This window comes from Melopsittacus undulatus, chromosome 1 (assembly GCF_012275295.1).
Source record: "Melopsittacus undulatus isolate bMelUnd1 chromosome 1, bMelUnd1.mat.Z, whole genome shotgun sequence".
Taxonomy (NCBI): Eukaryota; Metazoa; Chordata; class Aves; order Psittaciformes; family Psittaculidae; genus Melopsittacus; species Melopsittacus undulatus.
In genome coordinates this window covers 83,711,015-83,782,739 of record NC_047527.1, presented here as the reverse complement: position 1 = coordinate 83,782,739, position 71,725 = coordinate 83,711,015, and the positions used below count along the sequence as shown (strand labels likewise).

The window sequence follows — 71,725 nt, the reverse complement described above, 5'->3', positions numbered from 1 at the left end:
TGACACAGTAAAAGAGGCTTGAGCAATTTCAGGAAGTGCTGAGGATTCTCCCTTTGAAAAGCCAGCCCTTTATTTAAAGATGGGTCAGAGCAGATGCTTGGGAGCTAATTAATCCCTTGCACTGCACATCTCAAAATCCCTGGCTTTCTGTACATGACATGTGGTTGTCACTAACAACAGGCAGATAAACCCCAAGCTAATGGTGTAAGAGACAATAAACTTGCGGATATGCACACTTGATTTAGATAATTGTAGGAGATGCAATATGCTCACTAAGAAATGTGAAGACAACTCAGATTTACAGGCACGCCTTACATTCATGTAAAGAAAGATTTGGAGGTATGGTATTTAATTTCCTGAGAACAGCCACATGTGTCTGAAGCTGAACATTAGAGTAGCCCATGGAGGATCTCAAAAAGGAAAATAAAAGCTCTGAGGAATAAATATTCTGTATGTACCTTCTTTTCTTGCTTTTACTTCTCCTTTTTTTCAGCGAAGCTTTTATTTAAGCCTCGCTTTGGATCACAGCTTCTTCACTCAACAACTCCAAAGTGGATTTTAAATTGATACTCTTTTATAAAACTTTCTAGCTTAATTTTGCTTAGAGCAATTTAAGATAAAATATCCCCTGACATCCTTTGATGTGTAAAGCACCAGATTTTTAGGTAATGTTTCTCCCTTAGAGCAACAGAAAAGTGCAAGGGCCCTTAGACAAACACTCTGCATCACCAAGGTGTTTAGCTAGCACACAGTAGTAGCCCCTGAGAGCACCTTACCCCAACCTTGTCGAAGGATCACTAATAAAAGCAAACCTTGTCCCACTGCCCCACCCAGGGGATTTTTTCCCATGCACCAGCTTCCCAGAAAGAATACATTTGGAATGCTGGTTCTCCTGGAGCCTACTAGCTCATAGTGCTGAGTGTGGCTGAATGCTGCCTCACATGGATACCAGCCTGTGACCACTGCTCTCCCCAGACATTCCTTCTCGCTCTTCTCTGTGGTACCTCACTGCTCTTCCCCTCCTCTGAGGCATTACTGCTGTTAGTGAGGCATGTTAGGTGATGACAACATTACTCGTGACTTTCATGCTCTTGGATCTCAGGCTAGAGGTGAATTACTGCTATCATCCTGATAGCCAGCACGCAAAGGGCTGGCAGGAGGAAAGAGTGCACTGGGGGCAGCCCTGCTGGCACAGCTGAGCGGGCTCCCTTCCCAGAGGACTGACCCTGCTGCAGCAGAAAGGTACATCTATTCTCTATTGACGCAGCTTGCCCCTGGAAAGCTGTATTATTGGTATCAGAGATACCATTTATCATCACAGAGCAAGATATGGCTATTATTACATACTTTACCTGCCATAAAAAAAGCTGTTCATCTACATTTATCAAGGTTTAGAAGCTAATGGTGCTGTTGTTGGCTGCTGCTGGTGCTTTGCTCCTTGTCTACTGTGTGACTTGCATAACAGCAAGTCACTCGCATGGCCTGGGAGGCGCATGCCAAGGATGGGGCCAATGGACTCAAGTCATGTGCATTCGCATGACTCAGGAAGACACCTGAGTCTGGATGTGTTTCAGTATGATACATAACATGCATTTCCTTGTATGTGCATTTTGTGCTCTGGGACTCCTGCAAGAAAGGGCAATCAGCTGGGCCATCACACTAGTTTTGGGGAAGCTGATAAACCCTATGGTGTCCATCACGTCTGGGAACATGTTTACTGCTAGCCTAAGGCAGGGATTACCCAGATGACTACTGTGTGGAGTTTGGAGAAATGGGAAACAGTCCTTTACCCTACAAGTAAATTCATAGTTGGGTATGCAGCAAGCTTTAGCGGTGTCTCACTTGATCTCATGAGGTATGAGCAAGCCAGGCCAATGGTAATAACAAAAAGCATCAAGAATGATTTTTGTTTTCCCTCTGAAGAACAAAGCAGGAGGGCATTCCTTTCTCACCAAACAGACAGATGGGAAGTGAGATGGACCTTTTTGTAGTACAGTCTAAGCTAGACAAAATTGCTATGTATATTTTCCTAATGATCTTACCAAGGCCCTGAGATAATGCTGTCTCTTCTGGCAAGAATAACAATAGTTTTATTATTGCTGGGCATTTTATCATCTCTTCAACCAGCTCTGACTTTTAAGGACACAATAATAGGGGTTTAGCTTTTTCTAAACTTTCTTTTACCAGTTATTCCGACCACGGGTTCAGAGTATTCCAGAAAGAACTATGCACAGAAAACAGGGCCAAGTAACAGTGGAAATGCTATCTCTTCATGCAGAATTTGTGGGTAAAGACATGAGACCCCGTCATTGGGACAAAGACGCTGTCATTGGCTCCTAACAGGAGCCCAGGACTCATAAATATGAGGCCTTGGGCAAGTGATTAAGCTTTTTTGGCTCCTCTAGTGTTAGCATAATGCCTCACTTCCCTCACAGGCCTTAGTGTGAGCTCATTACTTAGTGTGAAATACCTGATAGATGAAAACTGCAATTGACAGCAGAGGCCAGATTCTCTTCTCATTTATATCAGCCCAGCTCCTATTAAAGTGAATTGAGGCTGGGCCAGGGAAACCTGGAGGAAGGTTTGGCTGCATGTTTAAATTACCGTGACTGATCTGTACGTGCAGAGCTCCCTTGAGGCAGCTCCTCCAGCAAGCTTTCTAGCCTCTGCTTGCACAGAACCCCCATGCTTATTTTGTTTTGTTGCTGCTTCTTTTATACATTGGCTACCAAGGACCTGGTACTGCTCTTGCTGAAGCCAGTGGGCTTTGGCTTGGTTTGGCTGGGTGATTTGCCATCAGAGGCAGCTCCGCAGGTTCTGCAGTGCAGCAGGCAACCCCTTGGGGCAGGAGATGGAAAAGTGGCTGGGAGCCATCTGCATCTAACCCAAACTCCTCAGATGAACCAGCACCAGCATGTGGAAACAAGTCCTGCAGAAGCCCTGTGAGGCTGGAGCAACCTAGGTTGCCTGCTGTAGTTATCACATGGTCCACCATGTGAACTGAGGTGCAGACAGGCAGGGCATGATGGCCAGGGCCATCCCCACAGGGAAGATAAAAAATGGGAAGCACTCTCTCAGCAGGATGAGGAGGCATAACCTTAGGGGCTATCCTTTCTCTGTTTTTGGGAATGGTGGCACTGGGTCAGGCAGGATGAGGGGAAGGTGGCCCCTGCACCAGCCAGCCACATGGCTCTGCAGAGACCTATCAGCAACACACAGCCAGGTATCTCCTCCACTTCTGGGGTACTTTGATTGTATTGAAAGGCTGCAAGAGCTAGGGAAAGGAAAAGCTTGCTCTATGCTAAATTGATGTTAGAATTGTGAAATGATTCTAATAACTTGCGTCTCAGGGAGGGGCTTTATCTGACCAGTGTTCAGATGAGTCTGATACTGAATGAGGTGGTACCTTATAATACACCACATCTGAGTATGGGCTACTCTGAAGCAGCATTATTTCATGGCAATATGTATCTATGGTTTATTGAAGTTGGAAAGGTAGAACCCAGATGTTTTCTGATGCTAGAGTACCTGTGTTCTTTAACTTCTTTTACTCTCACTCCAAATCCAGCCTGATGCTTCCTGTAACATCTTCCTTAATTGCAAGCAAGGGCTTGAAACTTGCTTATGATCAAAGGCTGCATTTTGACAGTTCAGGTGCAATTAAATGTAAGTGCCTGCAGTTAATATTAAATATATGATCAAGTGGGAACATAAAACTAGAGCCACAGCACCTTCTTGCAGATCACATAGTTAGATATCTAAATGGGTGCATTTGCAGACATAAAATTGTGCTCAAGTCATTGGACACTTGGGTAAAGGTAAACTAATGCTGAATAGCCAGCCACTCCTATAACAATGTTTTTCTTTGGACATAAGTCTCTTAACTTGCTAAGAGGGAGCAAGGGGCAAGTATTCAACAAAAAAAAAGGTCTTTAATCATGGACTAGATATAAGAAAGCCAGACAGCTGCTGGATTAAAGTGGTTTTAAATTGAGAACCTTTGCAGTATCCTTGGTATTTACACTCAAAGGTTTCTCTTGGAATTAGTATCTGCCTGAGCATGGAAAAAGCAAGATCACATTTGCCTTTACAATTTGTGCTCTAGTGGATTAGAAACAGAAATGTTTAATTCACTCTTTAAAAAAAAAAGTAAAAAAGAGTAGCTCTGTGTAAGTGACATGTCCAGTGGGATCCAGACAGGATGAATACCAGAAACCTTCTCAAATGTTTGTTAAGGTAGATGAGAATAGTAGTTGTTCTCTAATTTCCCCAACTCCTAAAAAAAAGCATTCTCAGCTTCTGTTCCTCTTCTCTAAGGGATCATTAAACGCATTCAACTGCAAAACAGAATTGATGAAAATACCATAGACCGTTATTTCTATGAGGTCTGTAAGACATACTTGGACACTGGAGTGACGGGTAAGCGATCTGCTCTGTGGCTGCCATAGCCACTGTTGTTCCTCCTTGTTTCCCTTTGGAAAATAATAATTTGTATTCTCTTGTGAAACTAATGCCAGTATTTAATTTTCTTGCTACCATCTCTTTTCCTGCTGGATTGATGAGTATTGCGGGCACTATTGATGGTTGGTCTGAGGCTGAAAGTCAATAACAAGCTCAAATCAGGTTTAAGGAATGAATCAATAAGCAGAACAGGAAGGAAACACACCAATTTAAGCCTAGAAAACCACATACCATAGTGTAGTTAAGGGGTTTAATACCTTTTTTTTTACTGTGAAACTGGGGACATGAACTTTCAGGTGTCTCAGCATATTAATTACAAAAAAATCAAATTGGCACAAGGTGATTGCTCTTAATGAGGTAAGACAAATGGTAAAACACCACTGAAAGGAAGACTGGTGAAAGCTGTCCTGAAAGGCCAGAGAAGACAGGTGAAGGGAAGATGAAATCAAGTGTGAAATGCCAACCCCACGTAGAGATCATTTGGCTGGAGGAACACAGGAAAGGTGGAAGGAGTTTAGCTCTGCACTGGAAGTTTCCACCAGAAGTCATAAAAATGGGGATAGTGTACCCTGGAAGGTTTTAAATACGAATTCTTGCTCAGCCCATTGCCCAAGTGGTGCAGTGCTGCCTGTAAATACTGAAACATCAATTGCCTGAAACGGCTGGCTGAAGTGCTGCTGCCTGAGTACTGTGAGCAATGTGTTTGTCAACATTATTGCAGGGGAAAGCAAGCCAAACTAACGACAGCTGCCCAAAAAGTAGAGCAAGAAAGGTGTACTTCCCCCTATGTGTCAGAAGCTGACTCTGTGCCAGGCTCTGTCAGGATATGAAGGGAAAGGTGCCCAAAGGCAGCAGAGTCCCCCAGCAGGCCTTCATTTCCTTTTAGTACTTTACCATGTTTATATTTGGCCAAGCATAGGGGGATGCTGATAAGGATAGATCCATTCTTTTGTGGAGCAAGGAGGAAGACAGGACTGTTAGAAAAACCTGTTATTTCTAATTATGGGGCCGGAGGTCTCTTCAGTCCCAGAACCATGGTCCCAGAACCAGCCATGGGAGCTGAGGAAAACCTCACTGTGCTTCATGCTCCTGCAGTACCCTCCACACAGGGGTTAAAGAAAACTTAGAAAGCTATAAACAAGTTCTCAAATGCACCAGAAGTAGCTTTCATCCTCTCTGGTTTGCGCACTGTGAAACTGAAGCACTGAAAAGTTGTTTTTCACAGTTTCCTACTGCTTGACACCTGCATGGAAGGTTGGGGTTTCAGAAGCACAAGTGCTCAGGAGGAAGCAAGGGCAACTTCTCTTTCTCATAACTTTGAATAGCAGCCATTTCTTTGCTAAATTTGCTAGCATGCAAATGCTGGCAAAAGTCAGCACTAAAGCTGACTACAGTAGAGTTTTGAATCTGTTCTCTCAGCACTAGATAATGCCTCTCATTATCATTGTGGTTTTCCCCTCCCCAGTGACTAACTGCACTGGGAATAAATCAATGACATGATAACTGGCACGCTTTTTGGCAAGCACAATCACCCATGAAATTTGCATTATTTCCCTCCTTCTGCCTAGCCTGCCCGCTTAGCAACATTCCTCTTCCCCTTGGAAGCAGGTCCTTAATTGGGAGAGTCATTTACAGTACTGGTAAATGTCTCAAAAGAAGTGTTATGGACAGAGATGTCTCAAAAGACCAGTTTCACCCCCTGGTCTGTGAACAGAAGACCTTGTTGCTTAGATTGGCTTGATGGTTTTGGGCAGGGAAGAAGCAATGATTTCTTTGATCTATGATTATGCTATAATCATCTCAGGTATAAGTGAAGAGCTGGAGCTACAGTCACTAAAAAGGAGTTGGTGACAGGAAATTTCACCTGATGCATCCTGTAATACTTTTGAACCACTGACCCAAACTGCTTTGTACTTGGTGCATAAACATATGTAGGACTCTCTAGACTTTGGATAGCTGCAATACAATGTGTACTGCTGCTGTATCTTTGACAGTCTTAGCTCAGTGAAATTACTCATTGCACTTGAAGTGCTGAAAATAATACAGCCATATGTGCAACTGCTGTGTGTACTTCATAAATGAGATGGTGCCACCATAAACTGTGAAAATAATGCAGCTGTATAAAATCAGAGTGATGAATGTGTGCTAGCCTGCAGTTCTACTAATGCAAGCCAATGCTGATACCAAACCATTCCCTCAAATACATGGGTGTTGAAACCTACTTTATAGGGAGGCAATTGTTCAGCGTGCCCTTTGTTTATGGACAGAATACAACACTTGGGTTGGATTGGTTTTTTTCTTTCTATCTAAATTCTAGGATTTTGGTGGAGGTGGGACTGTTAACTACTGACATTTCTATTATGATGGTGGCCCTCCAAGGTAGCTGGGCTTGGCTTCAGTTTTGGGGAGAATCACCCACCCTGGCCCATAGCCAGGTGCAGTGGTTAGGAGCTCACAGGTGTGAAATGCGGAACAGCAGAGCATGGCAGTGGGGGGTGTCTGTCTCTGCTGCACTGTTCCCCACTTCTAAAGCCAGAGAAAGTCCTCAGTTTAGCAGGTCAGCACTGCCACAGTGCATCTGCATGCAGCTCTTCAGGGACTCAGTCTGGGCAGGCAATGGACAAGCTGGAACAGGGGACCAGACAAAGACCTAGGCCATTAAAAGTTGATAGTGGAAAGACAAGGAATAGATTTACAGTCAAATGACACCCAAATAAGGAGACAAAAGACCGGGAGTGAATCCTAATGACTCACAGAGGAGGGAGAGGATGGGGAGACAAAGACCGTGATTGCTATCAGCTCCTAGAACGAACGTCCCAGCCACATCTCAGGCTATCGAATGGTTGCCCTGAGGGAAGGGGCTTTCCTAGCATCCTTTCCTAGGATACTGAAGGCTAGGTAGTGAGTGGAGCATGTTCACATGTTGGTCACAGGGAAACCTGGCACACCTACTGGGGAAGACAATGGTGATGATGACAGCAAATTATTTTTTATTTTCTAAGTAAAATAATCTGTGGCTACTACAGTGTTGCAGTATTAAAGATGAAGGTTTAGAAGCAATTAAAGTTTTGGCCAGTGTGACTACACTGCTGGATGTTTCCTGAAAGAGGCACACTTGGGATAAGGGTAGTTAAGCCATCAGCAGATAAACAGATTTGTCAGCTTCCACATCCTGAGCAATCTCTGCAGGCATAGATGCATCACTGGGGAGTGACTGACTCTGTTTATCGATCTTGATAACTATACAAAAACCTCTGTGTGTAAATAGCAGCCATGGCTCTTATCACCAGTGCCATAAACTGAGATACCACTCAACAACCTCACCCTCCATCCCAGAAGTGGTTAGCAGTGTGAAATACCTGAAGCAATACTGGTGGATCCATATGGAAAGCTGTATGCCATTGCACGCTTTTCTTACCTAATAAGCTACAAGTGGCTGAACGAAATGAAGTGGTGCACTACATGTACTCAGCAGAAAAAAAACACGCTTCATGGACAGCCAGAATAACCTTGCTTTTTAAATATTCACTATTTTTAATTCCATTTTTCATTCCGTGGCAATTCCATTGTACTCCTCCATGCCTTAAAACATAGTGTCAACAAGAACCAACCCGCTGGTGAGGCTGTGATGGTACTTCAGCTGCAGACATGACTACATAGCATCAGCTCCAGAGAGAGGTTTGTCATGCTGCCATCAGCACTTTCTTGTTATATGGGATGTCTGAACAGGTAGGAGAAATACTAGGCTCTGGCAAGCAGCAACTCGCAACTGCAGCTGTTTTCACAGTTCAAAAATAATCCAATGTGAGGCAAGGACTGGCTGCACTGAAAGCAGCAAGAGCAAGGGATCGGAGGCCAACTCCCTCCTGATTCGGATATTCAGATTTACAGCTTGGTCCTCCTCGCTCATTTGAGCTTTTCCCCAAAGCCACCTGGCATTCTCCTGGAGCCACTGTCGCATGTCAGAGTTTTCCTCATAAAATAAAAGATACAGCAAGCCAGCTGGGGCTGGATCTGGCTGGAGCAGGGTGCTGTATTTATAACACGTCAAAGATGAGGAAGGTGGTTACAAGAGTTCAAGCCAAATAATATAATTCATAGCAGCAGGGAAGGAATTATGGGGCATGAGGTGAAAAGAAAAAAAAATGAAATCCTATCTCTGAGAATGATGCTGCTTCTTCTAACTTTGATAAAGCCACAGTGAACAAGATCGGAGCAACCTGGGTCAGTAAGTTCTCCATAGAGAACAGCCCAATTTAAGACAGCTATGACAGGGTGGGAAAGGTGAAATCCAAAGGAGGACAAGTTGGTCTCTCTCTCATGATTAAGTTTGGGCATTTGCTTAAAAGAAGCAGATCTTGAGTTCAGAGCCTGCAGGCCACTGGATTTTTCCACTCCTGCTATAGTCTTGTCACGTGGAGTAGAAAACCTGCCTTCTGTCATCTGTCACTAGCAGCACAAGAATAAGTGTAAAAACATATTCAGAGAAAGCAAAAACCTTTTGACTTTAAGATGCAATTGAACTCTGCCACATGTAAGTGAATCCTGCTTTGGAAAGCTCTGCCTATAAATATTTTCTTCATGTTCATTTGCCACACTTTTTCTTTAGGCACAAGCATGTAATTTGAAAGAGCTATATTCTGCAGCTTTCAGCCAAATTCATAGTCATTTAGCAATGAATTTCCTAGTGTGTTCACTGCAATATCTGTAACTTACCCAGGAATATCCTTATTGATTATCAGGTTTAGGTGCATGTTATCTAATTATGGATATATGTTGCTGTCACTTCTCCCACAGAGGACTTTTCCCTGAGTAGATCCATGTCTCCTTAGCTGGGTTCCTAGCCTGGAGTCCAGGAACTTGGCTCCTTGCCTGGAGTGGCAAGCATCTGGGTAGGGACTTCCAGAAGAAAGTAGTTGCACCCACGTCATTTGAACATAAGCAATGGTTTGAAGACAAAGGTTAGGAAGATGCTGATGAAAGAAAACATTTGCAGAGAAAAGAATAAGATGAAAGAGGTTTGGAGATCTGCGAAGCATTGTGGAGCTATATCAGAATGGTTTTAAAAGAGACTGAAAGAGAGAAATGAGTAGAAAATGAAGAAATAGAGGGGAAAGACGTGCAGGTAAGATAGAATAGCAGAATAGGATTTAAAGGGAGAGGGACATGAGAGAACAACCTATGAGAAAAACTAAGAGTTGGACAAAGTAATGCATTATATTGGAACAACATGTCAAGGCATTATAGCAAAGAGAGAATAAGAGGGCAGAGGATGCTGCTTTCCAAAGAAAGAATGAGGAAAGAAATGCAAAATAAAAAAAAGCAACAAGGAAAATGGGAGGTGGAGAACGGAAGAGAAACAGAAAATGGTTGGAAGGGAATTAAAATGTTAGAAGGAGAGCACGAAGAAAGCTGTGTAATATTAGGACTAGCAAAATGCGTTTTATTTATTCATGTTCCTTCTGGATTATTTTTTCCCTGGCAGCTGCTGAGGGTCCAATTGCTGTGCACTCCCCTCCCTCCATGGAGGGCAGCCAAGCACTTCTCTTTGTGGATGATGAATGCACAAAGCTATCTTGAACGTTTCAACTTTAAACAAAGAGCTCTCCAAAGGCCCCTTCTGCCTTGGGCAGCTTCTCTCCAGCCTCCCTGGTGGAAACCTTGCAACTTTGTTACAGCCCACATGTAGGCTCCCATGAGCTCCTTTCACAGGTTGGACCATTATTAATGCTGAAATATGGATATTGGGATGAAATAAGTAAGAATCAAGCTAACCTTCCTTAGAGAGATGATCTACTCTCTCCTCCACATCTCTTCTTGCAGACAGGGGGGCTGGGAAGTCAGCTCTAACAGAAATCAGTGTCTTTATGAAACCCTCCAAGTCCTTTTGTAGCCAGTGAAACTCCTCTACTCATTTTAACTGGTGCAGCCCTGCAAAGCTCGCACCCCTGAGACTGACACCCACCTGTACCCTTTGGTGTCTTCGGAGATTTTGATTTGCTGAGCTGTTTATCCAGTGCGAAGTTGAGAAAGGTGAGATAAAAGGATTTTAATCCTTTTATTTCTTCCCCTGAGTAAGGGGAGGCCTTTTCCAAGCATAAAAAATGTTTAAAAGAAAAGCCTTTCTTCTCACAGGTAATTTTTATCAGTCCAGATAGTGACAATGGTAACTTTTCCGAAAGCTTCCTAGTGATTGAAGGGTGTAAGTCCCATCTGACTTCAGAAATGAGACTGGGGTAATATTTTGCCCTTCATCCTCATTTTCATGCTCTTCAGCCAGATCTCTAAGGAGGTCTATGCTCCTTTAACAGAGGTGTGAATAATGGTTTCAAACAACTCTTTAATCAGAAGCACATACAGAAGACATGACACAGGACTGACAGGCACATGGATTGGGCAAGTGTCACAGCATGGGTCTGCACTAGGAACCTCTGTACATATGTTCTGGCAGCAATATTAAATGTGATAGAAGTGGGGTAGCACTGGAAAACATGAACGCACTTGACTGGAGCTCTAGGAGAGTGAGTGTTAATGGGATGGATCTATGAGTTTAATAAGAAACTTACTCCCTCTTGGACCATAAGCAGGTCATTTGGAAAAATGCATACTAACTGAGGGAGGCTGGGAAAAGACAGAGGGAAAACATGAAGAGAGCTCTCCCACCACTGTGGTAGAACAGATAGAGCTCTGCCACATTAGTGGTAGGACCCCTCACAGCAATGAGTGTCTGTACTGCTGCAGCCACAAGGGTTTTTCAGCTGGTAGGTCCAAAATGCTCTCGGCTATATCTTGCTTCCAGCAGAGCAGGAGTGTAAAGCCCAGGACATACAGCAGCAATTGCAATCCATTGGACTCTGTACATGCTGACATAGTTTTAAATGCCACTGCCTTGGCAGATCTGGCCTGAAGACCTTTGCTTGTATGTGTAGTCTCCAAAGCAGGCACCACAGAAATCCCCAAGCTTCTTCCAGGGGTGCGAGAAGTGCAGGATGAGGCCCTGAATGAAAGACTGCCATACAAGATAGCCTCAACCAGGGCAGTCTGATCAGGCATCTCTTGTAGGGACAGCACTGGTTTTGATTACTTCCCAGCCACCAGCAATGCCATCCCTGTTGCTGAGGGTGCTCTCATTTTCAGATGTTCCAGTAAAATAACAGATTTACTTTGTACTGATGTACTTACCTGGCCATATTGTCTATCCCAGGAAATCCAGGGGATTTCCTCAATAGCTTTGTTACTTCATTAGATATGGTGGTGAATCTGTAGATGTTGTGTAAATTCTAAATTATGTAATTTTCAGGAAGTGTCAGGATGAAGCACATTTACTGCCATGCGAAAGGTGAGTACATAAACATCCCAGCATGCTTCATTTGCCATGTGTGCTTCAGGTTTGACACTGAAATTCCAGCCCTCATTCCTAATGCTGTTAACACTAAACTATGTGAGTAAAGTTACTCAGCTGAGGATGCTTCATGTAGCTTCTCATGCAAGTAAAGGCTGGCAAGATCAGCCAGTGGTTTGCAAATGTGTAGTATAAATAAGCCAAGTAAGTAAGTCTGCATAAACAGAGAATTCTACATCTTGCTTTATTTTCTCTGCTAAAGTACATGCATGGCAGGTCTTGTCTTGATGATCACTGGACTTTTGTTGTTGGGCACAGGCTTGGAGCTCTGTCACCACAGGTTTTATAACACCAGTCAAAGGGCTGTAAAACACCCTGAACCTGCTGGGTTCCTTGGTCCTAATGAACTGTGTTTAGTGTTTACACAGCACGATTTCATCTGCTCAAGGCCTGTAACGTGAACTGTGGACTCATACTACCCTAAAGGTAATACATGTGGTACTTGTGCTAAACTAGTGATAATAACCTTTCTCCTACTCCATTCACTTTAATTAATGCCAGAGTTGACTTGTACCACTTTTCTTTTTGTATTCTCTAACTTGTTGAAACCTTAACTTTTTTGGCTAATGTTTTCTGTGCCAGATGACTACCTCAGTCTGATCCTGGATGGACGTTTCTGGCTGTTCAGCTCTTTATAATTTGTTGTGGGGTTTTGTTTTGTTTTTTTTTTTCTAGAACAGCTTCTTGTAGAAATCGTTCTGGTTTGGAAAGGAAGCCACCATCAGGCAGTGATGACATTATGTGGGAAATCTAGTTTCATGCATGTGTCTTTTGTATAGAATATATTGAATCTGTAATACGCAGATTCAGTCAAGTTATAAACCCTTGGAAAACTGCAGTTTGCACACACCTGGTAGAGGCTTGTAAGTCTGGCTGCTGATCTCTTTGATGTTTCAGTCTGTGGAGATGGTGCTCTGGTCTGTGGCTGCAGGGACTGAGCAGGGAGGTTTCTGGTACCGTTCTTGGTGCCTTCAGGCACAGCCACAGAGACTTGTGCTCTGTGTCATTCATCTCCTGGACTCCGAATAGTGAAGAGGAAGGGTCTTAGCCTTTATTTGCAAAGGTGGCATAAATAGGTGAACTAAAGCAGCCAAGAGAGAAAGACTGAGGCTGGGGACATGAAGTGGAGAAGATGCTTGGGCCCCACTGCAAGAAATCTGGTCTGTGAATTGGGGTGGGAAACGGGCTGCAAAATACTGGGGTGAAATGTGGGCAGCAGCCTGCCAATGAAACTTGGGGAAATGATTGTGCTGCAGAGTGGAAAGTGGCCATCCAGGGCTGAAAACCAGGGGTAAGGGCATAGGGAGCCTGGGACATGGAACTGGGGTGGTGGCACAGGGGGACATGATGATGGAGGTCAGCAGTGGGGGGAGCAGGATGATGATGTTGTTGCCAAGATCTCTGCAACTGAAGAGGAATGAGTCCAGGATGCTGTGAAAAGCAGCACACATTCATGTAATTGAAGAGTATGATTATGTCAGGAAGGACTTGCACAGGCAGCCTTAATTTGAGCGTTTTCTAATTTTGAATGCTTGCATTTGCAATCTCAGCTTTCTTTTTGATGGAGCTTATTGTCAGTGATAGTACTATCGGTAGTTATTCTGAAGTGGGCGGGTGCCAAAGGGCCATCATGGTGCTCTAGTATGCAAGTCCTGAACAGTGAAGTAGTTGTTGCACTTAGTAAATTATGATGAAATATCTCCATGCCATTTATTTGTGTTGTGTTTTTATATGAGGACTGTAATTTTCTTAAACCTCGGCTACTTCAGAGGAGGAGAGTGAATTAACATGGATGAATGAGGGGCTGTCTAGCTAAATGGACTTGTAATATATTTAATGCCCAGAAGTAAATAAAATGTTGCTTTGGGTAACAGAAGAGTTTCTTTCCTTATTTTTTTTTTAAATAATCAAGTTTTGGTAAATGAAATCTAATGATGTGAGAATATTTTTCACATGGATGTTTATCTTTTTGTTTAATAGACAGTGAACTATTAACTGTTGAGAAGATACAGGTCCTACATCTATCCTGATGTACAGTAAAAAACAGGATCGGGATTTGATTCATGTCAGTGTATTTTTCTAAACATCACCTTGTAATGGGGTAAGGGGAGATAAAAGTGCATCTCTGCAGATAATTACCAGAGCTCATAAACACTTCTTTCCCCTCTTTCATTTCTTGACAGCTGCAGCAGCAGAGACAATATCCAGGACTGTACAGAGAGTAACTGCTGCGGTAGCACCCCTGGTGTGTTTATCCTGCACTCTGCACTGGCCACAGATGTTCAAAACCAAGCAGAAGACAGCCCCGAGCACTCTCCTGTCTCTGCCCCTGCTTTGACCAGGGGCTTGGACAGGAGAATCTACAGAGGTCCCTTCTCTCACAGCTCAGGCACTTCCTCGCAGCTTACCCAGAGGCTAATGGTGACAGTGCTTCAGGTGGGACTTTGGTTGGGGGCTCCTCCAAAGCAGCACCCTGAGATTGGTGTAGGCCGGGCCACTACTCTGAGGGAGGCAAAGGGATGCATCAGCAGGCCCAAGTGCTCTCCTGGATTGAGAGCCTCAGGGGGCTATTTGTGCTGCTTATCTTTTGGGCACTAAACTTCAGCACAGGAAGCTTTTTCCCCTATCTTGTCTGTGGAGGGAGATTAGCCCAGGCAGAAGGTGACTCAGAGTATCCAGGCTGCTCTGAATCACCTCCTGGAACATCTCCCCTTTGATTGCAAAGGCACAGCTGATACTAAAAGAACAACTTTCCTACATTTTGTATCTGAAGATGTCAATTCACCTTCATTTTTCAAGTTATAGTTAATAGATTAGCATTTACAAACTATCACAGGAGAGAATTATTGGTCAGTTTTCTGTACCCAACCTAAGAACAAAAAGTGGGCTGAATAGCATACAAGTGAATACAGAATTTGTTGCTCTTCTATGGTAAACATAATGACCATCTTGTCCTGCTTGAAGCCTCTAATATTAGCACAGGGGTGAAGGCTCTTTTCCTAAATAGAGTTCTGGATTTTTTTAGAGAGACTGGGGCTTCAAAGTAATTTATTAAACTGAGTTAACGCAAATATGTGGCCTTTTTACATGCCCATTTTCAGGTTAGCAATCTGTAAAAATACTCACTCTGCTGAATATTTTAAAGCATGCAATAAACCAGTGTTTTGTTGAAGAGAATGAGCAAATGTGTACAAGCCTGTCAGATTTCAATAAGCCAATATATTAATCACGATTTTATCCCAGGGTATCAATATGAGGAGTGATAATGACCTGTGGTCAGAGGACTTGAACCTGTTTTAAACAATAGATACTTTTTAATCTCTAAGGGCTGTACTTTTGCCTTGTGATTTTAGGCAACTGCTTCCTGTGAAGCTTTTGTGGAAGGCATAAGGTTTGACAGGACCTGATTCAGTAGCGATTTTAATGGTTAATTTAATTTTTTCCCATTAGTCCCTGAGGTCTGAGACCATAAAAGTCTTCATTTGTCCCCACTGAAAGATGTTATTTGAGCAGAGGATATTATGAAGTTTGGTTAGGTCCTGCTGTCTCATTCATGCATGCTTGCTGGCTGCTGGACAGAATGGAGAAGTGCTGAGCTGTCCCTGCCTCTTGCTCGGTGGGTGTGTGTAAAAGAAGTTTCTTTCCTCTGCCCCATCAACAGTTTAAAAAAGAAAAACAGTAGGGACATTATTGTCCCTGATTTCTCTTCCTCTGACAGCCTGGCCATGGGTTTCAAAAGCAGCTGAAGGAAAACAGGAAGACAGGAAGATACACAGACATCATGATGATATAAACTTTGTTTATCTGGAAAACTCGGCTTGACAAATTGCCTAGGACTCTTAATAACAGGATAAATCTTGGGAATATGATTTAAGTCTCCACTGTGCACTCAGAAAAGGAAAGGAATGGATCCCCCATGTGCTGATTATTTTTAAAATGCTCACAAGCTCCAATTAGTTTTTATGATTATTTGGTGACTTGCTCCTGGAGCTGAAGTTTAACACTGAAGTCTTAGAAATACATTACCTGTTAGAGTTCCCTTGGTGATTATAATGGAGAAACCAGGAGTTAGTTACTTTTGTAATGGTATCCCAGTGCTATCCCAGAACTTCTAGGGATTGCTCCTATTCTCCCCAGGCATGATGAGGGACCCCACCTCTCCAGCATGAGCTGTGCTTGACTGAACATGCTGGAGAGCAGTTTGCTGTAATTGGCTGGAAAATAGCAAAACTGTTAGAAAAACCAAGATGGAGAAAAACACCCTCCCATGTTCCAACCAAACCGGTGAGAGAGTAGCAAAGGGCAGGAGAACACAGGTGCCTTTACAAGGCAGAGCATAAGGCTGTACTTCTGTCTGTCCTTCCACACCCCTGGCACCAGATGAGCCCTTTTACACCTTTTTTTATCAGGGAAAAAGGGCAGTGCCAAAGAACTTGCTGCTTTTTACAAATCTGCATCCTTGTGAAAAGAGTTTTATTAGAATTAACTGTGAGGAGCAATCTGGAGCTGAAATCTATTTCCCTTTCTTTATTTCAAACCTATTGCCAGGAACTTTTCAAGATATCTTCCTTAGAGGTTTAAAGACTCTTCTCATAACAGCTACAGCCTGGGGGATGACAGCAGCAAGAACAAATCCTCCTGGGAGTGATTACTTCCCCCTTCTCCTTGTCTGCTGCATCTATCTGGTAGCACTTCTGCTAGGAGCTGTGTGCATAAGTTAACTTTAATCCATTCTGTAGAGGGAGTTAGGTGCTAAAATCAGATGCTAAAACCCAAGTGTCTGTGCACTAGCCCCTCCAGGATCAGGACCTTGTATTTGCATGCAGGAGCAGAAGTACTTCTTTGCTGTCCACTTAACCCAGCTGGGGGTAGGGTGTGTGTGGGTGTCTTTCTCTCAGCAGAGCTGTCTAAACTGCTGTAATGATAAAACCACAGCAGCAACAATAGCAATACAATTAACAAAGTCATTGTGCCAAAGCTCTTCAGCATTGCCTTGTGGGATCCTTGTCTCAGCCAGTGGGTTATCTGTCCCTGCATCTCTGTTGTCCCTGACCTCTCTGCTGGACACTGTTTGAGGCAGTGCTAGCCAGTGTGTAGATGAGAGGGTGACATTTGTTTCCATTTTGTAATGAATTTTCCTCTCTGATGTCCATGGAGATCTAGTCCTGTAGCACTGCTCGTGAGCATTAGCTGTCACTTATTTTCTAAAGAGGAAAGCAGGAGCTGATCTAGGGAATGGGATCTAGTTTTGTCACGCAGAGGCATGTAAGGAGTTGTGCTTCCCAAGCTTGGTGTGTCTCTTCAAAACCGGGATGTTACACAAATACCCAATGTAAATTTGGAATAAGAATTACCTAGAAATTTAAAAACAACTGTGCACTGCCCCTCCCCAGCATCCCAAAGGCTTCTTCTGAACCAAACCTGGGGAACCTTGGGTGGCCAGGGTGGGAAGACGTGGGCCAAGGCAGGTGCTATGGCTTGTGGCCTGTCCCCAAAAACAGAAGAGGGATGGTCAGTGGCCTCTGTCACCCTGTCCAGCTAAGGGAAGCCTGGGGAGAAGCAGCTTGGCCATTTGCTCTTTGGATTAGTCAGTGGGTGGCATGAAAGGAGACACAATTGTCTTTTGCATGGTCCTTCTAGCTGAGAAGTGAAAGTCAGCTGCGTGTGCTAAAATGATACCTGTGGTGTAAAATACATGGTGAGAGGTCAGGGATGATGGTGACTAATACTTTGGAGGCAGACATGAGTGGGGCACCAGACTCAAAGTGGTGGCTGAAATTTGGCCTATTTGCTTCTGGTTCATCTCAATTATTTGATTAGGAAGGTTTGAACCAGGAAACGCTGTGGGATGCAAAAATCTGCTTTAAGAGTTTATTCTGGGAGCAGTAATCGAGTTTTAAATGTTTATGGCAGAAACTGGTGTTGTACTAGTGAACGCATTATAGACCCTCCCTAGTGGTAATCCCTGCATGATGGAGACCCTGCTCTGCAAACAGCACCTTTGTAGAGGACAGGGGGAAGAAGGGGAGGAAACCCAGTAGGCTTTATTGAAAATTATTTATTTATTTTGCCTATTATAGAGTTCTTACTCCTACCTAGGCAATGCTTTCTGTGTGGAGCTGCAGGACCTGGGGAGGAGAGGGTTGTTTTAACTAAAACCGGCACCTGGATAACCTGAAGGTCTGCTTTCACACCACTTGCAATTGTTTGCCCCAAAACAACACTGGCTGTCCAGAAGGAGAAGCCAATGAGGACTGAAAGACGCTTGTCTGCCCTTGCCATTTGTAACTCTCGCTGCATGCCTTTACCAATCCTGTGTAAGACACCAAGAGGTATAGATGCATTTTTTCTTTTACTGTTGATGTAAGTAGGATTGTTTTCTCTGCAGGCAGTGCACAAACGAGTCTGTGGTCCTGTGCTCAGTAGCAGGCCTTGGTGCAGTGAATAAAAAGGATATCTTATTGCCCAGCCCAGTCCTAGGTCCGCTATGGTAAGTACATGCCACATGTACCTATTAATTACTTTAATGTGCAGCAAATAACACAGCTGGGTCTGAAACCCTGTCTTCAAGGCTCAGGGCACCAGTTACTGAAGCTTGAGAACCTGCCTTGTGCTGTGTCTTTCTCAGCCCCGCACCTCGGGGAGGCAGCTGGGGTGGGTGTGTAGGACACGCTGCTCCGTCAGCCGCACTGAGGAGAACTCAGGTGCGATTATCTCTGCCCTGTGCCGAGAGGCAGGACGAGCTGCATCTTCAAACCGTAGAGCCCTTCCCGAGCGCTGCATTTGCCCTCTCCACGCTGACCAAGCAGGGCAGCGGCTGCGCTTGCTGGTGCGGAGCCGCCGGGCTCCCGGCCAGGGGCGGCGGAGGGGGTCTCTCACCGCCGCTCTCACGGCGGAGCTGCGGCCGGCCCCGGACGCACCCGGCTTCGGGGCGGCTTCGGGGCGGCTCCGGAGCTCCCGCCGCCTCGACTCCGCCTCGGCCCCGCACCCGGCGGGCGGAGGGGACTGACGGGGGGCGGCGCCGGCTGGCGGGGAGAGGGCGCCGGCTGCTGCTGCGGGCACGGGGCTGCCACCCCGCGGGCAGGCACGGCGGCGGATGGCGACAAGGTCAGTGGTCGCCTGCTCCCCGCCGGCGGGGCTCCCTGTCGGCTGCCCCCGAGGGGGCAGCGGGTGATGTTCGTGTGCGGTAGATGCAGCGGTGGGGCCGCCTTTACCTCCTCCCATTCGCGGCGCGGCGGCGGGGAGCGGGGCCGGCGGGCGCGGATGCCCCCCGCCACGCCTCCCTCCCGGGCGAGGGGGAGCCGAGGGTTTCGTAACCGCCCGCCCGGCCTGGCCGCGCCGCACACGGCGGGTGCGGGCGGAGGGAGCAGCCTCCGCCGGGCGGAGCAGCAGCAGCCGCCGCTCCCCGGCTCCGCTGCCGCTGGGTCCTCCCGCGGGGAGGGCGAAGCCAAGGAGCGGTGCGAGGTGCAGGTGATCCGCCGAAGCGTGCGCGGGGCTGCCCGGTGCTCGCCGCCTCCCGGGTCGGGGAGCGGGAAGGTTACTTTGAAACCCAGCGGGGTTGCGCCTGCACCCATCGCATCGGCGTGGTTCGGAGAGGAGGAGGGTTCTCCTTAGGCTTCGCGAGCAAGTAAACCCAGATGACTTACAGGAGGGGTGTGTTCTTGGCGGGCGTGTGGTCCATCCTTTTGGTTCTGTTGGAGGTTCGGTGCTGGTTCTGGGTTGGTGTTTTCTCGGGTTTTTTTGGTTGATTCCCCCTCCCTCCCTTATGCTGGCAGTTAGCGGAGAAGGTCCGCGGTAACTCGGGCGCTCTCAGTAAGTACCAGGCATCTCGCTGGGTTTTTAGGGAATAGCTGTAATTTTTAATTGTAACCAGAGAAGAGAGGAGCGAAGCCCCTGCCCCTGTAGCAGCTCTGCTCTACGGAGGGGCAGCGTTCAGAGTTCGTTACGGTGTTGGGTAGGTGCTGCCACCCGGCTGAGGTCGAGCTACCGAAATATGATTTCGGAACCCTAGCCGCCATCCGTCACCCGGGTGCTGGGTTCCGACATGCCGTCCGGCGGAGGGAATTCTTGGAAGCGGCTTTCTGCCTCCTCTGAGCTGTGGATACGCCTAGGATGTGTTGCTGTTAGGTGGGGAGGCATGAAGGGGTGTGTTTGTGTAATAGGTGTCTTAGAGAGGAAAAAAAAAGGAAAGCAAACAGGCTTTTGATAAGGTTCCATTAATTGAACTATAAACACAGTAATTCTGTTGAACTACAAATACAGTTCTTGCTTCCTCGCTAAAACTCTTCTCCTTCTCGCCGATATGATCCACGGTTGGTTTGTTTGTTTTTATAGTATGTTTCAGAGATCTTTTTTGATACAGAGCTGCTTATGGTGTAAGTCTGATTGAGGCCACTGGAAAATACTTGTAACCTTCCAAGTTGTGATGTACACGAAGCTTCTGTTTTCAGCCTTTCTGTACCCAGGCTGGGGTCACAGGCTCTTTTGAAATGCCCACTGAATCTGAACTAATGCAGCGCTCATGAGATGATAATAATAGCAATTTAGGAAATAGCCTTCTGCTGGAAACGCTGTTCTTGCCTATGTAACGATGTGCAATTGGATCTCAGCTTCTTGTTAAATGCATGAAAGGCGAAAGGTAAAAGTAGCCCTGGCCAAGGAGTACAGAGCTGGGACAGGCTGGTGCTATTGCTGCCCGTGGCACTGGGGTGTCCATAACCTTCGGGACAGGGCTCCGTGCAAAATATCCCCATGCGCATGCTGTTGTTTGTGGTATAGTTGCAAAGCCCAAACCTCTGAAACCTGTGAGATCTGTTAGATAGTCTGGACAGCTTGCCAGGCATGTGAAGGTGCTTGTTTTCTACTGTTTGTCCTGGGAGAGGAAAGTTGGTTGGGCCACATGCGATGGAAGTTCTATATGCACGTTATGAAGTATCTTTGGAAGTACTGGGCAGTGGAATATCCAGATTAGAAATGCCAGCAGGACAATAAATAGTGTGTTTAAATTATACGTGCAAATACAATAACTCAGAATAAGCCGCTCTTCCAAGATACACTATGGCTTATCAGAGTGCACAGGGCATAGCAGGTAGATGCTTCTGGGTGCTGGTCTCCCTTCCCCAAGTGACTCACTTGAGCCTCCAGCTTTGCCAGAATCCGTGGGTATGTTTTTGCCCATACCTGTTCCTGGCTCCAGTTCAGGGTTCTCACCTTGACCCCTTGATGAACTGGAGCAGGAGCTCCATCAGCCACAGTCTGACAGATGGAGGCTTCAGCACAGTTTTAACTTTAGTCATGTGTGTTGTCCTAGTGACATGAAAGAGGGATGCTCACAAGCAAGCTTGCATGCAAAGGTTTTAAATTCAGGGCTGCCTCTCTTTAGCTTTCCAGGGTGTGCAGTGCACAGCTTTTTTACTTGCATGGTGCTGAGAATAAATGCCATGTCATGTTTAGGTACAGTATGGAAGAGCTGACCTTACTTAGGACCAATACTGATAGAGCAGGAGCAGTTGTACTTCTCTGCTGGAGTTTTATGGAGCATTAGTTTGCACATGGGAACTGGAGTCTTGCTGGAAGCTAATGAAGCTTAGACTCTTAAATGCTTAAGCCATCCTATCCAGCAGAATTTAGCTTTCCAAGTCAGTGAAATGTTTTTCAGACTGTGGCCACAGTCAGTTGACAATGCCTGGAGGATAGGATACAGGTCTAGAGAGGCATATGATTTAGATGATACCCTGATCAGTTGGCATAACTACCAAAGACCAGGTGATATATGGTGTTGACTGCACAGCTGTTGACACTGGGATCTGGCCTAGGATGGTCTTACATTGCCTTCTGCCTACCTGTATTTATCAGCCAAAGTTCTGCAGCCCTTCTGTACATCAAGTAGGAGTGATTCAGGCAAGTAGTTTCACTGGCTTGAGTGTGGTTATTCAGCTAAGTAAATGGTGTGTGATCTGAGTTCAAGGCAGTAGATTTTGGGCATGAGTGCTGTCTTTTTGTGGAGAATGTGGGAAACTAATTCCCAGAGCCTGGGATCCTGGCATGCCTTAAATTCTCTCCTGTTCTTATGCTTTGCCTCTATCCAGTGGGTGGGCTGGAAGTGAGATGGGAGGCTGGACTTCCCCCCCTTCACAGTAAGCAGCTCTTCCAGAGAAATTCCGCAGCTGTTTCAGAGTCTGTCCAGAGTTGCCTGCTTGCTTCCCGATGCTGTTTTCTACACAAATATGTTTGCTGCTGCTGTGCTGTGCTCTGTGAAAAAAGCAGAGAAACCCTTAGAACCAATGTAACTCTGTAGTATGGTCTGTCAAACCAGGTGGCATTAGAGGAAACCCTTGCAGCCCACCCCAGCACCAGCTACTTGTGGAGCATCTCCCCACATCCTGATCCTGGGCTGGCAAGGGCTGGTCCAGCCACAGCAGAGTTGACTGCTGCCTCAAAGGTGCAGGTGGCCAAGTGCCAGCAGTGTGGGCTGAGGGACGCTGTGGATGGTGAGGAAAGATGCTGAAATCTCTGGGATGAGATCACCTCCAGGGCTGGGGCTTGTGAAGGAGAGAGGAGCCCCAGCAGCTTCCATGCTTAGAGCTGAATAATAATCCTTCAGCCCTGAGGAGGTATTTCACCTCTTTCAGATGCAAATGACCTTGCCATCCCCATCTTCCTACTTCAGAAACTACCCCTTCAGAATAACCTTCAGCTGTAAATGAGTTTGTAATTTACCCCTTCTTGCTCTAAATGCACAGAAACTGGGCAGTTACAGAGCTTAACTGCAGCATGTGCTGTGCTGCCCTCCTTGCAGGCTTGATTAAGGAGATGTTTCCTGGGACACAGTGGAACGTTGAGACACCACTAATCAAATGCACCGTAGTTTTCATCTGATTTTATTTTATTTCGTTTTAACTTTGTTTCCCCAGGAAGTAAGTGCTGTCTGCCTCATGACACTTGTGTTTGGCCAGTTCCAACCAGATTGCACCAATGGTTGGCAGTCTTGAAGATCACTAATTTCCCACTTGTTTTTGTTCAGATTAGTGGCTGGCTGGGCAATCTTTGAAGCAATACTCTCTCTGAAGAGAAAGGAGACTGCTTTCAGCTAGTCTCCAGTCTGCCTGATAGCAGCTGCCCAGCCAAGCATTGCACATATGGTGGTGATCAAACAAGCAGCAGCTTTGTAGCTCTTGCCACCTCACAAGGTGTGCATAATCTCCAGGGGAGAAGGTATGGGTAATATTGGAGGGAGCTGCAGCAGAGGGACAGGGGGGCAGAGGACACAGATCTCCAGCAGACGGGGCCTGTTTGTTATTCCTCCTTGTGGTGCTGTTACCCTTTTATTTGTCAAGCCACTTGAGATTTAGGAAGGCTGGCAGGCTGACAGCCATGGCTTAGAGCTTCCTTTACTTGACCTCCAGGACACCTTGGGCTGAATGGAGGTGGGTATTGGAGCAGATGGGAATGTGCAGCCTGGGCAGGACTTTTGCAGAGGTGTGTGCACAAACTTGCACGTGTGCAATGGCAGCATGGTTATCTGGGTGTTCACCAGCGTCATCCTGTTGACTTAAATGCTAATCTGACACTGATGAAAAGATGGCATTCAGAACTGTATGCTTCTCAAAATAGTTTCTGTGAGTGAAAACAGCCTCTGATCCCCACACAGCCCCTCCTCACAAGTACTCTAGGCAGGTACATACTTGGGCAGATGCAGTGCTGTGAGAGGTTTGGGATGTGCGTTTGTATTGCTAAGCACTTTAGTGTAGATGCAGCTGGTCTGCATGGGTGACTTGGGTGGTCTGCCTCAGCAATCTATGCAAAGCTGTACTAGGAAAAGCAGCCTTGCCCTCACCCAGGCAGTGCCTGCGTTAGACAACTTTTCAATATAGCTGTGCTGGGTGCAATGGGCACATTTCTTCCAGATCTGGACTGAAGAAAAAGACCAGCATCTGTTCAAGCAGCGGCATAAGAAATAGGGTGTTGAGGAGCATAGGTGGGATGCAGTTCTTCAGCCAGTGCGTGTTTTGTTACCTTCTCTGTTGCTGCTGAGTTTCAGGCAATACGCGCCTGTTTGTCCTGGGGCATAGAGTGTGGCTCTTCAGAGATCACCAGTGTCGCTCTGTAATGTCAAAATATTAAGTGTCACCCTAGAGGGCTGAGCTGAATCTCAAGCACCCGTATGCCACTCCTTTTCGGGCAGCCTGTGATGCAGCTGGGATCAGATGCATCTGTCAAGGTGAGATGAAGGGAGGAGCTGTGTAGCTGAATCACCCATTATGGGTTATGGAGGATGTGGAGCACTAAGCCATGCCATCAGAGCAAAGGGAGACACTACTCCCTCTCCCCCCACACAAACTGCCTGCCAGAAGCAGGGCTGGACATCTTTGGTGTCTGAGCATAAGTCTCTGCACCACAGAGATGTGGTACTTATTGAAGGAGAAGGTGTTTGGCTTCCCTTACTTTTCCCTCTAGACATCAATTCATACCACAGGCAGCATGGCAGGGTGGATCACTGTGGTAGCTAAGAATGGGTTCTGAGGGCTCGGATCATACATCCCATGCATTATCCCTCCTCTGACAGTGCTGGCCACCCAAGCTTCAGTGTGAGAAATCCTGAAACAGGCATTTGTGGGGTAAAATGCTGCTGCTGTAACATTTCTGCCTGTTCTTTGTAACTGTATAGTGCTAATCCATATACATTTAGTTCTGGTGTAATGCTTTCTTAGTTAAGTTCTAAACCAAATCGAGTGGGTTGCATGCCAAAAGGGAAGGATTACAATGCTTCCACAATCATAACTGACTTTTCCACAGTGGAGATTTTCCAGAAGATGTGCACTGGAGAGAGCTGGTATGGCCTGAGAGCATGGGACACTGTGGGTTCTGACCAGCTATGGCTCATGGGCTTTGTAGGCTCTGCTCTCCATGGGGATGAGGAAAGATGGAAGTGAAGCCGGCTTTGTTAGCAACAAAAGAGTGTGTAAAGTTTGTACTGTAAAGCTGCCGGCAACCCTTAGACAAGGTAAAGTTACTGCTCTAGAAGAAAGGGAGTGTGTGTGTGTGAACAAATGGGGGCATACGAAGACAAATAAGAGTATAAAGCACGAAGCAAGCATGCTGTTAGATGCACTGCCTCTTGCCATATCATCTGCAAATAAACCAAGTTAGGTTGTTGGCATTGCAGCTGCTTTTCCTCATGAAGGTAGTATGGTGAGCCAGACACGTCTGACTCTCAGAAATGTGCTGGAAATTTGCCTGAAGTCTGAGGTGGGCAGGGTAATTTACTTAAAATCTCTGACATAACAATTATCATCCAGGATGAACACATGCAACCATAATGTTTGCTTGCAGTTGTGTTTTTTCTATGACACGCTCTCAGGAGTTGCTCACTGGCTGCAGTCACCAGCTAACACAGCCTGGAGGTGATCAGCTTCTTCCCTGACCTACAGTTAACAGCAATAATTATACAATAATTATACTTCAACAGGTTTTAATGTGGGAGGTAGGGATTCAACAACTTGGGCAGAAGGCAGTCAGTGGGGTCAATTGAGGTCCATTCTTTGGGGAGCTTTCCTGTTGACTTTGGGCAAAGCATGTTAGCTGCTCAGTGATTCTGCTCTTTAAATCTGATCTGTTACAATTGATTTCAGAGCAATTGATCAATATTAGACCTGTTTTCATCCTCTGAGAGGACCCCCAGATCCCCAAATGTTAGTGCATGGAACTGAAGTTCAAATATAGCTTCCCTCTCTCCTCCCTGCTCTTTACTTCAGAGCAGGAAGAAAGTGAGCCATTCACAGCCATCTGCTGGAAGCATCAATCATGCTGGGAGCAGAGTCTGCCAGTTGTTCCATATGTTATTAATGATGAAAAGATATAAACATATGAGCTCATAATTATGTTACATTAAAACTACTTACAAAATAATGACATTAGGAGAACAATGGGGTTATGAAATCAGGCGGACAGAAGCAAGGATGTGCCAGGACTAACGTTGCATAGCTCCCCTTTGCATCTGCATTATGATACAATCTTTAATTCTGTAATTGCATCATTTTTTCCCTTTCACAGAGTCCCTCTTTCAGTGGATGGGTAATTACTGCATAATTCATTTTCTCTTCCCCTCATGTACTTTCTGCGTGTGTCCCCACATCTATTTATTTTACCCTCCACCCAAACCTTGAACTGAGCAGTGCTCCAATGCCTTCCTGGGGGCTTTGCAGGTGGGGAAGTTCTTATTCTTGCAGCATTCCAAGTACAGGCACTGTCTTCATTTTCATAGCTGAGGAATGGAAGCAAAGAGCAAATAAAGCTCAACTGATTGAAATGCCTTCAATTATGGCTGCTCAAAATGACACTGAGGGAGGAGTTTACTTCTCACTCACTCCAGAATGGCTGTCATGATGTAGCAGTTCATCTGCTGAAGCACAAGGACATTTGACCTCAGCTATAACCCTTAGCACTCTTGTAGGTTAGCCTGAGTTGTCTTGGCTTTGCACAGGGTGGAGACTGTCCTGATGGGGATCACCTGAAGAAAAACTAATTTCAGGGATTTGCCGAGCATCTTGCAGACTGTGGAGTGGGAGAAAGAGGTAATTCCTGCCTGCAGGTGCTACATCCAACTTCCTCAAGGAAGGGAGTTGTCTTATTCTTCCTGCATTGCCTTGTTCGCTGATTTTCCTGACCCAGGTGAGGCAGGGGTCTGAGACTGCAGTTGCTTTTACTACACAACCATGTCTTTTTCCAAAAGTAGTTCATTTACACAGCTCAAATGATTTGCAAACATTTAACTGGAGACACAATCGGTGCAGACATGTACAGGACCTGGGTAAAGGTTGTATGGGCAGTCTTCATTGCGATACCTCTTAATTTTGAGTGCTCGAGTTTGCAATCTTTGTATTAAAAATGTAGCATAGCTGTGTTTAAATATAATTTTATAACTGTACAAAGGGAAAAGGTGGAGATAAAAATTAGTCCTGTCACGTGACTCTGCAGTGGCCTAGGTCATCCAGAGGGTGAAGACCTTTGGGCTGTAGCATTAATTTCTAGTCCATAAGAGCACTGTTTGGCTGTGGGTGATGGTAGTTGCCAGAGGGGGGTGGCATGTTCAGCAGGTCGTCTGCTGCTGTACCGGGGCTTTTGTAGCCCAGACCAGGATACTCTCAGATCCCATTTAAACATGGAGCTTGCAGAGTTCTGGTGCTTCCCGAGTCCTCTCTGATTTGCCTGTGTCTGTCCTGCTCTTCCCTTTGTAGCAGCCTAGTTTCTCATCCCCTTGAACTCATCCTGGTTCCCCCTTCTTCCCCTCAGTTCCTGTATATCCCTAACAAATGCCACCTGCTTCTCCCATTGCTTTATTGTACCACTGCTCTAGCCTGTGCCCATCTTTTGTTACTACTGGTGCCACCTATAATTTTCCAGAGGTCTCATATCTAAGTGCCTTGGTAGGGTTCTGTGCAGTCTTGGTTCCAATTTAGATCTGTAATTTTTGCTTGCTTGAAACTGCAGGTAAAGCCCAGCCCAATACCTTTGTAGGAAGCATTTTAGGGGATTCACCTTCCTTACTTTTAGTCCAGAGCCATTACTGTGGGCATTCTCTGAGATCAGACAATGGATAAACAGCTGCTTCAGACCAACTCTATAAAAAAGGTTTACACCTAAAGAATGCTGCTTTCTGCCCCATTTTTCAGCGTGTCATTTTATGCAGTCTTGTTTGATCCCACCTACGTTCTACAATTAAGCCTAGGTGGATGTGTCATTTTATGGGCCTGAATATGGGATAGAAATTACATCAGTTCATAGAATGAGGAAGACCGGCTGCTTCTGGTTTTTTGTTTTCTGGGAATGAATAGAAGCATGATAGTGCAAGCAGGAGTGTGCAGATTGAGAGGCTGGGCTTCCAGCTGAAATGCAAGTTGATGCAGCTCAGCTGCTTCCCAGAGAAGTGATGTCTGTAATCCCTGCAAGCCATTAGATGCTTTTGGCCTGCATGTCAGTCTCCTGACCAATTTACAGCAAATTTCTTCCTACAGCTTTGCCCATAGGAGGGGAAGGCTGTTGTTATAAACCTCATGCTGCAGTAAGAGACGATGAAGCAGAGATTTCTGATTATTTTCAAATGAGTATAACTATTTGCCTTTTTCATGTCCTTTGGGTTTTTTTTTTTGTTTCATTAAACTAGATGAGGAAAGCTGGATAATACTAGCAAAGAAAATACATTTGCCAACAAAATCTGGTCTTGGAACAGACCAGGCTCACCTTCAATGAAACAGTTGGGATGAGAATGATTTTGAAGTTAGATTTGTGTTCTTGGGAGTTTGTGATATAAATCATGGCCATGATACATATAAACCATGTCAAACTAGATTCATAAGATAATGACAGAACAGTGTCTTAAAAATTTCCAAGTGACTCAATGAATTGTGCACCTTGATAAAATAATTAATAAGGCAGATGCCCAAAATGGCACCAGCCAGTTCTCCCTGCATTACCACTGTGTGTGAATACGAGAACTAGTATCTAAGTATTGAACTTCACCTTTTTGAAAAGGCAAACTGCTAAAAGCATGGACTGGTTTTCAGCTGTGGTCTGAAGGTACTTGGGAGCCAGGAATGTTAGTTTGTGAAAGGTAACTCTGAGAAATGGCTTGTATCAATGGAGGGATCTACACATCTTTCAGATTTGGGGGGAAAAAAAGATAGTACATGACTGGCCTAGCCATCTTCAGCTTAGAAGGTGGTGGTGGGTCTGCATGCCAAGGATCTGGTCTGGTGTTTGTGTAGGCACCAGTTAATCCCTGCCACAACCTTGTTCTCTGTATTTTGTGTGTGTCATTTTCTATTGAAGCAAGCATGTTTGGGCAGATCTTGAGCACTGTCAGTTGCCATAGCTCCCCTGGGAAAGCAGCATCTCCTTTGTGGAGTAGCCCCATGCTGGGTGTGCCCCACTGGCCTCTCTTCACCCTTGGTTTACCTCCCCCTCTCCTCTTCCTCACAGCATCTGTGTTTGGATGCTGAGAGGCAGGGACAGGGCTTCCAAATAGCTGGCTCAGCAGAGGAGGTGGAGAGCCAGCTGATGCCAGTATTAATATTCTTTCAAAATTGATGGATGAGACGATTATAAAATTGCAGAGGGAAGTGAAACTTAGTGAAAGCCATGTTTTAATTGCATTCTGGATTTTCCTCAGCAGCCAGCCTCTGAGGTGCAGGACAGATCTAGCCATTTTGTGAGGATGTTGATGCAAACTGCGCAATGTATTGTTTCTAAGAAAGAAAAAGAAAAAGCTGGGGCCAGTGTGTTTTTCACACTCTGGTGCTCTCAGTCTTCCTCAGTTGTACTGCATGGTATCATGCTGTGTCTAGACAGTGAATCAGACCTGAAATACTGTCTTGATGCAGCTAGAGAGAAAAAGAGCCTATTACAAGTATCTGTGGTGTTGAGGTGCCCAAGCCTGTGAGGAGTTTTTAGGTGCTGGACTTTTAGTTTCCCCTGTGTGCCTTTTATTACTGCGGAGAGGAATGAGGATGCTGGAGCCATTTGGCCTGTGGTGCCCTGCAGTGTGGGTCCATGTTTCCTCCCCACTTCATGCCAGTCTTCTGGCAACTGATGCCTGCTTGCCTCTAACCTGGAGAAAGATCCCTTTTCAGCCGATGAAGGCCCCTTCTCAGCCTGTGAGTAGCATTCTGAAATGGATGGCCTGCCTTACAGTGAAAGGGCTCTTGCACTTCAGTTTACATACTTCTTTCTAGTTTTGCTTGTTATTACTCTTTGTTTCTGGTAGGAGGAACACCTTCCTGAGTCCCTGGCCTGCCTGCACTGAATGTCAGGTGCGGACACATCATTTATGAGCAGGGATAGAGGCTGAATGTATGCTGCAACCTTAAGGGTTGTTTCTGCCCTGGTTGTGTCTATAGCTGGGCTGCTGTCACTGCTACAGCTCCCTTTGCTTCATGGGTCCCTTTTGAACCCTGCAGTATGTAGAGAAGGACCAGCAAGCATGCAGTGAAGTGTGCTTTTAGGCTGTTCATGAGACAGCTGTTCATTTTTAATTTGGTGCCTTTGCCAAATGTCATTCAATCATTTTGGTAGGTTGGCTTGCATGACTAGAGTGTCTTTGTGCCATACATTGTGCAGTTTTGATAGTCACTGTGGTCAAACACCTTCCTCTGAGCAGAAGTAGTATGTTTAGGTGGCCTGCAAAGCAAAGGAGAAGGCTATGACAATAGGAAAATAATGATTTTGGGCATACCGGATGTTGGTGAGCTAGAAGCAGTGGATAGATAACTTCTAATGAGTGCTGTCTTGAAAGGATGGCCCAGATGTTTGTATGCTGTGTGAAGTTTTCTCCTGGGCAGATGTTTTTCTTGAGTATGCTTTGTCCAGGATTGGACCAAAACAGTCTCCACCCAGTTTTGTTTTCCTTCAGGCATTAAGGAAAACAGTTTTCTTTGCAGCATTTTTCTTTGCCCTTTTTCTCCTCTGGGACTAGAATTTCTGTCCACACTCTCCTTAACCCAACCATAACTCGCCGTAATTGTGCATATTTTGAACAAAGCATATGTGTAGGTGGTTTAGTTAAGAGAAGAAAGCATTAGCCTTTTCTCTTGACTTCTGCTTTCTCCTAAGTCAAAAGCTGAGGAAGAGATACTGTTCAAGATGTTCTTGCTCAGGAGTGGGCTCTTTAATGTCCAAGTCTTACAAGTCCTGGTATCTTCAGCCATATGTTTCCATCAGCTGCAGGTGAAGTTGCATAAGAGGAGGTACGCTCAGAGGTTTGGCGGGCAGCTCTGTTTCTAAAAGTGAGTAATTTGGGGTGGAGATGTTCTGCCTGGATGCTTTTAGTGTGTCTGTTCTCTCCACCTCTCTCATGCCTCTAGAAGATTTTCTGGGGTCCGATGGGAATGTGGAGCTGCAGGAGCTGCTTGCTCATCTCCTTGGTAGAGTGGCTGCAATCCGAGTGGTGAGGTTCGAAAGTTATTCCCTCTTGCTTCATTTCCTGCTCTGATGTTGGTTGGTATTTTGATGGCTTCAAGCTAACATGAGGGAAGGTAGCACACTAAAAAGCTGGGCTGCTATGGGAGGAAGTTTCTTCTGTTCTCAAAGCTGGTGTCCTTGCAAGGTGGTAAAATGGATTTGTGAGGTGTGGTTGCAATCCCTGTGAGTTACAGAGCTGCCATGGCTGAGCAGGTGGCAAGTAATGAAGGTGAGCAGCAGATCACAACAGCCTTCTGGCATCCTAAAAGAGCTGAAATCTTTGTGGTGTTTACTCTGAAAATATTCTCTCTGCCTTTCCAGAAGCGCGCTGTTTACATACACACAAACTTCAGGGTTTTGCAGTGTCTGCGCTTGCGTTTCTTGTGCTTTGAACACAGCTGGTAATGCTGATAGGAGTATTTCTATTGTACAAACACTTGCTGCTTAGAAGGTAGAAATTTGCTGAGAGTGGCACTGGAAGCCCAGCAATTCTCCCTTCAGCAAGGAAGCGAACTGCCGGCAGCCGAGCTGTGCTCGGCAATGCATGCATGTGTGCTCACAGCAGGACCGGGGATGCTGAAGTGCTGGTGTTAACTGGAATATTTAAATTCGTTAAGATTATTTTTTTTCCTAGCAATACTTTCCAAATGTAATTATTTAAAAGTATAAACCTCAATTATGCTATTTTACAGATGCTTGGGAGCCTGTTTTCTTCCTTTTGCCACAGTAGATCTGTTAACGTCAGTGACTACAGCTTGAAGTTGCTTGTCCAGGTATAACTTGTCTTCACTTTTGTGGGATTAAGGCTTGTATGGTACTCTTTGACCTGATTGTTGCAGAATTTTCTTTTGCTTACTGTACTGTTCTGTATGCCAGTTTCCCTGTAAATGTTATGAGAATGGGGAGTATGGGCCTGATGCCAAGGGTAAGTGGCTAAGAAATGTACATATCTTTTTATTTTGGAGCTCTTGTGATCTGTGCCTGGTGGTAATGAAGTGTAGGGTGGTAATGAAGTTTCACAGAAGAATGCCTTTTTTATCATTTGATTTCAAAGTGCTCTAACAGGGTCCATCCATAGCTCCAGGCATGGCAAGCAACACACCAGAGACAAGGTCCATCCACTGAGGCCCATCCAGGGACAAGGCTGGAGAACAACACTGCTGTGGCATCCTTGCAGCAGGGAGTGATGTCCCTGGGAGGGCTAAAACGAGGTCCTGTTTCTATTTTTTTTTGAGTGCCAGTCTAGTGCTCTAGCCATTCTGTTCTGTTGCTTATTCAGTGTTTCATTTTAGGAGGCCTGAAGGTATGCTGCTGTAGCTGAACAATGCCTCCTTCTTGAGATCACTGCATTTGCAGTATCTGGCTGTTCTGTGTGTGCAGAGCTGGGGACAGAAGTGCTTGTTAGCCTTTATGGTAGCTGAGGGATCACTTAGGCTCCCGATACATGGCTGTGCTCAGCCGACTGCTGCAGTGACGTGTCTAGTGTCGTCATTCTGACGAAATTTTAGAGAGACCTGGCAGTTTTGCACCCAGGGCTGTGCAACCTAAGGGCATATTTAAGCCAGAGAAGATGCTTGATGGGAGGCTGAGATGGTTATCTGCGTTACTGATGAGATGATTAATAGGCTGTGTTCATGGTTTTCATTAGAGACCTCTGGAAGATTGGAATCAAACCGAGGGTATATATATATGTGTGTATGTAATTTATGAGGTCTGCTGTGCAAACCTCTTAATATTCTTATTTGTCAACTTCTACACGGGGAAGTGGGGAAAGGAAGCTGGGAAATGCAAATTGTGTTGTGTACTCTCAAACAGAAACAAAGGTGGCTGTATCATGCTTTCCACAGAGGCTCAATGCTCCTGGGTGCTGATGTCACCGTGGATCATCAGCAGGGCCAGTGCAGGAAGAGTGCAGGGGGATCTGATTTTCATATCCTCTGATGTTAGTTTAGAATTGATATTTGGCTTCCTTTATATGGAAATATCTTTATAAGTGAAATATATCAAAGGACCAGGTTCTTGGTCCAAATCTGTTTTCAGTATTTGTTGCATGCTCAGCTGACTGAATGAGTTCAAACAGAAAATCATAGAATCATAGAATAGTTAGGGTTGGAAAGGACCTTAAGATCATCTAGTTCCAACCCCCCTGACATGGGCAGGAGCACTTCACACTAAACCATATCACCCAAGGCTTCATCCAACCTGGTCTTGAACACTGCCAGGGATGGAGCATTCACAGCCTCCCTGGGCAACATTTTCCCAAGCCAGAAAACTTCCAAGAAAAAAATTTATTCCACCTACTTTTTACATTTAAAAGCCAAATATTAAAAGATCCCTTCTCTACTTCCTTCTCTCATCCTCTTCTATGTTTCTCTTAGTGACAAAAGGTTGAAGGAAAAAAAAAGATTGTGTGTATTCTCACACATGCATGTATGGAGGAAAGCCCCAAATATATGGATATTGTTGACCTAGCACAAAGAGGCTGATGAAATGAGTGATTTATGGAAACTTACTTTCATGAAAAACGTGCATTTAGGAACTCGCAGTGACTTTGCAAGTTAATTCTACTTTGTATTCTAGGGGTACACAGACATAGCTTTGAATCTCCATTTTTTTGCCCTTGCTTATCCTTTTCGAACTACAGCACAGTTGCATTGACTTAAAACTAGTTTAGGGTATTGGACAGCCATGTCCAATTATTTCTCTGTTAGCTCACTAGCTTTTATTTAATATTTGTTAGTATCACAGGTGGTGGCAACTCTCATCTCCGAAGTGTGCAGTGCACTTCTTTGAGTGGCCTGACCTGCCTGCTGCTTAGCTGTCCCTGTTCAGGAGCCTCTCTTCTCCATTTTGTTCATAATGCATGGGTCTGAGTAAAAGCCAGCAACTGCATTCTGAGAAGCATTGGTATGATATGCTGCATACTCTCTAGATGTATCGGCTTCCCTCTTTTCCAAATCAGATTAAAGAGGGTAAGGTGCAGATTCTATTTGATTTCAGCATGGCTAGCTTATTCAGTAGAAGATTCGAGGAACACATGCAGTCATCTAGGTGGATGAAAACATCAACATTGTTTCAGTAACATCACACGTGACAGAAATTCTAACCTTCTGTGTGAAATAAATGTGTCTCTTCCCAGAGAATATCCTTGACAGTACTTTTAAAGCTATTGGGACATTGTGGGTTAAATGAATACCTCTGACCACATTACCTTTTAATTTGCTTTTCTTGACACTTTTCTGATTGCAGACAAGATATGAGGGCAAGAAGCAAAAGAAAAACAAAAGTCAGATATGGGAGCAGCTAGTGTGTTTGGGGTTTTGTTTGTTTTACTTCTTTAGTGCATCTTCTTGTCTGCATCTGGTTCCTGGCAGTGTTTTGTGACCTCCACTGGATTCCATCAGTGTTCTCCACTCGGAGTCCCCCAGAATAGGTAGAAAGCTACAAGCTTTCTACTGAAAGTGCTTAACTGCCCCAAAGGTGTGGCATCTAGCAGCAGCTCTTCCTCTTTTCTCCCATGTTGGTGAGCACTGTGGGGAATTGTTTAAACCATTTGAACTTTACTGCAAAATGAAAACAATAGAACCCAAAACCTTTAACATTTGGAGATGCTTACAAGGAGGACTGACCACTACTATTCCTCAGGACACTCCCGCATTCACTGCTGGCCTTATTTTAGTACATTTTAAAAGGTTTTGAAGATCAGCTTCACCTGGAGAGAAAGCTGTGGTTTGTTTTTTTAGTGCATTATTCTCATGTATCAGGATACATGCATTTAGGCTCTGAAGCTTGAATATTCTTGGAACATATTTGAAGTGAAACCTGGAGTCATTTATACATTAGTTGAAGAAGAAAATGTCTTAGGCCACTGCAAAAATCATAAACAGGAGAAATACAGGTTTTGTAATTCTTTAGTGCTGCATTAAGGAAACTGCTGAACATGTTTCCTTGGTAAGCAGCCAGTTTGTGAACTGCATTTTAGTACTATTTTTGTGAATGTCCTCAATTCATCAGCTCCTGTTCTAAGATTGATTGTTGGCACCTTACCTTCTGCAACCAAAAAGCGAGAAGAAAGAGGCTTGTAGGAGTAGCAATTTCAGGAGGTTGTTTGGAATCTCAAACTACTTATTAAGTTTGTTTGAATTATCGGGTGTTGTATTTGGTTCCTAGTATTTTGTTTCAGAAGTACATAATATATAAATTTGATTAAATAGTGCTCATACACTTCCCATCAGTCTTTTGGCTGGATTTTCTAGCTTCCCAAAGCAAAAAAACTCCAGGTATTGGCAAAATCTCTTCCTATGTATGTCTTTCCTATGAAAAGCTGGCGCAAAATAGTTATGTTCTATCAAAAGGAAAGGGTAGTAAGTGTGCTTCCCTTCCCAGATCTGTACAGGTCTCTGTGCTAATTTGAGAAGGCAAACACATGAATTAGCCATTCCTTCATCACAGTTCAAAAGTTTCTCCTTCACTGTGGCTTGGTTGCAACAGCACAGCCTGCTTAAAGATCTCACATCAGCAGAGGAAAGCAAAATGTAGCATCCACCTGTTCTTACCTGTTAAGAAAGGGTGCTTGGCATCCAGGAGGTACAAACACCATCCTGCAACCCCAGGAAAGCTTAGAGAAGCAGTGTCCTGAAGTCTACATTGCCAGCTTCCTAGGTCTTAAGAGTGCAGTGGCTGTTTGGAAGCAATGAAAATAGATGGCAATGTGCCCAGTGCAAAAAATTATTAACTCCACTGTATTCCTTTTTATAGTGAAATTGCATTTTCACATCTTCACTAGAGATATTTTAGCAGGATACAAACCCAGCAAAGCATTTATTTTCGTGGACATAGTGACTGGCACGGATGTGATGAAACTAGCTACTCTCTTGATGAAAACAACCTGTGCTGGTAATACTGCAGTTTTGCATCCTCTCTAAGGAAATTTGGCAGTTAAGCTGTAGTGGATGTACATAGTATTTTTTTATGCTCCAGGTTGACACTGCAGTGCAGGAAAAGGTAAGTTGGACAGGCATAGCTTTAGCATAGTTACGTGACCGTGATTTTGGAGTAAACCGTGGGATTAATAACTAGATAATAGAGTATTATTTGATGGCAACTTGATTTCACTTTTTACTGACTTAGAAATGTGAACACTTAAGATTTGAGTCATATTTTTAAAGGTATTTTAATAGGTCTTTGAAAATTATGGGTGCATTTCACTGCATTCAACTTAATATGCATGTAAAAGTTTGAGAGCACTAAGGGTGTTTGTGCTTGTGAATTGGGCAGTTAGTGGCTTGGCTGCCTGCATTTTGTGTTTGCATGCAAAATAATTTGCCCTAGCAGTAAACCATTCTGTGTGCATACAGCTTTTGTTATAAGTAATCTTCACGCAAACAAATTGGATCTGGGAAAAGTAGGAGGCCGTGTAGGTAAGACTGGCTACTTGCTGGAGGCTGCTAGATTGCGTCTTGTCTTAAAAGCAGAAGGGTTAAAAAAAGACTGAGTGGAGAGGTTGGGGGTGATCTGGTTATTATAGTTGGGATTCAGTCCACTTCAATTAATGCAGGGCGCTGTTGATGTTAGAGAATTATTCAGGGCTCTGTTTCAACTGGTCTCCAAAATGATTCAGTGTAAGAACTGACAGTGAGGTGATGTGAATCTTTTTTCTTAAGTAGACCTGTTTGACTAATTATGCTATGTTATGTGGCCTAGTATTAGTTAAGCATGCCCAGAGTTACTGCTAAGAGTTCAACCTTTAATTTTCTGCCAGAAGCAACTTCCTTTCAAGATTCAGAGATGTACAGCAGTTGTCATTAGAGATTGTTATATATTAAACCCCAAAGCGCTATAGAAATGATGGGGGCAGGAAAGACGCTGCAGAAAGTAGGAGGGAATTAATTATATGACAAGAGCCATACTGAACAAGTGGATGGCTTAGCACTCAGTGTCACAGGGAGAAGATTGATTGTATTGGTGTTTAGTAACTACTTTCACCAAATCTGTTTATGTGCATATAATGTACATATAAAAATTACTGCTGCTGTGGTTATGTATAATGGCTTATTATGCAGTTGTTTGAACAAGGCAACAGAGAAAGTAAGACTTCCAGACTCATATTTCTTTTGCTCATTACAAATATTCAGTTCCTCCCTCTCCATCCCCAGGCACTCGAAGAGTTGCTTGCACCTTATCTTGCTTGCGCCTTGCTTCCTGCCTGCTCTCTGTCCCTACCCCCCACCTCTTGTTCCCGCCCTAGCCTCCAGCTCCCATAGGGAGTCCGATGTCTTTTGTCCTGCTTTCTGCATCATCTCCATACTCTTCTTAATCTTCAGTAATCCACAAGTAAGGCACTTTTTTAGTTTCTCCTTAATTTCTGTAGCATAGCTTAGAAATACTAGTTTTTAAAATAATTATAAGGTTTTTGTCAAGTGTTTCTTTCCAGATACTGTGGAGGATGGGTAGAGACTTTGGGAAAAGAGTATTTCTACAAGGAAACTCTTCTTACAAATCTTGCCAACCTTTATGCGGCAGAAAAAAATCTTCTCTGCAAGTAGATGAAGGTTTCACTGAGGTTCAGACTCTTAGGTTTTATATATAGAAAGCTTGTGTCCACTAAGGAAAAGCCTTTATCTGTCATATACTGTTGACAGCTTAAAGTACAGAGGCAAAAATCATGTCTGGAAGTAGGAGGCTGGGTGCCTGTGAGAGGGCTCTGTCTACCACAACTGTGTCTTTGTACTGCCAGACCTGGGGCAATATGATCAGATTAGCCAGGACATGCAGTGGGATGTTTTTTGTGATTTCTTTCTTTTTTTTTTCCTGCTAATCGCAGGAAGACATGAGAACTACCTGACTGGTCACAAAATCTCCTGGGCAAACACATTTAACCAGCAAAAGGAGTTTGAAGCGATGCTGTCTTGTACGCTAGTGCTACCTGTGAATGTGTGTTGGGTGCCTTAAGACCAGCTTTGCTTTTCTGTGACACACTGGCCATGTGTCAGCAAAGGCTGCAGGGTGGCATTGGGGGTCTGTTTATCCCAGCATAATGTTCAGCTTGGTGTTCTTCCCTAGAACAAGACTGGCTTGTTTTTCTAGTTGGATTTTGATCCAGAAGAAGTAACCCCCATCATCAGTGAACCACTGGGTGGGTGTGTGTCGCACATGACACATCCCAAGAGCACTGCACGCCCAGCTTAGCAGTGGTGGCCAGTGTTGAGGCCAAAGCAGTTCTTTCCCTTTGAACTGTGCCTGACGTTGCTGCAGCCTAAGCTAAACTTAAGCCTCTTGAATACTGACTTAGCTAACTTGTTCTCTGGGACTATTTAGTCTTCCCAGTCAAGGCAATCATCGCTTCATTCCCCCTCTCCAAAGACAGTTGTTACTAGCTGCTTTTTTCTTTTTTTTCCCCCAGGATTAACAACTCTCAGTGGCACCTCCGGTAATGTTTCATTGCCATGCAAAAGGAGGAAAGCACTTTGTCAGCAGCCTACTTCAGGCAGAGAAATTTATATCTGTGAGAAGCATATGTACAGAGCAGCAATTACTCAGATCATCAATATTTATACAGCAGATAATAGTCATCATGGACAAGATGAATATTGTCACAACAGCAGTAGCTGTTTGGGGGGGGGAATGTAAAATATAATTGCTGGGTTTCTTTAAACAGGGTAATTATTTAACTTTCAAGTGATTGGTGAAGATAGCTTAAAGTCTGAATTAGATGTTCAATGGGAGTTCATCTGCTTCTAGGAAGTAAAGGAAATGCCCCTCCTCTCTACCCTCATATCACATGGTGAAAGCTGCCTGGGATGTCATCCTTTACTCTACTGGCTTTTGCTGAAGGCAATGCTGGTGCCAGCTGCTGAATGAGGAATCATAAGTGATAACAAACAAATCAACCAACAAGAATAAGCAGCTTTGTTTGCAAACAAATTTTTTTGTTAGGTCTGCTGTGGATGGACATGTGTTTGTGTTGAGATGGTGGTATGGCTGTGCATGCTTTGATTTTAAAAGTCATACCTCGGTGCTGGTGGAAGGTGGCCATCCTTTGCATGTGCTTTTTCCCAGAGCTTTCCAGCATCCTACCAGCTAGCTGAAATGACACTGGTTGCCTTGGTGGTGCCTGGCTGGACAGACAGCCCAGTGAGTCCCTGTCCTGGCTTCTGCTTGACAGATGTCTGGAGGGACAGGGTTATGGCTTCCTGTTTGTGCAGGAGATGCAGCTCCAGATTTCTACAAAGAGAACACCTCCTTCCACCCACCTTTTTTAACCTTATATTTTGGTGTGATTATTTGGAGACTTACCTTCACTGGCAAGAAAGTCTGCTGGGTTGCCCTGTTTTTGAGAAGTATTGAACTGAGAGCTACCTGTGTGTGAGATCTGTTTGCTACAAATAATTTACTTGCTGACTTTTGTCTCCTGCTTGTGTAATGCCTCTGCATAGTTCCATTCTTTCTTTGTACTGACCTACTCTTCAGACATTACTATCTGAGTACTTGAACTCTTGCACCCGCTGGACTTCTGTCAGTTGAGGGGAAACAGTGTCTAGCAGCATGCAGAACTTGATGTTCAGTTTAGCTCAGTTGGGTTGGCTGTCATTTACAATCTCACAGCCCATAGTTTTCAAAACATCCAAGCAACTCAAGAACATTTTCAACTGAGTAAAGCCACAGAAGACCTATGAAACTTGCAGGCACTGTATTTTATGGGAAATTCTATTCAAATAATGAAGCTTCTTGTGTGGTGTCAGGAGAAAAATTGACCTAAGAGTAAGATTTGCAAAAGCCTACATCCCAAATGATGGGCTGGCTACACAAGGGAGAATGAAGAGGAGGTCTTTTATGCTGGCAGCCCTCTTCCAGGAAAATGTCATAAACTGCTCCTTTTTATTCTTTTCTGGAGTTGGGTACCTTTTGCTGAGATGTAAGGAGTGGAGGAGATAGTGGCTTCTCTCTCTGAGTTAGGTCTGATACTCAGCCTGAACGCAGTGGAGACTCAGCTCCCACCTTTGTTTGGCAGCATTTGATAGGGGATCTTTTTCTCTTCAGGTAAACCCATTAGTTTGCATGGATTCTAGCCCTTTTTCAAATAAATTTTTAATATAAAATAATTAAATATTCATTGGAGCAGGGGCAGGAATCCAGGTCTCTGCCTTTCCCTCATACTTGCTTTTCCTTTCTGACCTCAATATTGAATTGCACACTTCAAAGTGGAATGGGGTCAGCAGGAGGCATTGGAAGAGCTCTGCTGAGCTGTTGAAATTGCTGGTACTTAAAACTTTCATCCAGGAGAAAGGGGAAAAAAAATCATTTTGTCAGATTCACCCTTAGTGAATGAAAGTTTCCTTCTGCCATGAGCATACCCAGGTGTCTTTGAATTGAATATGCCACTGGTGTGTGGCTTGGGGAAGTTTGACTCTTGCATGCACATTAATTTGGATAGAAACCTTGTTTGAAGCTAAATTTAGGCCATATTAGATCTTCTTAGTGCAGGTAAAGTTGAGATGTCCAGTAATGGCAGTATTAACATTTCTGATGCTTGTCTTCAGTGCAAAACTCTTCATAGAGATGCTTTCTAAATTGCAGACCACACACCCAGCATTGAAGCTATGCATTTTAAAACTTTTTGAAAATAGTACCTCCATTTTTTTTACTGATGGTGGCGTAATCTTTGCTCAGAATTTAAGCTTGCAGTCAACACACTTACTTACTCAGTTACCTTCCCCAGGTCACTTTGAGGCAGCCACTGTTGAGCCTATTGGGGAGCTATCTGCAAAAGTGTTAATTCAAACATTTGCTTATGCCTGAGATTCTGCCTTGATGAAAGTAAGTACTATACAATTCTTTGAAGAGATCACTGCAGTTCATAAGCCAGCCCCTTAGGTAGGTGAGCTAGCCCTGTGAAAGACCCATGCTTGACACATTCATTGCTCATTCAGTTATATTGCAGCAGAGAATAGTTTTTTGTCAGAGTAAGGAGAAGAACAAGGGGCCATTGAAGGGGGCAGGTAAGCAGCACTGCTGCTGTTCCAGATTATTGAATTGTGTTGAAATAATGAGTTTTTTTCATCAGCCTACATTGTTTCTACCTAACTCTGAATCTTTCTTCATTGCAATAACTTGCACAGGGATCTGGAGATTATGAGGCTGCTTCCCTTCATGTTTAACGGAGTACCATGTTTTGGCTGTCTTGTACCATTGCAAAGCACAGGCTCACTTATATTCTAGTTTGAGGATGAGATGTTTGCAGTTTGAGGAAATGGGGTGCTTGCAGCATTGGAAATCACGTGCCCCTCTAATTCTATTTCACTTCAGTGTCAAGCACTGGGGCACTGATGTGAAGACTGTAGATAACGTTTTTTCTGTCACACTGATGCATCCTAGCTAAAGCCTAAAGGGGTTTTGAAAAATAAGGGTTTAAAGATCATTCCTGTGTACTAGTTTTCTTTTAAACTAAAAATGGAAAGAATTGTGTGGTGAAGGATGGAGTTGATGATATGTTGGTATGAAGGCTCAAGAAGGTTCTTGGAGCAGAAAGATAATTCCTCTTTAGCTTTTAAACAGTAAAAGGCTGAATGTTTACCTCTGGCTGGTTTTACAGCTGTTTTGAAGACTTATCCTACATTACCTTCTGGAAGTTTTCCCTGCATCCTAATTTTGTCAAAGTTTATTGGTTTATTTTATGGAGGGGAAAAAAGCCCACCCAAATCTTATTTCACTTAAAAAAAAAAAGACTGAAGGGTTAGGTTTAGGAATGCTAGCACCATCTCTCATAGGAACTGTAATTAGCATACTTTGTTTTCCCATTCTTCCCTTGGGGCTTGGCTTTATGGCTGGTTTCCACCTCCTGTTTTCATGTTGAGTTGCCATTGTGGTTATGGGAGATGTAATCTAGCTAGGAAACCCAGTCCTTGTTGAAGATGGGAACATGGGTTATCCCATACTCAAGTACCTTGAGCTGCTATAAGCAACATTTCATGGTCCTGAAAATAAGATACCAACTTTCAGTATTTAGTAGAAAGGCTGCACCTCTCTCAGTACAGGTGACATAGCTGTTCGTTTCACTTTATTCACAAGGTGTTCCTCTTAAACCCTAAATTTCCATCAAAACTCACTTGAATTTTATTTTAAATCAGTATCTTGGCTTTTGTTTTGATACAAGGAGGCACAAAAGCACAAGATGTAATCAGTTCTAAGTAATGATAAGTTTGATGGCTTTGTAATGGTGCCTGAAGGTAGTTGACATAGTTTCAGGTCCTCAGAACCTTAGTGCAAAAGGTGTGAGAAAAGCAGAATGGAAAAACAGGACGAGGGGATGGGGAGTATCTGGGACTAGCTGATGGCCAGGATGAGAGCACTTAAACTAACTGGTAAGTAGGACAGGATGATTGCTATGTCTGTAGTGTTAATTAAGCTGGGAAAAGTAGACAACCCTTAAAGACCACCATCACATTTTTGTATGAATGCGGGAAACTTTCTGGAAAATGATGTAATATGCCCGGTGATCATCTAAGGATGGCCTCTAGAGCAGTACGGGGACACACGTTAGGAGGAGCTATCCCCCGTGTCTCCCGGTGCCACAATAAAGAATACTTGCTTGTCAACTTGAAATTCTGTTGGCGAGTTTGTTCCTGGAGTTTTCTCCAAACCAGTTTCCAAGCACAAAATACCTTTTTTAAATTTTTTTTTTATTTTATTTTTTTTATTTTGTTAGGGTTGTGCCCTGCAGTAATAAGTGTGATACATGGATACTGGAATTTGTTGTAAGTTCAAAGCACGGCAAGTAGGAGATGGTGATTTGATTTGCCTGAGGAGACTTCTCTTGCTGGTCTGGCATAAATATTTCTGAAATGTGGATGGAGCTAGACTGGGAATGGGAATAAGGTACTCTTCAAACTTCAGATTTTACTATCTGAAGTAGATTCCATTTCTTATAAAATAGCAATCAACAGAAATGCTGGAACTGTGTTAATTGAACAGACTGATCTATAGTCTGACTGTGGAGTAGGAAATGTCAGTCTATTTAGTTTAAGCGTGTCTAGAAGACAGAATTTGGTCAGTAATAGCAAATCGGTGAGAATTCAGTGAAGTTGCATTGCTCCCAAATTTGCTTTTAATAAGCAGTGAGCTATTTACAAGGACACTTTTGCTACTGTTATGATTGGCTAATTAGCACCTCCCCTTCAGAAAACCTCCCTGACTCTCCTGAAAGCCTTGAAGTGTACAGAAACTTGTTATTTTTTATTCTCTCAATTTCACAGTGTCTTCTGCCTTTCATCTTGCAGCCTCTTGCCAGCTGCCGCTCTCCCTGTTTGTATGATTTCCACAGAAAACACAAGTAATAGCAGCTGAAAGGGAATTTTCAAATAGAGCAGGATATCTAGGGCACGTCATGGTGATTGTGAGGTGGTCTTAAAAATCTTCGGTTGCCTGTTTTGAAGGTTTTTTTCAGAATGTTTTGAGATTTAGCCTCCCTCTTCTTTATCTAAAGTTTTGGAAGAGCAGCAAGGCTTTCTTCTTAAACACAGCACCCATATGTTGGCATCTGGGGAAAGCAAGACTGGTTGTGAGATGACCAGTTCTCCACCGGAAGGATTTTTGGGCAAGTCTGGTCCAAATCAGCTCTTGAGAACAGTTACTGTGAAAGAGGCTTTACCCAGCTCAGTAGAGCTGTTTCACATGGAGGGGTCACTGGCACAAAGAAAGGCTGGTTTTCACAGATTTAAAGAAATAAGGCTTTAAAGAAATTGCTTATTCACCTGAAAAAGTCCTTGTGATATATATATATATATATATATATATATATATAAACCCATATATAAATTTATAATTATTTTCATACAGAAATCAGTTCATGTTATCATACTGGTGCTCCCGAACATCCTTGCAAAAAGTGAAAAGTAAGTGAAAAGGATTTAGGTGAGGACGTGCATTTTAAGAGGACATAGTGCCCACGTTTGAAAATAGTTTAGGGGAAAAACTTACACTGACTTACCTCTTAGAAGACTGGTATACAGTCCAGATCTCTTCTGATACAGCCACATCCCTGACACAAGAAGGCAAGAGCTAAGCGGTGCTCATGGTTTCACTTTGATAATGAAGAGTTTTTAAAGAAAGGTTACAACTTTGTGACATGTTTGCTTTTTTCCTTATGTCCGCTTGTTTGGAATGAGCATGGCTCAAAAATGAGTGGTGGTGTTTGATGAAGGACAACAGAAACAACCCCACAACTGCAGGAACTTTACAGTTGTAGTCCTTGGAGGAGCTACAGCAAAAAAACCTTCATATTTTGAGGGACCTAATCTTTTCTGGTGTTACAGGGTTACCTTCCTGTGCTCCTCCTTCCTCTGCTGGCTGAAACTCCTCTATGTGGTCCATTGGAAAAACTCTTTATCTTTTTATGCTAATGGGTGGTTATGAAACAAGAACAAAGCAAACAAACAAAAAATAAAAATAATTCACTGGCAATTTAATGAACTGATAAGAATCTACAGCTTTGTCCTTTAATAAGATTATAAACCTGTTGCCTTTTCAATTATGAGAGACACAGAGGTGACTGTAAGCCCTACATGTGCAATTTTAAATCAGGATATCATGCTGAGTTGGATTTTTTCAATTCACTCCTTCAAAGGTCTCATTTTCTAGCAGTTATTTCTTTTGTGTATTTTTAGACAATATACAATAGCATTTTTCCATCAGCAAAGGCCTGTGCATTTCAGTGACCTTTACTGCTTGCTTTAGAGGGGTTATGCAATCAGACATAAGGGAGTGAAAATATTTAATGATTTTTTTTTCTTAAAAGGTCTTATGCCTCTATTCTTGTGGTTATAGTACTCACATTTAAGCAGCTGTGTTTTGCACCTGCATACTTAAATGCACTTGCATACTTACTTTGAGGAGCCTGAAAGTCTACTTCCAAAATCTGACCTGATTTGCAAAAATTGAGCTAAAAAAAGAATATAGTGGATAGAATGCTCGTCTTTAAAGCAAGAAGCTTTTGTTCTAATGTTCCTTTCCTCTTTGATCCCTCACCTCCACTAAATATGGATATTTTCTTCTAAATTTAAATTCAGAACTTAAAAAAGGGAATGATCCCTTTCATATCTGTTGACTAGTCAGTGATGGAGAACTTGGCGTTCCTTTCTGAACTCACAACGCACTTGCCTACATTTTGTTGCGTCGGAACTTTAAAGCTCTCAACAGTCCACACTAACTGAAGTCTTTTGTATCAAGAGAGATTGCTTATAAGAGAAAATGACTCCTTGTACCTAATAGTGAGGAGAACACTAGAGGCTGGGCACCCCTTAGTTCAGCTTCCTGATCAAGTGTGTAGAGTATCCGGAGAGCACCTATGCATCTGTTCAGGGAAATACATGGTAACAGGAGATCCAAATAAATTCTTACAGCAACAACTGTGCAACTTGCTGACTTGGAAATACTTCTGATGTCTCATGATAATTATGAGACAGTTACATGCTTCATTGCTGCTCAGTATTGAGACTGGTATGGGTTACAGTTATGCTCATGACTTGCTTTTCCATAAGTGAATACTTTGTGAACCAAATCCACATTGGGATAGCAGCTAGGAAGACAGAATAAGCAAGAACATTCATTGCCTCATTCTTCCTTTCCATGCCATCAGCCCATCTTTGTGTATTAAAAGATAACTTGCTTTAAAACCATGTGTTGAGCAAATTTGTGCAGTGCATATAGTACATAAACCTTGAGCTGAAGTGTGCTTTTTTCAGTAGGTGAGGTCAGTGAACCATCAAGATAAAAGGTATGTATTTATGCTTGTGAAGAAATGAGTTTGGAATGTGGCATTGATTGTGGACCCCCTTCTGCAAGAAGGGCACATTACTTTGCCTGACTTTATTTGGTCAGTGTGTTGCTCCTGTCCACAGAGACAACCTTAAACTTTTCCACTTTTCTGTCTTAATATTTGGGGTCAATTTGGGGGCAGGGGAAATGCCAGCGGTCCACTGACATATACAAGAGGGGAAAGGAAATTGCTTTCTAACAGATCTTTTCTGCTATTTCCACATGAGCAGATGGATCCCATGGTACATGTTTGCCTTTAAGGAGAGTTTAAGCAGGAAATACTTACACTTTTTTTGCAAGAAGACTGGTTATTTTCTGTATTTGTGCAGCTTTTAGGTAATTCATAGAGACTTTGGGTAAAAATGCAGGCTTTTTTTCCACATAGTTGTATGACCTTCAGTGTTTTAAACTCTCACCTTTTCCAGGGTAGAGAGATGTGGGAATTGCATCTTTGTCAACTGAGCCAGTCCATTAGCTCTCTAAATGCTGACTGCTATGCTTGATGCCTAGAGTTGAAGAAAGAAACTGGCTTCCAGAGTTTTTATTTAAAATGTTATTTTCCAAGGTAACAGCACAGTCTTCCTAAGTTTAAGGAAGATCTTCCTATTTCCACCAAATTGAAGTGTTTTTAAAGGGCCTCATTTTGAAGACTGAAGGATTGGGAGGGTTTCTAGCAACAACAAAACAAGCAATTGCTCTTACAGTTGGATGAGATACGCAAAGACCAGGTGAATTACAGCCCTTTGAGGGGGCTGAGGAGACTGTAAGATAGAGGCTTTCCTGACGATCATGTTTAACTGGAAGAAGTGCTGGTTTGACTGACTTGGCTGTGGGAGGAGTGTGAGTGTTGGGGCAAGGCAGAAGGCTCAGGGAAGGGTGGGAGTGCAACATGCCTCAAGAAACTGTCTGTAGTGACACTTCCTAACCTTGAAGGTACACATTGTAGCTGTTATGTATGTGTAGAGCATACCTGAAAATAAACAGAAGGGAAACTGGTTTCCTAATCATTAAAGTATGTTTGTAGTTGTTGGTGCTGTCTTTAAGCAATAAAGGCCAGCCTTATTTTAGCTATATCCCAGCTTGCTTGTTTGGAGGAGTGCAGGAGAGTGGTGGGAGGCAGCAAGGCACTGCCACCTCTCCATGCACAACATGGGAAACAACTCCAGCTATCCTGTGGGAGCTCTGCCCTCAGTCAGGGAGCAAGTAATGAGCTCAGTGCTTTTGGTATGCTGGTACTCTCCTTTAGACATGACCATGCAAAGTGCAGCTCTCCCTGCTGATGCATCCCATCCAGCACCAGGATAATCTTATGGTGCTACAAGCTTGTACTGGCAGCATTTGTCCCTGCTGATTGGGAGTAGGAAAGTGGAAATGGTCATCCTACCTAAACCAAACCTCCTGAAGGGTGCTAAAGCAAGCTAGTGGGACAACCAAGCCGAACTGGCTTTCTTCCTCCTGCAAGCCTTGGTGCTTAACGCTTTATATTCTGGAGTGCCACCTGCTGGCACTTGCTCTCTTCACTTGCTCTTTTCTAGAGGCAGCTGCTCTAGAAGATGAGAGCTCAGACCAAAGAGCGTGGATGTCAGTAATAATAACAGCACTAATTGTTTATATTGATCATTACATTATTTTCTTAATTGTCATACCCCTTGAGAACCCTGTTTATTGGCAAAGACCTCACTCTGTCAGGTAGGTGCTGCAAACTGAGTGTGAAAGAAACTGGCAGAGCCTTCACTGCTTAAAATATACAGGAGTGCTTTAAAGAATAGAAAACGATTTTCTAATCCATGCTGTTATTTGGCAAAGCATGAATAATTATTTTCTCAGTATCTTGATTTAGTAAGATATTTTGATCACTTCTGTCATTAGCAAAAAAACAAAGCAGTAATCAGGAAGGTGAAAGACACCTGAAAGTGAAGTCACTTAGGCAAAGTTAGGGTAACACTGCCTCAACTCTAAAAAGTAACAATGATGTCAGTAAACTAAAGAATTGTGAAAACCTTCTGTCTGGAAAGCAAGGGATGTTGTAGTTTGTAGCACAATGCAAATCTGAGTCCAGAGCTGAGTTTTTTGCCAAGTCAAGAACTTGTTTTGGCAGTAGGAAGGAGGTGTTTTTTTTAAATCTGTTTTGTAGCATTTTCTGTCTGTGGGCCAAATCCTCTATGGGTATAAGTCAGTGTGGTTTCTTTGGCATCTGTCTGGTTTGTGCATTGATGTTTCCTGTGTTCAGTGCACCACTGTAAGTAATACTAAAATAATGGAATAAAGTCCTCAACTGAGTGGAATCTGGTCAAATCCTACATAGAGGCATTAAGCTGTGTGCATGCTCACCATGTCTTAGATTGTCTCTTTCAATGCAATACTTTCTAGAGTAGCAAAATATATTTTGGGCCTTTCCTCGTTTCTTTTAGCTGTCCCTAAGGCAACTCTTTGGTTCCTTGCTGCTATTGCAGGGGGGTTGGACTAGATGATCTTTTGAGGTCCCTTCCAACCCTTGGGATTCTGTGATTCTGTGAGATGGTACATGGAATAGAATCATAGAATCATTTAGGTTGCAAAAAGACCTTTAATATCACTGTATCCAACTGTTAACCCAACACTACCAAGTCCACCACTAAACCATGTCCTGAAGTGCCACATCTATACATCTTTTAAATACTTCCAGGGATGATGACTCAACCACTTCCCTGGGCAGCCTGTTCCAGTGCTTGACAACCCTTCTGAGGAAGAAATTTTTCCTAATATCCAATCTAAACCTCCCTTGGTGCAGCTTGAGGCTATTTTTTCTTGTCCTATCACATGTTACTTGGGAGAAGAGACTGATCCCCACCTTGCTATTGCCTCATTTCAGGTAGCTGTAGAGAGTAATAAGGTCTCCTCTGAGCCTCCTTTTCTCCCCAGTTCCCTCAAGCCACTCCTCACAGGATTTGTGCTCTAGACCCTTCACCATCTCCATTACTCTCCTTTGGACACACTGCAGCACCTCAGGGTCTTCTTGGTAGTGAGGGGCCCAAAACTGGATGCAGTACTGGAGATTAAATACTCTGGAGACCACTGGGATGAGTGTGAATTTTTTTAGAAAGCCCTGAACCGCTGCCCTTTCGAAGTAAGTTCCTTTAGCACCTTTATAAGAATAGCCTGTAAAACCCAGCAATTCTGTCAACTACATAGTCCTCTTCAGGCTTCAATCACATAATGAAATATGACTTGTCTGTTCAAAATGCCCATGTTGTGATTTCTTCTAGGGGAAAATACAATGGTGTATTGCTAGGCTTAAGCCTTCTGCATTCATCAGTAGAGCGATATGAGCTAGAGATACTTCTGGCTCACTGAGTAACTGACCACAGCAGAAGAAAAATTGTTCCAGTACAAAAAGCTTTGTCTTTTGTGTTACCTTTATATAAATTTATTCTGAAAGAAAATAGATTGAAATGAAAATTGAAATGAGCTGACATTTTAATGGAAATGACCATTTTTGCCTGAAGAGAAAGTATTTGTTTAATTTGACCTGAAACTGCCAATGAATTTGTTCACCTCAAAACTATTTTTCTTCAGGTAGCTCTGTCACATGCAGGAATCACGAGATTGGCTTGCAAGACAGGCACTGAAATTTAGGGGTTCTACCTAACTGGGTAGGGTCTGGGGCTTCTGAAGTTCATGTTTTCAGGCTTTTCTTCAGAAAAATGGGGCTAGCAGCTTTCTTTTTACTGAGTACTGAATTGATTGTCCATAATCCTGTGAACATAGGACTCGCCATGGCCATATGCTATCAGGACAGCGATGAAGCCTTGAGCATTAGCAGTATTATGGTAGTTATCTTTTCTAAGTTTGTTCTGCCTTTACATTGCAAGGACTACAGAACTAGGTCCAAAATTAACAGGTAAGGCAGTTTGCTTTATTTTGATTATTTTGCTCTATAGCACAGCCCTTTCTGAGCATTTGCACTTCTTCATACAGCAAAAGTTCTTTATACTCTTACTTAGGTGCTGCTAAATGGGAGGGTATTTTCACACAAGGAGGTTCCAAAAGCAGACAGACTTCGGCTGGAATATGGCGGGTGACATCTGGCCTGAACTTTGGGACTCGCTGTAAAGAATGAAATACAACCAGACAGAGCTTGGCAGGTCTGATAAACTTCTTGCAGCTACATAATGTGAGTGGCTCTTAGAATTGAATACTATTTCTGTGAACGAAAGCAACAGTAGATTTCATATAATATGGGCAAGAATAGTTTATCTTCCTGTGCCTGAGCATTTGAGCATCCCGTTGAAGTCCCCATCACAGTGTGGCTGCCAGAGCAGAGAGGCTAGCAGCTCTGCAGCTTTGAGCTCTGTCTCCCAGATCTGTAATTTATCTAAGCCCACTGGAGGGTTGTGGTGGTGCTAACCTAAGTTATGGTTGTTGCCCTGCGTCGCTTAGCTGTGAGGCTACTTTTGTTGGCAAATGGTGCCGGTTCATACAAGGGAGAGACTTGATGCAAAGCCCCTCACTCTGTTCTAGGCTTCATTCTATAACTCCATCCATGGGAAGCTTCTTGTTTCTCTCATGGGCATGAAGGAGAGGGCTGAGAGCCTTTTGTGGTGTCAGTTTGTTGTCTCAGCACTAGTCTGACATTCTGCCTGGTGGTACTGCGACACCAAGTTGTGACGTGCAGCTGGCGGGGTAGGTTGATGTGCAACCAGTTGGTTTAATTGCGGTTGTTTTGGGAACATTGTGTTGTTCCCTCAGATTGTATGTTTTCAGGGTGGCACAAGGGAATTGAAGGCATCTGCACTTAGAGTTTACCTTGATCTGTCTGAGCTGCTGACACTGGATTCTTCATTGGTTGTGTTGAAGGATAGTATGTCAAGTATGTAAATGTGCAACTGACCTCAAGAGCATGTGTCATCCCATTAACTTTCATGGCTGATGTCAGACCATGCACTTCATAACTTGTCTGAACTGGAGCTTGTGGAGTGTTTATAGTCATGGGTAGAAACATGTGGTTTGGAAAAGTATTGGAAGAAATTTACCCAGTATAGCTTTTTTAATCTCTTTTGGAGGATTTTACTGGTGTAAAGACAGAAAGATAAATCATGAAATAGGTAATCATCAATATGTATGCAGTTCAGGCTTTGCCTAACTGCTTGTGATCCATTTTTGCAGTGAGAGTTGGACTGTTCCCAAAATTCAGGAAGAGAGGGTAGTATTAATGTTACTAGCTGGCAGAATGTTAGAGGGTGAATGATTAGTTTCCAATAAGAAAGGAGCTTTTGGATCAATTCCAGTTCCTTTTGGTGTAGTCTGCAAACCAGAATGACCAGTGCTGTGACCTGGAGTATCTGTTGTGCTTATCAGAGACTAAAAATGCATGAAGATCACAATTTGCCTGCATTAAGAAATGACATAGCAGTTGACCTTGAGGAGGCCTATTAGTTGGCTATCTTCTACTGTCTTGTGCAGATAAGCTCTTGGAAGTGGTTCTCCTACATTAGGACATCTGTTACACCTTTTCCCAAAAAGGGGACTTTACTCCATTGTAGTGCCTACTTAGCTGATTTCAGGAGAAAGCTAAAAATATGCAAAAGGCTCCCCTGCCCCATCTAATCTCCTTAAAACCTTATTCTACTTCTTATTGTCTATGAAGGGAGTTTCCTTACTGTTGTGTGGCTTCTAAGAAGGTAGTTTCCAATTTCTTAATCCCATCTATTTCAGTGTAAAAGGATGTGTTACTTTGCCTCCCTTAGGCTTATTGCACTATTTTTTGTTCTTATTCTGAAGCAAAAAAAAAAAAAATTAAAACCACCTCCAACCCCTTTCCACACACAAACAAAACAAACCCCAAACCATCACAGCCCTTGAGAGCAGCCATGTGCGGATAGCTGCTCAGTGATGTGGGTCACAGAATCATGTCCTCAGGAAGCTGTGCTGGATGAGTGTAGAGAGTGCAGAGTATGTTAGGCAGGTGGAGTGTATGAGACAGAAACGCAGAACAGAGTTGCAACAATTAAAACTCTCATTTGAAGGACTTCTGTTTCCCGAGGTAAGTCTGAAATTGAGTTTTCAGCTTTAGCATTGTATAGGCAGTTCATTAATGTGTGAGTATTGATTCCTTTCCTCCTCTGTTTGGGCCCATAGGCAGGTAGACCTTGACCTAGATTTATCAAAACCCACTCAATGGCCTTGGAAAGCTGTAGCAGTCTCTCCTGTAATTATAGACTGGTATCTTAATACATTAATTCAAGGTGATAACCATTCAATCACCCAGTGACCTGTATCGGTGAGAAAGGTCTGCATTTGAGCTTTATTTAAAATTACTTTTTTTTTCTTGGAATGGTGGATTTTGTAAGTAAAATACCAAATTCTTAGGGGAGGGAGGGAATGCTCTTTTAATTACGTTTCTCTTCAGGTATCAGGCAAATTCTGTCAATGGCAAATGAAAAACAAAGCTCTTGCAGAGCAGAATTTGTCACTTAAGTTATCAGGTGTTTCATGCCTCTCTCTCTGTCAGCATTTTGAATGCCACAGAATTTTGTCATGTGGTCATAAATGAATATCTCTTAGAAAGAAGTTACTCCATTGCATTGCATTTGAAAGCTGTAACTGAGAGTGAGTTTAACACCCATAGCTCTTGCAGTAAGGTTGTAGGATTTTGGCCTTAGTGACTTTGTTTGCGACTTCACTTTAAGGTAGGGAAGCAAATTCTAAGTCCCTTTGCAAGTCACCTAAACACTTGCTCCTTATGCCATGGTCATAAATAACTTCAGGTGCTGCTTTTATGGGTGTGAGGGGTAGATGCCTTTTCACACCACCCTTCCCACTCACCTTCTTCTTGATGCAAGTTTGAATGGGTCTCCATTGGTTGTGGAAAAAAATGTCTTTTAATTCCCCTTACTCTGGGGTTTAGAATTAAGTCAGGCATAATTCAGAGCAGCCAACATAACAGAAGAAGTGCTAATGGCCATGCAAGTGCAGTGCTTGGAGTGGGCTGTAGAAATGAGCACCATCATGATGCTTTGAGTGCTGAAGGTATTTTTTTATTTGTAAATTGTGAGGAATCTGTCCTCTGCTGGGATATATTCAGATTTGGGATGTCTCAGAACCATGGTCATGTCTTTTATCGTGTCAGTACGTCCCTCATGCAGGAAGAGAAACACTAGGGCTTGGGGACAGCAACAGAAGTGATGAATACCTTCACACTCCTTCCAGCAGCACAGAGCTGCACCTGGGGGTCCCTGTGCTCTGCCAGGCTGGAGGGAACCTGGGAGATTTAGGGAACTGTAGCTCTGGGGCACCTTGACAAGTAACCTTGTCAAAAACCTACAGGCGTGTCAGAGTTAGGCTGTGAGGAACCAGACTGGTCAGGCTCCCTCTGCCTTGGCTCCAGTTCCACCTGCACGGAGCGCTGCTGAGAAGCTGGGTGGGCAGGAAAACTGTCTGCTTTCTGTCTCTACCCCTCTGAAATGGGCATATTTCTGCAGAGTATTAAAGCACCTCATGTGAAACTCTCTGGTAAGTGTAGGTAAACTGTTTTGACTCAGCAGTAAGAAACTGTACCCATCGTTTGCTGACCTGGCATGTTGCAGGTGATTAGTAGTGTTTGCTGTTGGAACAAAGTGCACATTTGATGACTTACCTTGGTCATATTTGACCAAAATAAGGTCTTTCTAGTGAGGGGATGTGGACATGTCAAAGTTTGCAGATAAAAGGAGGGAGCAGCACTGCTGGTAACATGAGATGGAACAAAGAGCAGCATGTGAGTCTCTCTCTGTTTTCTATAAACACCAAATGTTGGTGCTTTTACCTGATATGTTTTTGCTCCAAACCCATAAACTTCTACATCTAGTTTCATTTTTGTGGGTAATCTTTCTGCCTCTGTTTCCTATTGCTAGGGTTGTCTAGTGACTATTTCTAAGGAAAATGCTGTGGAATGATACCTTGCAGCTAGGCTTCTTTCTCGTGATCCACCTCTATTCACTGAGATCAGCTGCCAAAGAGACAGAACAACTGCTGTCCTGTTTTACCTGTGCTGTTGAGATCATCCAGAGCAGGTTCTCTCTCCATCAGCATGGATCCCCTGGCACTGGTTCATAGAATGTTGTAGGCTCATATATTACAGTTTCACTCAGCTTTATTTTTTTGTAGTTTTATGCATCCAGGAGTGTGTACACCTGATTCACATCTTTGCAAGGGCTGGCCTAAAGCTAAAGGAACTGCACCAGCTTGGACTGGCTAAAGATTTAGCCAAATTAAAACACTTTTTTTTTCAGCAATATTTCTGTGCAATTGTGAATAACTAAATAGAAAGGATGTAGGCTGCCTTGCTTAAAATAAAGTGCCTGGAAAATAGGTAATTCTGGAGAGAAGAATGGGTTATTAACTTTGTTGTTTTCTGTTAGCTTTATGTCACTCAAAATGCATGTAGTCTCTTGGTTGTAATCTACATGGTGGATAAACTATGTCTGTGGAGAAACATCAGTTTCAGTTTCTGGATCACAGTCTCGTGATTTTCATGGTCTGGAAAAGCTCATATGTTTAATGAAAGCCACAAAAAATCTCAGGCATTCCATGGAGATACTGCCAGCTGGAAGAAATGGGGAGAAATGGATGGTTTTCTGAGCTTTGTTGATTCTCTGTTGCAAAAAAGAATCTGTCACCTCTGCGCGAGGGCTCAAGAGATGAAAAGTGGAGCTGGGATGATGAAGTTGTCCAGGAGATTTGAGGCAATGTGGGTGGTGCTTGCATGACCTTGGACCAACTGCTTTGTCTCTCAGCAGTTCTTTTCTTAGATGATGAAAGGATATGATAATACTTCTCTCTTAACAAGGGTGTTGTGATGAATAAATTAATTAATCTTTGTGATGTTCTCAGTTACTATGGTAATTAGTGCTACAGAACAGCCTAAAAATAAATAGGATCATTTAGTGAAGGATATGCAGGGGAAATCAGGTAGCATGTCCTGGGCATTTGCAGCAGAGTATTTTGTCCAAACGTGGGTTTTTTAGCAGACATGCTTCCAAATATTAAATACGTTCCTTCCTCCTCACTACCAGTTTGAAACAACTCTAGCACACATTTCCTTTCATATATGTGGGCAGATGATTCTTGCAATTAGTGCCTCTATTGAGAACAGTACTCCCCCATCACCCCCATCTCCTTTCCAGCCTAAGGGCACCTGAAATGAATGGATCTTTCTTCATCGTATATCATACATACTCAGTAATACTGTCAAAGAATTCTAAATGTGTTTGGGGAGTTTACGTAATGAACCTTCCTTGAGAAAGGTGAAGTATTGTCGATACACTGCCTTGCTGAAAGTGTTATTAACCTTGCTGTACAGCAAGTAGAGCGTGCCTAAGTACATGCATGTCTGTGCAAAGTTTTTGAGGTGTTATTTCAGTGATCAGCTAACTGCATCAGTGTGCCTCAAAGCCAGTCTTTAAAAATGATGTTTAATCTTCTATGAATTGTATTAGATTCCACAGGCATCATTAAAGTATATTTTTGAGGCTTCCAAGTTAGTATAATTTTGGGTCCTAGTAAGCTGGGAAGCATGTGTGAAGATAGTCCTAAGCTCTCCTATAGGGGTGGCACCCCTTCAAGGCTGTGGTTTCCATTGCTTAGTATCGCTGGGACTGTCCTTACACATTAAAAATAAGTCAATAGGCAAAGATTTGCTATTATTGTTCTCTGACTTGTTGTCTGATTCCCGTCATGGATGTAAAATGTCTTTCTATGCACTGGGTTTCAAAAATAGCCTTTTTTTTCTGACCCTGGCAGTTGGAACTGCTTTATAGTTAGGGTTTGTGCAGAGCTTTCTGTGCAGCAAACTTGTGCTTTCTTCCTCCTCTCATCTATAGCTGTGCAATACTACCTGCAGCAACCTTCATCTGTTCATCTCTTGCAACACACCCTATGTTGTGCTGAGAAGCTACAAATTGCAAGAGAGCAACAAATGCCCCTTCTGCCTTCACCTTCTTGGGGAGTACAAATCTGATGCCTCGGCATTTCTGACCTCCTGCTCACCCTAAAAAAAAAAGAGAGCTTGGGGCTCTGCTGTGGCCTCCAACAAGGTATCACCAGAACAGACACTGTGACTGGCAAACAGCTAAATACCTGGTTTGTCCTCCAGACCTTTACTGCTCTTGAGTTGCACAATAATTTCTCAAATGTTAAAAATTCCTGGCTCATGCAGAGGGCAGCCCAAATCTGCAAGAAGGACCTTTGTGCTGTGCTCTCAGGCACCTGGCTGTACTTTGATCTTCTGCTGCAGGGGTCATCAGCTTTGCAGGTTCCTCCCTGGGTCTCTGTAACCACTTGTAAATCTCTTGCTGGCCACTGTCAACCCCGACACCTGGAGTTTTGGAGCCTGTGTATTTTTATACCCAGTTAATCTTCATTTGAGTCACTAGATAGATCTCAGCCCTGTAGAGCTTCCAGTTGCTGTGAGGTTTGTGCCTGGCAGTCACTACTCACAGTTGCCATTTTCTCTGGCTGCGTGTATAGCTTCCCTGTCATAGTTCCCAGCCCTTCTTTCTACATGCATTCCTCTCTCCACACACATACATGCTGTCTCTCTTGCAGAACCCTACAGATATCCCTGACAGTCTTTTCTTATTTTTTCCCCCATTTTCCTGTCAACAGTCTCCTCACCCCCCTTGGGCATCAATGGATGACAAGAGCAAAACATGACAAGACAGTATTTTTGTCTAATGCCTGACATGAGCCATACCCTCATGTGCAGCTTGGCTGCCTCTTGGTCTTCATGCTCAGAGCACCAAGAAGAGTGAAGTCTGAGTGAGGTGTTCACCTGTGATAGCTCAGTACCTCCAGCTGGTGTGGGGGAGTGTTGAGAGTTCAGTCCCCTGTCCAAGAGGAGATCTGCTCCTCTTGGCATAGTTACTGAAGTGGTAGAAGAGTACTGAGAGAGCTCTCATGGCTTTTTACTTCCTATCTATGTACTGTGAAATGAATTAAATAGACATTATGCAGTTTAATTTGGACTGTACATAATATCTTGATTTTCTTTTATCTGCAGGCTGAGCTGTGGCAGAGTGCAGGAGGGTTCTGGGGCTTCAAGTGTGGTTGTGAATAAAGTTGCATTGTACCCATGAAGCTACATGTCCGACTTTTGAACAAGACAATGTCATCAAAGGACAAGGGGTTAGATGGCTGTGGCTGCTCTTTAGCTTGTCTTTAGACAAATTCGCAAAGAGTCATATTAACCTCTAAGCTTACTGGTTGTTACAACTGGTATGTCAAAATATACGTCTGATCATTATTTGAGATGTTTTGGGAAAGTAAGAATGTAATTCTCTATAAGTATATGCAGAATGCAACTTTGTTACTTAAAATAGTGTTTATAGTTGTTTTTTTTTTGGGGGGGGGGGGAAGAGAAGGGGTCAGGGAAGGAAAGAAGTATAACTTCAAGACACATAGTTGGAAGTGACCATTTCCTTGATTCAGCACCAAGTCAAAGTAGGGTTGTCACTATATTTACAGCTTCTGCAAATATATCCACACATATCTCATCAATGTATGTCATGTAGGTGGTAAGCCCTATCTTAACCTTTTAATTTGGCTCCATTCTTTTCCTGTTCTTCCTGTGGATTGCACTAATACTTTAAAAGTTTAGCCTCCTAGAGAAATGCTTTGCAGCATAACTTAGTGTTCCAGCCAGCTGAGATCTTGGTGGGATGGATTTGCTTCTTTTTCCTCTTAGGGCACTCTTTGCCTGGGGGTGATTCTTGCTTTATTCTTCAACTCTTCTCACAGAATCACAGCATCATTAGGGTTGGACGTGACCTCTAGAGACCATCTAGTCCAACCCCCCTGTCAAGGCAGGGCCACCTAGAGCAGGTTACACAGGAACATGTCCAGGTGGGTTTTGAATGTCTCCAGAGAGGAGCACTGATCTTCTGCTGTAAGGATGTCACTGGGGCAGGGATGAGGGGCTTGATACACATGAGTATATGACCTTTGGACAGGGACTTGCAGTCAGAAAAATTATCTTGAACCCAATCATGTTTGCATCAGTGGAAACTGGTTTACCTTTAATATTGTAAGTGGAGAGAGATGGTTGTAGGTGATAGATAAATGAGGTCAGAGAACTTCACCAGTTCAGTGCACTGACATCCAAAATGTGGAGGGCAGAGGTTCTATGCAGGCATACTGATTTACATCTGCAGGGGTACTTCAACTTTGCCTTTAAATGTAAGCTTTTCTTTCTGGATTTGCAGGTATTGGAGCCTTTAATTTTTTATTCTTATTTTTATTTTTTTTACAGACTTGCAGATACAGCAGATCAAATTTGTGTCCTGTAATATCTGAGCTCAAGTTTGGCTTGGGCAGTGCATAACTGAGAATTTTGTATGGATAATTCTGTGCAAAATGTAAACTTGCTGGGTTGTTTGTGGCTGAGACCTGGGTTTGATAGCTTCAGTGATTCATTCCTGAGTTCTTGTATCTAATTCCTAATCTGGCCTTTGTCTGTTAATGTTTTTCTGCCACAAATTCCCTAGCATTGTGGATAGCTCTGTCATTTTTCTCTCAGTTACAAGCTAGCTGTTTAAAGACCCTTTCAGCCAGGCTTCCTTTGTGCCTTCCTGTAATTTTGGGATGTGAAGATAGTAATGGGAAGGAGAGGATAAAGAAGATAAAGCTTCTATGCATTTTTTTCCACTTTCCCTCAGTATGGCCTGCATGCGGGTGGTGAATGCATAGTGCCTTCTGTGGCAGAGTTACACTCCCTCTGCACCAGAGTATTTGTTAATGCCATGTGTAATACTGTGCTGGTGCAGAGCAGGCACCACAAGGACCCATACTAGCTTCATGCTCAGGTCAATCTCTCTCTCAGCAGTGGTCTCTGTGCTGCATTCAGGCAAAGCATACCAAAAGTGCTGTTTGGGTGGGTGGCATGTGCCATTTTCCCCTGTAGCCATTGCCCACATTTCATGAGCTCCTGCCTACATAACTGGAGCCCCTGCTCTCTCATGACTCAGGTTTGTCACTGTGTGTTTGTTGAAGTGCCTTGTGAGCCAAAACTTGCTGCTGTTACAAAATCTACAGTAGGGCTAGTTCTGCCAGTGTCAGTGATATCAGTTGTTAGCATCTAAAGAGATGACGTGTATTTTGTTTTCCCTACTCAAATACCAGTAGCTGCCAGAAGCAGGATGTGTGGGACAGTGTGGTCCAGAAGGCTGTCCTGCATTGCAAACTGCACATCTGTGCCTGCCTTTTCTTCTCAAACTACGTTATTTCCATTGTACTGATGTCACCCGTTGGTTAGCATGTCACAACCTAGTTGCTATGACCCAGAGGGAAGAACAAGAAATAATTGTATGGAAAGGAAGAGAAACTCTGACAGCTATGATCCTCAGGTGTTAACTCTGTTTTGGGAATAACACTGCAATAAGAGAAGACCAAAGTTCATTGTGCAAATATTTTGTGTTTTCTTTATTGTATTATTTGGATGCAATTTCATGCTGATATTTCTTCAAACACAGCAAGGCAGGCAATGTAAAAAGTTGTAAAACTGTTACCCATTCATATTTATCACATGTTGGAGTGACCAAAATTAAACAAAGCTAAACAGCTTGCTGTGAAAGTCAACACAGCTGTCATTTTTTGCATAGCTGTATTAAGTGGGAAATGCAAAGAATTCCTATATAGTGAATAGTTCAGAGCAAGGTTATTAACAATTTGCCTTTAATTTAGTGCATTAACAGATTGTTGTGCATGATATTTGATGGTTCTGGGTCTAAACAGAGCTTTCATCAGTGGGAAGGGCCATGTGTGAACAACCTGCTTGTGTAACCAGGCAAGAAATTAATTTGACTGAAAATTATGCCATTCCTTTTCATTATGTGCAAATGTGGGTGTTTCAGTGTATTTACTTGGTTGCTTACTCATGCACAGGAGTAAGTTCAGGAGCCTGTGGAAATGCATCCATTTCACATGTTTTTAATTTCCCAACCTTTCATACAGACTTAGTGGTTGAGCCAAATAGCTAAAAATCCTCAGGGTTTTAAAGGATTAGATGAGAACAATAGTTAAGGTGCAGGTCCTGCAAAATATGACAGGAGGCAGATGCAGAAGGACCTGCTTAGTGAACTACAGCTTCCCCTGTTATGGGTATAAATGTAATGGTGACTGGTGGACTGGTAGGGATTTTATAGCTGTAAATGGAGACCTAGTGATGGCTGACCTGAAGGTTTGCCACTGGGCAGTTTGATGAAGCCAGTGGGAAGGTGTTTTCTTGCTAAGGGTGGCAAATTTGTTTCCAGGTTACAAGGTCAGCACTAGTTTCCATTCCCCCCCTTAGCTGAACTCTTGTTCCTGCTGGTTCCTGTAAGTAACCTATTCCTTCATGTTTATCTGTTTGTCTCAGGTACTGGAAGGTTCAGGCCTGAGGTTTTCCTGCCCTCTCCGTAGCCACTGCCTGGTGCTGCCCTGAGAAGAAGCAGCAGCAGGTAAGGCAGACACTACCCTGAGGAGAAGCAGCAGGAAGGCAGCAGCTGCTCCGTGGCTGTGCAACTTGTCTTGTGTGAGATTTGACCCGAGACTTGTCACGGGGTGAGACTTACTGCGAGACCTGCTGTGCTGCCTTGTGCCAGCCGCTATGGAGACCCTGTCCCAGGACTCTCTGCTGGAGTGCCAGATTTGCTTCAACTACTACAGCCCGCGCCGGCGGCCCAAGCTGCTGGACTGCAAGCACACGTGCTGCTCAGTGTGCCTGCAGCAGATGAGGACCAGCCAGAAGGACCTGCGCTGCCCCTGGTGCCGCGGGATCACCAAGCTGCCACCGGGGTACTCTGTGTCACAGCTGCCTGATGACCCTGAGGTGATCGCCGTCATTGCAATCCCCCACACCTCTGAGCACACCCCTGTCTTCATCAAACTCCCCAGCAATGGGTGCTACATGCTGCCCTTGCCCCTCTCCAAGGAAAGGGCGCTACTGCCTGGAGACATTGGCTGCCGCCTCCTGCCTGGCAGCCAGCAGAAGTCCCTGGCGGTGGTGACAATCCCACCGGAGCAGCAGCCACTGCAGGGTGGCCTTCCCACTGAGGGGGGAACAGAGGAGCCGGACCGGAGAGGCGTTGTGAAAAGCTCCACCTGGTCGGGGGTTTGCACTGTGATCCTAGTGGCCTGCGTCCTAGTCTTTCTCCTGGGCATCGTCCTCCACAACATGTCGTGCATTTCCAAGCGTTTCACAGTGATCTCCTGCGGCTGAGGCGGGCAGAGGTGTGTGTTCCCTGGGGGTTGGGTCAGTGGTGGTATGGAGTGAGACAATTCAGCGCAACTTTGCCCAGTGACTGCAGAACCGGGGCAGCAGTGCGCCAGCCCAGCCACAGCCCCCGTCAGTGTGGCGTCAGGCCTGTCGGCAGCGTGCGGAGCAAATCACGTCCCGTGTCTGGCGGCAGCGGCACTGAGGAGGACTGCATGCGTCACCATAATCATTTATCAAAGGGACTGCAAAGTACAGTGATTTTTTTTCTTATTGTGTTACGAGATTAAAGACATCTATGTAGCTGGTTATACTGTAAAGTATATGGAATGAGCTCTACTTTAAACATAGTAGATTAAAATCAAAACTGCTCCATGTAGAATTGAAAGAGAATTGGTGCGTGAATCTGTACAAGGTGTTCAATACCAGTCCACACATGCATTATTTTTTAATGGGGGGAGGGAATGAGACTTGTAAAACCAAGAAATCACTTAGCTGGTAAAGCATTTTGTATGTTTTAAACTGCACACTAATTAAACCAAGTCAGAGAGTTGTACAATAGTTTTTAAATCGAAATGTTTTGCAAGCAATCATTTTGTTCTGTGATGTATGTTTTTTGCCTCTCTTTTTTTTTCACCCATTTTTTTCAGCTGTAGGGAAGTGACACTTCCAGCATCTTCTATTTGAAGGAGCTATTAGTGAAGAAATGGGTCATAAGAAGTCCTAGGACTCCTCCTGAAAAGTTGTGATAGCAGATTGTTCTGTTTCACCTTCTAAAGCTTAGGTTTTCCTAATTGTTTTTAAAGCATTCGGATCTATTTTGCCTCCCTCTTTCCTAGGAGATGCAACTGTGCACCCATGGATAGTGTGTGACAGAGGATTTCCCCTAAGGAAGCCTTACCATCCCAACAAGCCAAGGACCTTTACATACAATTATGTAGTAAGAGGCTATGAGAGTTGCTGGGTGGAGAACCCATGGCAACCTAACTCTACTGGGTGGGCTCCCCTCCTACATCGCTGTGGCTGTGGTGCCAAACTATCTGGGTGAGCATAATGGAGCCTTTTCCCACATTTCAGTGTTATATGTGTTGGTGTTCATGAGGACAGATTTGAAAAATCCCCCCAGGAATTGTCTCCCTCCACCCATGAGTGTTGTGAAACCCAATGAAAGTCGTTTGCAGTTCAGTTCCTGGAAGGAGCCAAATTCCTGAACCTTTGCTGCAGTGGCGCCTTGCTCTAACCAGTCCCAATAGTTCAGAAGTAAAATAGAGCTCAGTGTGAATTTTGGTATTTGACAAAGCTGAAATTTGTGTGAGATTTAAGAATTGGATCAAGGGGCATATGACAGACCTTTAATAAGACAGAAAAAGCTATTGATTTGAACTGCTTCTTTTTGCAAGTACAAAGTGTAACCTCCCTGAAGCATGACCTCTTGTCGTTTACCTACTGCTCTTTCTAGTAATTAATTAGAGATTGCTCAGTGCCATATTACAACACTAGAGAACATAGTTTTGAGCATGCAGTGCTCAAGTTGGCCCTGTAGACGTCGGTGGTTTCCTGCTTATATCACAAAATCCAGTTGCTGGTTCACAATAAACATTCCTAGCTAGGACTTCTGTCAGGAGCATACCTCTATCTTCATGCTGGATTCCTTCCCCTCCCTGTTCCCAAACTACAATTTTCTTCCTTGATTCCTGTCAACTGAAGAACAGCATATATGGTGCTTGACTGTTATGGTGTGTGTTGGTTCATGTATGGAGAGGAACCATTGCGTTGATTTTTATCTACTGTCATATTTATGCATAGCACAGCAAAAAAAAAACATAGATCCTCAGATTACACATTCAATGCCTTTTCTGTGTAAGGCCCATGTGCAGTATGCCTTGAACTTGGCTTACAAGTATTGTAATTACATGGACACCTCTCCACAGCATGTTTAATTTGGTTGCAGTAGGGAACAACAGGTATTCCAAAATGTGTATTGTGAAAGTGCTAGTCTCATGTTGCGAGTAGGAAGCCAGATTTCTGTGACATCCACACTACGCTGCTTATTGTGTAAATGAAAGCCAGTTCACAAAAAAATTCTTGCCTTTCTAAGACTCTTGAGGATGTGACCAGATACGGGACTCAACCCTCTACTGCCTTATCCCCTATAGAAATTGCCAGGAGTACCAGGGGGCGTATGGTATAGCTGGAAAATGCTCTGAGAACAGCACTGATGCATTTCTCACCAGCTTATCCAAGTTGTCAATGACCATGAGGCAGTCAAAGAGCAGGCCCTGGGGCTACAGTGCTGATACTGTTAACCTCCTTGGCTGTACCTGCCTGACTGAAGCTCTTGAAGCCAAGGTTTCTCTTGTGTTGCAAAGAATGGCTGTCTTGAAAAGCACCCTTTCTGTCCCTACAGGGGAGGGTGCAGTATGAAAGAGGAATCAGAAATTAGGTTAAAATACTACACTGCATAACACATTATGCAACAGGCAGACCTGGAGTTTATCCGGTATTAATGACATAACTATTATATTAGACAATACCATCCTGTATTATCACAGTCCATTGTTTCATTAATATGAATTTCCTGTACTTTTCTTGCCTGCTGAAATGCATGTTTGACCTAATTTCTGATCCAGACATTTGCTTGCTCACAGCCTTGTGTAAGAGCAATAAGTAAAACCTCAAGATTTTTGCCTGTGTGTGCACGCATGGTGTGTACCTTCATCTCGTTTTATAACTAGGGGTTCCAGAGATATTTTCGCTCTGGCTTTAGACTGTGACTATCATTTTAAATTTGCAGCTGCCATATCATGTTGGATCACCTAGCTTTATTGCTGACTTGTGTAGAAGTGAACTAAATAGTTCGTTGTAATGTACAGTGTTAAAATGTTTCTCGAGTATGTCAATAGTCATACTACTTTAAAAATGCAGTGCAGTCTGTCCCATTCCTTGGTCCAATACCTGACACCTAAAAGTGTGATACTGCTATATACACCTCTAACTTTTTTTTTTTAACAGCCTTATCTTTGTAATTTTTCTCTGGAAAAACGCATTAGGACTTGTATCAAAAGAGTCAGGTTCTGGGCTAGGTTGTTCTCTAATGTCCAGTAAGAAATCATTGCCCAGTTCCACCAAAAAAGAAAGAAACTTACTATGACACAGTGCTATTTGAGCAATCAAAATTTATGTTAAAACTTGTGGGTAATTACTCAAGCACCTGCATTTTTAGAGCAAATTACTCTGTATGAATGTATATTTATTTGCTTGTTTAATGGGAAGGATGTGTGTGTTGGGATCCAGCTTAATTTTCTTTTATAGAGGGCCCCAACTTCCATTTTTGGCTTGTGCTTTGCTGGCAAACAGACTTTAGGGTTCACTCTGTGAAATTTTGTTTAGTGAATTTTAAAAATTCAAAATATGCAATTTGGGTATGTGGGATTTTTTAGAAAATCTTGTGTTCAGTGATTGTTCATGCTTAACCAAGATGTAAAAGAGACTGGATGTTTTGTAAACATGGAGCAATCATGAGTCCAAAGTTTCATCTTTATTAATGAAGCTCAGTCTGAATAAAGCATTAGTGGGAAAAGAATGATATCAAGTGAATTATGGTACCTCTTTTACTTTGCCATCAAGTAAAAACGGCAGCGTCTTCAAAACAACACATGTAAGGCAAAGCGTCAAGTGTGGGTTGTGGTAAACAGTAAAAGGTTGTTCACATTTTAATTGTTTTGGAATATAGAATTGTAGCTGATGACAACTGAGCCACAAAACTTTTGTTCTTCTTTTTCCTGTTTTAAACAGGTGACTTACTTAGAAATTTTAAGCTTTTCACTTACGGAGGTGAGGGATGCTTGACCTTAAGTATGTATTGTACTCTTATGTTCCCTGGATCTTTCCACAGCAATGCCACATAGCAGAGGACATTGCCTCTTCCCAGTGATAGGGAGCGGCTGTACCCATCATCCACAGCTAAGCTGCCCCTAGGCAACATGCCCTGCTGGCATGAGTCACTTGCGTGAGTACTGCAGGAGACATTCACACGTCAAGTGAACACATCTGAAGTAAATATTAGAATTAAAATGCTTCATTATTTGAATTGCACAGAAAGCTTGGCTTCAGATTTGTTTTTTCCAGATGTTTTCTATAGGTGTAGGGAGAGGGAGGGAAGAAGCTACATGACAGCAAATGAGTCCCAGCATCATCTGGGATGCTGCTGAAGAATCTGCCTGTCCTGAAGGTAAAGATTTTCGTGCAAGAGTTTCAGTAGGACGGCATTGTCTGGAAATGCTGCAATGGATTTACAGCATGTTGGTGACCTTTCTGGTGCCATACACTGTCCGTAGGCCTGACAGCTTAGGCTGTTGCGTTCTTTCTCTTTGTCACTTTACCTCATGTAGGCTTGTGTCAACAAGCAAAGCTGCTTGCTTTATCCTCAAGTTGAATGATTTCACAGTCATTTCTTAAGTTGCCCCAAGCATCTCTAATGAAAAAAACTACCTTTCAAGTTCAGTGAAATTTAATGCTTAATAAATGTTCAGAAAATGCATTTTTAAGGTATTTCCTTGTGTTTCCTTACATTTTAATTTTAGTTCTTTATTATTCTTGTAACATTTGTGCTAAACATGTTCCTGAACATGCAAAGGCATTAGGATTAGGAACATGCATAGGGATTAGGTAAGATCCACATCCAGAAGAAAATATTTCCTGTTCCCCCTATCCATCCCACAGTCCCCTACAGATCTACACAAGTCTGTTTTCATTCTCCTCATCTATGTTACACTGAAGCACCTAAGTATGGAGATGAAAAAGAACTCCTGGGCATGCATGGAATGCCCACACTTACGATCATAGGAACATATTTCCATGCTTGGGAGGGTGTGCACATAGCACATGCTCACAGATAGTAGGGAGAGGCCAAGAGGATTAGTAACAGGGCCTTAGAATCATAGAATCATAGAATGAATAGTTAGGGTTGGAAAGGACCTTAAGACCATCTAGTTCCAACCCCCCTGCCATGGGCAGGGACACCTCACACTTAGGCTCTTTTTTCTCTCATCTCAGTATGGTCATACATTTATGGTCCTGAGATGATGAGGTGCTGAGATAGATTAGTAGCATGAAGCCTAAGTATTGCTTAAGTATTGCTATCTATTTCATGTGGGATGAGTTGCAGCCCCCTCTGTGCTATCTACTGCAAACTGACTTGTACTGCTGTTGGATGGACTCACAGGGGACATCTCTTCTGGGGTTCAGATGAGGAGCCATATCATTTCTCTGTGGCTCCAGACTGGGATAACCACCCAAATGGGAACAGCCAGATGCCTTTTAGTTAATCAGAGGTCTGTAAGTTCAAGCGGAGGTCTTTCAAAACAGAGCTGCATAAAGCACTCCTGAAAGCTTGAAGGCGACAACATACAGACCTGGCCTGCACTGGTTTGAAAGCATGAAGAAAGGGTGCAGAAGGAGAAGGACACCTGGAAATGAGCAATTAGGCAGTAGTCTGGAAATTGAGATCAGTGTGTGCAAAAACATTTCCTGGGCATGTTTTGCAGTGGCCTGCATATGTCATTTCTGTCAAATTGGATCTCTAGGATGGCAGTGAAACTCCAGATCTTGCTTTTCCTTCAACACCTTTGAGCTGGGAAGCAGCCTATTTCAGAAGTGCTGCTTTCCACCTAACTGAAAAACTTGATGGGTGTGCACAAATTTTTTAGGGTGCTGAATCATCACTGAAGCTCAGGACTCAGATACACAAGCTGAACAGAAATTCAGCAGGAAGTTGAGATAAAAGAGCAAAGCCTTGAGTTCTTGGTATGTGCAGATGCATCATGTTTAAAGTAAAAACTTGTTTTATTTGCATATATGTGGACTGAATGTACAAAAAGCAGGTGGTTATGTCCTAAGTTAAATAATGAAGATGATAACATTTAATGAATGCCAAACAACTAAAGACAGGATGTATTGAACCTACTAGATCTGAAAAGCTGAAAAAAGAAGTGGCTATTTGACACTACTATTGCAGTCAAAAGATATGGTAGGATTAGGTTAGGGGTCTGTAGCTTCCTCGCTTGGTTTTCAGATGGAGTAAATCAAAGAGATAAGAAACCTGAGTTTCATGTGAAGGTTATTTACCTCCCTATCATCTTGGGAATTATAAAATACGTGTATTTTCTAATATACAAAAATTTTTGTGTATTATCACTGCGCTGATCAGTTTTGGAAGCATTGCTCTGCAGGCATGGATGAGGTCTGAATCATTGGGGTTTTACAGTACTTTCAAAACAGGGTGTCACATAGCAGAGGTATGTGGCTGACTGAGGGTAAAAAAGGAGCTCAGTTCCCAAGAGTGGCCACTTTGCTGATTGAACTGCAAATGAATAGTTTCTTGCTTAAATTATTTGGAATGATGGTCACAGATGTTTTCAAAGATTTGCTTAAGGGATGTCTTGCAGTATTTGGGACATAATTCAGGAGAATATGAAAAAAAAGCTTCAGAAAGCACTAAAGCATTAAATCCAATGAAGCTGAAGGGATTCGGTAGGACAAGCTTAAATACTTTCTTGAATAGAGGTGGACTTTACACTTAGGTGTCTGTTTCTTGAGACCTGGCTGATCTGCACAATTCTTGAATATCTGAAGTAATAAGCTTTGCTTTTGGGAAGGTTTTATGTTGAAATTTGAAATCATATTGACTAAGACAGGCTCTGTTATACCCCAAGGCTGCTGTTTTCAAGCACTAGAGTGTAGAAACCTGTATTTCTGTAACTCCTGTTTTTAATTGTTCATTGTACATAGGTAAAAATTCTTAAATCTTGGTGGGATAAAAAAATAAACAACAACACAAAAGGTTGCAGGTCAGACCCCCACCAATGCCCACCCTAGGAATCCAGAGTGATGATTTAAAAAAATCAGCAGAAATAAGTTAAATCCTAATCGCTTCTTTCGTACTGTGCTGAAATGCTGGGGGATTTGCTAAACCTACAGGTTGATGAAACTGAATCCCTGCTTAATAATTATATTTGCTAAACTGGCTAGCTGCAATGGATACATAGAGTGGGCTTTCTTTTCCTTCTGACCTCCTCTGGTTGAGAGAAGACAAGATCTGGACAGTTGTAGCTGGATTGAACAGTGTGATAAGAGTTGTAAAATGTTACTGGCAAGGAGCATGGTTTTGTGATAAACAAAGAACTGCAACACTGAATGTCTTCTGGCAGCCATCCAGTCAGAACAAGCATGCTCCAGCAAACCCCTGGGATCAAGAGAAATGTCAGGAGTAGTGGATAAATGAGGATATTTTTTAATACCCTAGATACTCTGTGTTTACTGTTGCTGATGCCTGACATCTTTGGGTTTGGGTTCTTTCTTTTGTCCTTTATAAGAAAAAGCACTTCGTACTGCTTCCTTATGAGCATTCCATCTGCTGTTTCCTTTTCTTCAGCCTGGTGTTTGGCCATCCTCTTGCCCTGCAAATTTGCAAGGAGAAACTTACCTTTGTATATATAAGCAACTGCAATTTTCTACTGCATTTCCAGTGATGAAAAGGGTAACAAGTCTCCCCAGAAACAGGAGCATCTCCAGGGCTCCCTGCAAAGTCTATTTGCAATACCTCTCTGGCTATTGTTATTACCATAGATCCTCTTTAAATGAGTATTTTGTATTACTGTTTCTTTAATATAGACCTAGTATTTTTTTAAAGCAACAGCAAAGCAAGAGAGAGCAGCACAGAGCCTAGAAATCATTTGCACAGTTTGACTTTTAAGATAATCCATGAACACAATTTTTTTTCTTTTCCTTTTTTTTCCTCCCCCAGTGTATTAGTGACATTAATATTGTGATTCCACTTCTTTTGGTGAGGAAGGGGGATAAGACAGAAGAAAATCCCACATTCATGCCTTGGATTATGCCTGCTGAGTTTCAAAATGTATGCAAGTGCTTCTGTTTTGTAATACCTCATAAACCTCCTAACAGCTGAAAACTGCAATAGCACCAAATTCTTAATGAAATGTCACGTGCTACCTATTGAGTTCAAAATGCCTGCTGAAATGTGCATAGCCTGGACTTCCTGGATGTCGAGCACACAGAGCACTATGTGTGGAATTAGTTGTGGCTGTTAGTTCTCAGAGATCAAACTTGAGTCTTATGCCTCATTTAAAGCCATTAGTGGACCCAGCCACTGAGGATCTCTGTCATATTTCCTATATGCAGTGGCAGCCCTCATTTTATAGATCTAAAGCAAGCAGCCTTTGATAAGGAGTTCTTTCATGATTTTTTGTGGGCAAATTATCCATCTCCTTAAGAGACTGCTAATTCCTTGCCTGGTTCAGTGACCCAATTTTTGCCAAAGGAAGATGGGAGTTTGGTTAAATCCTCCCGGCACAGTCCACCCTTTTTGTACTTTCTTGGTGGCCAAAGGATAGATATCTGGAGGCAGATGTTGAACGCGGTGAAGCACAGATCTCTCTTGAAACAATAGCCGCATAAGGACTTAATGAGAATACTCTCCCTGCTGGAATGTCCAGCTAACATCACTGTTCCGAGAGTGGGCCCTCTGCTGTAGATATGATTTTAAAGATTTAAAAGAAACATGAGAACCTTTCTGTAAAATTCCATCAGCTTTCTAAGTTGTCACAAATGTAGAGCTTTCCTGGCTACCCATTATCCCACAAACTAGAGAGCCTGCCCTCCTAGTCAGCTCCAGATGAGAAAGGCAGCCTTGAGGTAGGCTGCCTCATGGCAGGGCGCTGTGTCTGTTGCTGTGCTTTGAGGGTTAGCGTGCTGCTCGGGTACTCTTTTATGGTAGGCTCTAAAAAGTGTTTTTCACCTTCCCTCTTCCTCCCCCACCCTCATTTTGTTTATAAATGTTTTGGAAAAACAAAAACAGACACTAGGAAAAAAAAAAAGAGGAGTATAGCTGCTCTTCTTTCAGGACACGTTTATGCCATCTGTTCTGTAGCTGCTTAAACTCTGTCAGGAGAAAGGAGAGGTGCCCCCGAATTTCGACTATGCTCCAAATGGATCTCAGTAGGCTTCCTGTTTTGGAGAATAAACCTTGCTAAGCAGAAGACCTCTGAGAAGAACAATATTTTTAAGTCCTGGCAGTCAGCAGATGTGGTTGCTGGAAACTGAAGAGGGAGCAGAGGCAGTCCTTGCAATGAGGCATGCTCCCTGCTGCAGTCTGTTGGTTAGAGAGCAGTGGTCTGGTACGGCACAGGGCTGCAGCAAAGAGCAAGACTGACTGCACACATGCATATATTCTCTGGGGGAGCTGCTTGTCAGCTTCCTGATGTGTATTTTGAGTTACTTGCAGTTTATATCAGTTTAGATTACTTCAGCTACTGTATCCCTGATTGCTCCAAAGGCATTGCAAGAGAGCTGTAACCTAAAGCAGACCTAAAAAGCCCATCCCACAGGGCTTCTTTGTGCTATCCCTATGAACAAAGGTTTTTGTATTGCTAAGATAGATAGGAAGGAGTGAGGATGCTGAATGACTGGGGAGATTTGGGTTTTGTTTTTTTTTGGTGAAGCCAAACTTTGACAGATGTTAAAATAAAAAGGCAAAGGAAATAACTGAACAATCTTCATGTGAGCTGAAGTGTCCTCAGTACAGCTTTGAAGTGAGAGTTAGCTCTCTATTTCAGTGTCAACCTTGAAGATATGTGCATGTATCCATGTACTTTGTACATTAATTAAAACAAGAGCTGAATGAAGGTTTGGCTTCTATTTTAAGAACAGTTTAACCAGAAGCTAGAAGGTTGAGTCTAGCCTCGGGCACACAGATATTACATGGTTTTCCTACAGCTCTCCCACCATCTCTGCTCCTTGTTTTACACTCTGTTTTACATGGTCCCTTGCCTTCCCTAGGCTCCCTCCCCAGCCCTTGTTAATTATATTCTAGCTAAACAAGCAGGCTGGCACTGTTCAGTAGCTGTGAACTGAAGTCCTTGACATGTTTCAGAAGCAAGAGCACATGCAACTTGGTTTTAGACAACTTTCCCTTTCTTGTGAAGGGCTATAGATACATGAGCTGCTGGACTGCCATGTCAAAACTTTGCCAAATATTGACTTTGTAAAGGTGAAATCAAAGTGCTGTTGATAAATATGAATGTCTGGAGAAGCATTCTTTGCTTGCTTTGTCAGTCCTAGAAGGCATCTCAAAAATTGCTAAGTTTCTAACCACCCCACCCAGCCCTTTAGTTTCAACACTTGATATTTTTGTAGGCCAGTCTCTGGAGTCTTGTCCTTTGTATATGTGGAAGTGCTGTTTTAATGAAACCTGTTCAGACACATTTGCTATGATTAAGGTTCTTAAAAATACTTTTCAACAGACTAGTGTGTGCTTTTCTTTTTTAATAGAAAAAGTAAAATTGGCTGGGACATTCACTCATCGGTTCCACTGGGAGCTTTAATAGAGTTGCGCAGTAATAAAGGAAGACTGAGATCCTCAGCCAAGTTTCAGATGGGTGGAGGTGACTTTGAAGTGGTCCATCAGAAAGGCACTTTTATAAGCTTGTGAAGGAGAGGGAAAAAAATGAATGGGTTGCACTCCCCTTCTTTCCCTGGGTAACTTTATCAGTTTGGTACAGCTTTGGCCTTGACTTGGGTGCAAATCTCTGTCTTTTAGGATGGAAATGTGATATTTCCCAGTGAATGCTCTGAGTGTGCAGATGCACATGCATACTCATGTGTGTCAGGCTAGGGATACAGTCTTATCTCCTTAACTGACACACACCCTTAGAAACATGAAATTAAGGGGTATTAATGAATGTAAATCCAGTTATTTCAGAGGAGCTCTGAGATTTTAAAACACCCAGGGTGAGGACCAATAGGTATAGATAAGACATAGATTAGATATAGATAATTATTTTATATTCGGCAGCCTCTGTTTTTTCAAATTAGTG

The 71,725-nt window shown here is 43.4% G+C and overlaps 1 protein-coding gene across 5 annotated transcripts; it reads left to right on the top strand.

The window, feature by feature from the left end:
• The first annotated feature begins 18,901 nt into the window (after nucleotides 1-18,901).
• Nucleotides 18,902-64,413, top strand: RNF152 (ring finger protein 152). Of its 5 annotated transcripts, none has more exons than XM_034066563.1 (2): nucleotides 18,902-18,970; nucleotides 59,997-64,413. In XM_034066563.1, exon 2 carries the CDS (start codon nucleotides 60,228-60,230, stop codon nucleotides 60,837-60,839), a length of 612 nt encoding a protein of 203 aa, XP_033922454.1. In that variant the 5' UTR covers nucleotides 18,902-18,970; nucleotides 59,997-60,227; the 3' UTR covers nucleotides 60,840-64,413. The 5 variants fall into 5 exon arrangements, with proteins under 5 accessions (XP_033922454.1, XP_030905574.1, XP_030905576.1 ...); XM_031049714.2 differs by lacking the exon at nucleotides 18,902-18,970 and adding an exon at nucleotides 19,230-19,333; XM_031049716.2 differs by lacking the exon at nucleotides 18,902-18,970 and adding an exon at nucleotides 19,519-19,563.
• Nucleotides 64,414-71,725: the final 7,312 nt, after the last annotated feature.

Coding starts and splice junctions, on each gene's coding strand:
- RNF152 (XM_034066563.1), top strand. CDS start 60,228: ATGGAGACCCTGTCCCAGGACTCTCTGCTGGAGTGCCAGATTTGCTTC.